The following is a 72089-nucleotide window of genomic DNA, read 5'->3' on the forward strand; positions in this document are numbered from 1 at the left end:
CAAACTTTAAAACTTTTTTTTTTTTAAATGCTCTTACATGCCAACTTCAGTTCTATGCAAGTACCAAGCATTAGTGCAGCATTACGGTTAAGAATCCAAGCACTTGTCAAGAAATGTGGATTTAAGTTCTTATCCCTGATCATATGAGTTGAGATTTTTAAAGCTGACTAGAGGATTTAGAAACACCACTTGCATTAAAGGAAGTTGTGCATTTAAATCTCTTACTCAGCACTGAAAATACCAACATTGTCTCTCTATCATTATAAATTATTTGTCAATTATTACAGTGTAAAATATAATGCAGTATTTCCCAAGCTGCAATCTGCAGACCATGAGCAGTCTGTTCTGAGTTTTCATGACCTGGTAAAAGTGTGTAATCCTGTATGAAGCTTAGCTTCAGCAGAGCTTCACCGTCAATGAAATACAGGCTCTAATTTTACTAATGTAAACACATCTGTAACAGGGTGCTGGCCAGGAGGTCCTGAGCCAGCCCTCTGTTAGCCCAGCTCCAATTAAGAAGCATTAATTGGGGCTGGCTAAGTATGCCACACCTAACTGATAGAAGGGAACACCTGCGGGCCTCATTAGCCAGGGGGCTATATAGGGCTGGCTGGCCGGCCGGCTGGCCGGCAGGAAGGAGGGGTCGGCCAGGAAAGGGAGGAGCTAGGGGCTGTACGTCCCTGCTTGCTGGAGAAGCTAGCTGTCCCCCCAGGTTGCTAGTTTGGAGCAGTCTGTAAATAGAAGGCAGTGGAAGCTGATACTGTGTATAAGAGGCACTGGTGATTGCATCCAGAAGAGGTCTCTGGCTGATTTGTGGGCGCAGGGGTCCCATAGTGCGAGGAACAAGCAAAGGCCTTGTTACATGTAGGGGCTTGTCTGGGATTTGAGACCCAGCGAATGTGGTTGGCAGCCTGGATATGGAGGAGACCCTACAATGGCTGGTCAAACAGCAGGACCAGATGCAGCAGGCCCTGCAGTTTTCAGCAGTCCCACCAGGCCAAGAGACAGGCCTTACTGACCTGGCAAGCAGAGCAACAGCAGCTCCTGCAAAGAGTGGTGAGTCCTGCGGGAGGGGAGGGCACCCAGCCGCTGCGCTGGGGACTCTGTAAAATGAGTCCGGTGGATGATCCGGATACCTTACTTGGAGACCTTCAAGTGGGTAACCACAGGCACCAGGTGGGAGAGGGCAACCTGGGCCCTCCAACTGGCTTCATACCTGACGGGAGAGGCTCAAGCGGCCTGTATGGCCTTGAGCGACGAGCAAGCCCAAAACTATGAGCCGGTGAGGGCGGCCATTCTAGACCGGGTGGGCCTGTCGACAGAGCGGTACTGCCAAAAGTTCCGGGCAGCCCGACGGGTGGTGGTGGTGCAGCCCTGGGCGTACGCCCAGAGACTAATGGACTGGGCCATGCGCTGTTTGGTCCTATGGCCAGTTTTGAGATTTACTAGTTGTCACAAAGTCAAAAGCCCTTTGTTGTTTCTGTCTAACGATGAATGTTCATGATGACAAAAAATGGGAGATGAGTAAATGCAGTTGGTAGGTATGTGAAATATTGCTAGAGGAGACATCCAAGCAGGAAGTTCTCCAAACTCCTGTGGAGCCACTCTGGCACTGTGCCAATCAAATGACATAAACAAGCAGGGGTGACCATTGCACTTGTGCACATGACGAATGACTCTAATAAATGGTTGGCAATAATATGATAGAAAATGGAGTGAACTGATCCATTAAACTGGCAGGTATTTGAATATAGTGCATGATGCTATATACTGGGTGCGGGAGTGGACAGTTTCTTCCGGAGCCTTCTGGTCAGAACCATAATGCTAAGACAATTAAGCGAGACAAACTAGGATCTGGCCCAAACCTCACAATGAGGACTAAAGAAACACATGCACTCACAATAACTTGGTGTGAATGTGGCAAGAGAAAATGTAATGTCTTCTAGACAGTCAAGATATCTGGTTGATATCTTTCTCTCTCCTTCAGGAAGGAACCCAACTGCTTTACAATCTGGGTCCAAATTCTCGTGCATGTTCTTGTTCAAAAATGTCGTGGGTCTGTCTGTTATACCAACAAAATAAAAACCAGCAGGATCTTATTAAAGGGGATAAGACAAAATGTCACATTTATTGTGAATACAAAAAGAATCGTAGTAGGCAGTCAGTTATAGCTATAACATTTCATTCAGTTTCACGTTCATTTACACGTTTGTTCATACACACACACAGGTTCTGCAGCTGGTATATGGTTACCAGTCCTGAATGTAGCTTGAGTTCGTGGCTTGGGTTCGTAGCTTGTGGCGGCTAACTGGCCAGGAAAGCCAGGCACAAGGAAGAGCTGGGTCTCTGTTGGGTATGCACCGGTGCCCTTCCTCGTTGGCAGCAGAATGTTACCCTCCAAAGTCTTCCATCTCACCCATCCTTTTTGTAGGCTTGAGTTTGAATCCAGAGTCCATAGGCCTTGCTGTGTCACGCTGCCTCTGGGTCTGGTGTGATTGATCACCCACCAATTGCAGACATGACTTTCAGCCTAGGACCTGGCTTTGATGTTTCTTCAATTGTACTTTTGTTCTTTTCTTTTGAGGGTGGGCTCCTCTTACTTTGTCAGGGCTGTTGTCTGCATCTTCAGCCCTTCCGTGTTTACACTTTATTTCATCAGGACAGGCTGGGGCTGGAGGTTGATTCCATCATCCATACATACCTCAGTCACACATCTAAACTAAACGAATAAGGTTACAGCAGGGTTTTGCAAAAATGAAGCTTGCTGCAACCTTCTACAAAATGGAGCGAGCATTTTAAAATGGAGTTTGGGACAAGTTAAAATGGCGTTTGAGTTACAATATGGACAAGTATAATGAATGGCAAACAGTGAGCAGAAGTTACAATGTTGAAACAGTGTAAGTTTCAGCGATTTAAGCAGCAATTGGACTGAAAGTGAAACTCAATTAGCCAGTTATTGGGGTAACCGGTTTTATGAATGAATGTTGTTTCATTCATAAAACTTTGCTTATGAAGTTATATTAATAAAGGGAACAATTAAAAACAATTTCATTGATCAGTTCTACATGTCTCTCTTACTGTAGTGTTTTCCCACAATCTTCCTGAGAGCTCCAGTCAGTGCCTTCATGATTTCTTCAGGCACTCCTACTCTTTATAAAACTCAAACAATCAGGAAACAGAAACCATACCATGTGACTCAGACGACCAGTAACATAGCATGAATTTTGAGTTCTGAATGTCAAATATTTAAGGTAATAGAACAGTTCACAAGCAACCCATAGATTTAACTATTTTCATTAAAACTATTTGCTGAACAATTACAAATAAAGACTGTAAAAATCGCAATGTTTGCAACCAGAAAAAGGGCCAGATATGACAAATTGTTCATAATGAATAGCTTGATTAGTTCTATCTACTTAGTAGTAAATAGTTGCTTTGACTTCAGACTGGAACTGCAATGTTTGTCAGAAATTCAAACAAGCCATTTAAAGCTCACTCTCCATCGCAAGATTAAGTGTGGCTATTGGGCTTGAAATGAAGTGTGAGTCTCAGCTATAATTGAAATTCATGTCACCAAGCAAGAGGGAAATTCAAACAGCCCCCAAGCGCGGGAGCCAGCACCGCAGTTGAGGAGCTATTCAGAATGAAAGTTCTACGTCACGTCACAGCTACGTTCTGAGCAGGATTTGGCTTTTGGATATTGTGGGAGGCAAGTCCAGTGCTAGACTGGTGACTCTGCAAGAGAAACAGAGGGGAGGGGGAAGTGAGCATAACATTCACTCCAAACCATGAATCATTTTTATCCATAATCAAATAGCATTCAAGTTCTTGAGAGGAAGAGAAGGGAGGAGACCATCACAGTTTATTACTAAGAACTTTCCTGCCAAAAGCATTAGGACTTGACTGTGCTTTCTTCTCTTGGAGACTTATTCTCATGATTGTATCTAACGCTATTAAGGGGGAGTAACAGACTCGTGAGCCTCAAGCAAAAATTTAAAGTCATTCTAAACTCTTTCCCCTCATTTGAGTACTTTGTGAATGTTATACCTGAGATGAGTCAAGCAGAAATGAGAATTCTGAATCCCTGTAAGTAGGGTGTGAGCTCTTGGAAGAAGGACTATCTTTTACTAAATGTTCAGATAGTACCTACAGCAAAAGAATCCGATTCTGATTGATGACTTAGTGCTAATGTAATAGAAATAAACAGTTTTATATCTGTAAGTGGTGTAACCTGAGAATCGATATAATGAAGTATAATAAACAAGGGGGAATAATTGTATGTGGTCAAGAGCTTCTCTGCAGCTTACTCCCACTAGCTCTGGAGTATTTGTGACATCTGTCACGTCAGTTAGGCCCTTTGCAGACAACAGCTTGAACTGTGATTTTGTAACTACAACATGTGACTAGCAGAAAGCTCAGCTTTAAATGACTTCCAGGGTGTATTCAGTTTGAGTGGGTGCAAGTTACGTTGGTCAGTTCACATCCACATAGTAGTTTTCCTGTCACCACAATCACGTTTTTGCCCTTGCTTCTGCCTCACGTCTGTTTTTAGGAGTGTATCCTGGGATGCTCTGGGCAGACTGAGTGACGGCCTGGAAGCAGAGCAGACATGGTAAGAGCATGTGGAGCACTCTCCGCTACTAACTGAAAAGAAGTGAATGGCAAATACAGAAGTTTGTGTCCTTTCACACTGCTGAACCATGAGTAGGGCATAGTAGAGTTTGATTCTGTATTCCATTTGAATACAACCCTTTACATGAAATTAGAGATGGCACAAGCCATAAACTTGGTTTGGGATCAAGGTTCTGGTTCTGGCCTTTTGCACAGATAAGATCTGCATCTGATTTGCAAAAGTTCAGGGGGATGTTCAGATCCAGGCTTTTGATTTAGTTCATTGAAAAGGGGCAATTTTTCAAATTTAGATCAGAGCTGGTTTTGGACTTCAACTACCCCCAAGTTGGAGGGTATTTAGAGTCGGGGTTCTAGCTCAGGCCCATTATAGAGTTAGGATCCATAGCTGATCTTACCCAAAACCTAAGGAAAGGGTAAGTTCTAGATCTCAGGTTCCAGTTTAATATAGTTAATTGTGCTAAAACTTATATAAAGGGTCTATAAAAAGAAAGATCCCTTATAGTTTAGAGAATGATTGGGCCTGGACTCTCAAATGAGCAAAATAGCATCAGAACAAATGTTGGAAGGCTCTTGTGGATCAAACAGAATAAAATGCAGGGGGGTTAACCATAAATCAACCTGAGAGAAAGAGAATCAGCGAATGAAAATATAAGTCAAAAATATACAGACAGTGCTGAGAGCTGTATCCCTAATGTTAAGACACAGATCTTTTAGCCAGCAGCCATAGAAGTTACTCACTGCTATGGGTGGCAAAATGGTTGCTGTGTTCAGATCCAGACCCATACTTTCTGAAAGTTCGGGGGCATTTAGTACGGGGATTTTGGGTTAGCCCATAACAGAGAGAGTGATAACGCTGGATCTGAACTTCCCCAACGTTTTGAAGTACTGATCCCTACCTGGAGCCCCTATGAGCAGATCAACATCTGGGTGACTTTTAGGAGAAATGCACCCACTGTATTTGCTAGGAAAAGCAGCTTTAATATCATTGAACAGCACCATTGGCCATACTGTTCCTCCCTCCTTCTCTGCTACTAAGAAAACTATTGAAAAAGTCAAAGGACAATTTGTTGTAGATTCTACGCTAACTTGCAATAGGTGGAACCACCTGTGCCTGTCTATTTCCAATGAAAATAATCTATTTCCCACTCAGGAAAGTAGAATGTAACAGTGACTCAGAGCTTGGAAGGGAAATAGGATGGTGCTGAGGAGAGCACATAGTGTGTCTGGCTCTGACTCAAGCACTCAGCTGGTTGTGTGAGCTAATGACAGAAGACTGGTCTTTCCTGTGTGCGACAACAGTGGGTAAGTTTTTCCCCAGAAATCTGTCTGTCTAGCAAATGTAAAACCAAGCATCTGAATGTCCTGGGAAGTACAGCTGTGTGCGTGTCACTGCTGATTCTGTCATTGAATTGGCCTGCTGGTTTGGGAGGAAACCACCATTAACGAGAGAGTCTACTGCAAAATGTAGAAATCTATTTTTTTAGCTATTTCCCCCCAGGGTTCTGTAGTTTCTTTCATTGACATTAAGGTCTTGCTCGTAGAACATACACCCCACTAGGAAAATATTATAACTACTACAGTAGATAGATGTGTATTGCAAACCTGAACGGGATTGTGTTTTCTCCCCTTCTCTGTGTTTTTCCTATCATGTGCTTTCAGCACATTTCCTATAGGGTGAAATCCAGCTTTCTGCAGGGGGCCAGCACAAGGCTGCCTGCATCACTTAAGTCCTGTGTTGGGGATCAGCGGGCACAGCAGCCATGCAGGAGGGGGCCTACAAAATACAAATCACTCTGCTGTAGGGGAAGATGTCCCTGCACTTGAGCCAACATAAGCCCGGCTGGAAGGCAATGATGGGACAGGGCAAGGTGTATCTAGTGACCCTGCATGCATCCAGTGACCCTATTTTTCCACCTAGCGTGAAGGTACTATTGTGCCTCTCTAGCCTGAACAGCTCTAATGTACTGTGCTGGCCCTAGGCAAGAGGGGCTGGATTTTACAACCCCATCCCTCCCTCTCCTCGCCCAATTCTAGCTTACTACGGGTTAAGCTCTTTTCAGAATGTATGAACAATGTTGCCTCTGCCTGTCTTGCCCCTACAAAGCTCAGTTTGAGACCAGTCCTTCAGCATGGATATTCCTGGTTTCAGATTGTTTCCCTGGTGGACTCTGTAGGTGCCAAAATAATATCTGCCCATTCTAGAAGCAGAAAGAGAAATATACAATAAAATACGATTTCCTTGTTCAGAATACATTAGTTGGAAACAAGTGCAGTAAATTATCTAAAGAACACTACAATCTTACAGTCCTCCCTCTGAGACACTCGATATCATGATCCATCTGTTTCTGTTTATTAGTTTATCAGCCGAGACTTTAACAAAGTTTTTGCACTGGGTGTACACCACCCTTGGTGTCATTTTCCTAATGAGGGGTGTGTCACTGAGCTCCTTGAGACATGCAAAACAGTAGGTCATGTAGTAAAAAACTACGAGTCAGTTCTCTTCTGCTGGGAGCCTAAGAAGCCAGCATAAACTCGAAAAAATACACTGTAGATAAGACAGAGTGGGGAGAGTCTGATCATACAACATGGTATATTTCTCTTTCCTTTTAGTAAAAGTGAAATTACTATATTTTATACTAGAGCTTCCCTCTAGATCCTGGTGTCCTGCAAATATGGTAGTGATAAATAATAGAATAAAGTATAAGTACTCAAATGCTTCCATCAACAACCCCCTATGTATATATACAAATAGTTAAAATATTACAATACCAATTGACCAAATGCCAATAATTCTACCATTCCCACTCACTAGCTGGAAGCAATGGTAGTCAGAATAAAAGTACTGGATGAAAAGCAGGAGGACCACACCTGAGCTACTTTACCTTGTTAAACAATCATGGCCTACGAATAATAAAATGAAATGCTTCTCTCCTCAGGTGGACTAAAAGTTAACTCAGAATAGCCCACTGGACAGCCCAATAGTGCCTTCCCCTCACTAGCTATAAACAAAACAAAGCTGTGCAAAAAAACCAAACAAACCAAAAAACATTTAAATCATTATGGCCTTGTGCTGAAAAATTCTGATCAGATTTTTGTACTTTACAAAAAGTTTGAGAGCGTTTGGAAACAAAGTTTTGGTTAGGATCAGCATAAAGCTAGGTGATACTTACAAAACTTGGATTTCAAATACCTCCAAAGCTCAGGTGTGTTGAGACCTGGGATTTTGATCTAAATCCATCTCTAGTCACAATACTGTGTGTGAATAATAGCTGTCATTCCTGTATGTTGCAATCTATAGGCTTGTGCCTGCCCTTTTCGGAATCAATGGCAAAACACCCTTAGACATCTGTAGGTGCGAGATCAGCTCCTAGGAGTGGTCCTGATGCTGCCCAGTGAGTTTTATTCATGTAAATAGTCATCAGCATTCATGAGTGGCCTAAATGAAGTCAAAAACGCACGTGAGTTTGCAGGATTTAGTCCTAGAGCAGCTTCTATTGTGTCACATGCGAGGTGGGTGGAAGGTGGTGTGCCACGACATAATGAAATACAACATGGAGTGCAACATCTCCAGACAGAAACTGGAACAGTCAGCCCTTTGTAAAAACTGTCCCTTTTTCCTTTTCAAATGACAAACTACTGTAATAGCTTTTTAAAATGAGATTCTAGGAGCAGAACCTAGAAGGGGTGGAGTCATTTAATAATACTTAGCACTTTTCATCAGAGACTCTTCATGGTTTACAAAGCTGGGTAAATATCATTACCCCTGTTTTACAGGGGCAAATTGCAACACGGAAGGGGTAAGGGGAAAATGCCCCTTGATTTGAATGGTGCAAGACCAACCCCCCTGTGAATCACTCCTTAAGAATCAAGCCCAAGGTCTCAGCCTAAATAAAATAACAGAGCTATCAGTGGAACTCAGGTCTTCTCAATCCCCAGCCAGTGTTTTATCTCATGAGCCATGTGGCTCACTGCCCACGTAAGCATATCTGGCACAATGCCACAGAGGTATGTACATTTTCTTAATGATGTGTACCAAGATAGGATTTGATCCAGTCTTCCCTAGAATTGTATATATGGGCATTGAGGGTTATTTAGGAGTCGCATTTCACGCTGAAAGTCACATAAATCCTGAGACAAAACCATGGACACATTCAGAATTTTCCTCACAGGTGGATAAAATCTGATTTCTCTTTCCAACTTTTTTTGTTTGACTGAAGTCTGGCAAACCTCTCACTGAGTTAAATGCAAATTTTGTTTGAGTAAGTACTGCAGGCTCAGGCTGTATCTTGAAGTCTGTGGGAGTTGCACGTGCTCACCTCCACTTGGGATCAGGCCTGTAGTTTGTAGGAGTTATTTATGTAGGAGATTTGTTGACAACAGATGACATAACTGTGTGAAGCTATTTCAGTGATGCTGTTTTTATTGCTTGGTTTTTTTTATCAATTTATTGAAGCAGTGCTGTTTTTATCAGTTGGTTTTATCAATAGTATGACACCTACAGCTGCAATATAAATATACCAGACAATGAAAGAAGGTGAAAGCTGTAGTTATCTAAATTAGTCAGAGTAGGACACATACAGTAACTCACTTATAGCAAAACCATGAATTATCATGAACTTAACCTCTCATTTGAAGATAAATGTTTTAAAGCACAACCCCATCATTATGTGTAAAGGAATTCTTTTTCTGCAATCATAAGACTTATATACTTTCTAAGAGGTGGGTCTAACTTGTGGTTAAATACTGCAGACGATAGTCTTGCTGATCTCAGGAATTTCCAGAGATTAAAATGCAGATGTCTGGATTTTTCAAAACCTCACGAAACTTGTAAAAATATCAGATCTGTCTCCCCCACCCAATATCTGGATCAGTACGTCAAGGGAGCATCTGCAAGTCACCTGTAGAGTTTTACTTTAATAGTCTGGCCTATAGAATAGCTCTTATCTGTTCTTAGCATTGTTAAACTCTCTATATTTTGGCAAATTTAATCATGATTGATCTGCTAGATTTTACCTAACTACTATACTTTTATTTGTAAGGCATTTATAGATAGAGTTGCAGTTGTGCTTTTTTTTATATGGTATTTTAAAGGGCTAGGCTCACAAAAGGATTCAGTGCCTAAATGCCATTTTGGGCACCTAAATCCCAGAATCAGACCCCACTGGGAAGAACCACTGCTCAGTCGCTGCCAAATCCTGCCGGCACTTAAACTCACTTGATGCCTACGTTTTTGCAGTAAAAGTTCCCTGTGCACTGCAGCTTCATTCTAGGCATCTGCATGCCTTAGCTCCAGTGTGCTGCACGAATGGGGGGACGACAGGTGCTCCTCTGCCTAACTTACCTGTGGGCCCTGATCTAGGAGGTGAGCTCTGAGGCTGTTTATCAGATCGGGCACTTATGAGCTCACATGAAATGTTTGAGTGGAGGGAGAGGAGGAGGAGGAGGAGAATTTCCCTGATAACTTTAGCCCAGTGGGTTAGGGTGTTCACCTGGGATGTGGGAGATCCCTGATTCAGGTTCCACCTCCACCTGAGAGGGAGAAGGGAGTTGAACAAGGATCTGCCATCTCTCAACTGAGTGCCCTAACTACTGGGCTATGGGCTGTTCTGTAGTGCAGCTCCCTCAGTCTCTCCTGTTGAAGCTGTTCCACTGTGGATAAATAATTAAAGTCATTGGAGCAGTGGGATTGCACCCTGGGTCTCCCACCTCCTAGGTGAGTGCTCTAACCACCAGGCTACAGAGTCATTGTCATGCTCGTGCTGTCTCAATGATTCTTTCACAATTTATCCACCGTGGAACAGCTTCCTCAGGTGAGTCTGAGGGAGCCCCACATCAGCATATCCCATAGCCCACTAGTAGTGCACTCACCAGTGTGGTGGTAAATCTCTGTGCAGATCCCTTCTCCTTAACAGGTGGAGGGGGAGACTTAAACCAGGAATCTCCCACAACCTAGCTGAGTACCCCTTTCCACTGGGCTAAAGGGTCTCCTTGCAAAAATGGCAGAGGTGCCTAAGGCCAAAGGTGGTTTTGCAGTGGAGAATTCCAAGCAGACGGAGGCACCTCTCTCCAGCCCAGACTCAGGCAGTGAACTCCCTGAGGGAGGCAGGGTTTAGGATGCCTCCCTTGCCTTGGCATCTTCCATTGGCTAGCTTTGGTGGGGAGCTGCGCAGTGCGCTGGCATTTGTGAAGCCCATTCTTAGGAACCTATCTCTTCCCATGCATTGTATAGCGAACCTAGGTGCCTACAAATTAGGTGAGGCAACACTGAGTATCACCATGCTGAAATTCCTTTGTTAATCTAGCTCAAAGGGCCTTAAAGCTCCATTTTAAATGACTCAGCCAAAAAAAGAATTTCAAAGCTAAACCTGTCACTCTATGGGTCGGTCTTCACTGAAAACGCTGTAGCTGCACTTATGGGAAGAGCTTTTCCCATTGGTGTAGTTGATCCACCTCCCTGAGAAGCAGTAGCTACGTCTTTGGGAGACGGTCTCCTGGCGACATAGCACTGTCTACGCATTGGGGTTAGGGCGGTCTAACTACATTGCTGAGGGGTGTGGATTTTTCATGCTTCTGGGCAACACAGTTATACTGTTATAGGTCTGTAGCATAGACCTGGCCTAACTGCAGGAGTCTGAGATCAATGTGCAGTGACAGGTACCATTTGTGCTACTATGTCTGATCCAGCTGATGGAAATTTGCACTGGCAAAACTACATTGGTGTAATTTCACCAGTGCAAACGCCTAATGTTACTGGGGCAAATTGCACCATGCAATGTGTTTACATTGCTGCTGTTACACTGGGGCAAATTTTTCTAGTCTAGAGATGCTCTGAGAAAAAAGAGGGGTAAGACTGGGTGAAGGGGCCAGTGTATCTGATCATGAGAGGTGCTGAGCAAAACCTGAAAGTTTTGTCTTCAGGTTTTTTTGTTTTTTGGTCAAGTTTCTCAAATGAATAGTGAATATTTAGACTTAGGTAACTTTTTGTAACTGGGGAAACAAAAATGTGTTTCCTTATGTTAAACTATTCAGTATATGCATTTATCTGATCATGAACCATTTTGTTTTCTGTTAAAATTATTCTCTTTTAAGGTTCTCTTCAATGGCCCTTCTTACAGCTGGACTGACATTGTTTATGCTCCTTTTTTTTACCCACTGGCTTCATTAGGGTTTGGAGCGCCATTCGCTGAAGCCTAGCTGTGTGAGAAAAATTACTTCTTAAACCCTGCCAGGTAGCTATGCTATTTTCTTTCTAGCTTTCCCGCTTCCTTTTCTGTTTACTTACGCATGCCTTCTGTGGCTCTATAATGGTTTGCTTAAGTAGCTTGCATGCCTATCTACAGATTTTAAGTTCCTTGTTTGAATTAGGGCCTCTTTTGGCCAGCACTCATTTTGTACTGAAATTCCCCATTTGTTGTCACATGGGACGAGGTAGACTCTAATTAAATTTTGGTGACTATTACTTAGTGACTCAGTTATAATTACTACTTGAGCTAACTCATACATGTTTTTTAGGACTGAGTCTAGAATAGCTTCTCCTTTTGTGAGCTCTGAAACTAGCTTTCCCCCGCAGAAATAATTTTTAAGGTGTCAAGAAATTCCTTCTCTAACTCTTATCCTGAGGTGATATTTGACCAATCGGTGTGTGGGTCTTTAAGGACACCCATTATTACTGTTCTTCCCGAGACAAACACAATTTTGGAAAAATGTATTTTAAACCGGGAGTTTTAAGCCCTCGTCTTTGATGACTTGTCCAGTTTATCTCAAACTTAAATAATAATTTGTGTGACGTTTGTAATCTGTTTTGGAAAAGTTGATGGGGGAGATGACAAAACTGGGCTGATAACAGCAAACTAAACACAGCTTTAGCTAGGGAGAGATTATGTCACCATTCCAAAGACAAAGTTTTATGGCCTTGTCTACACTAGCATTTTTTTCCCTTAAAATTTCCCTCTTTTGCTACCACCAGTTCAGCTCCAACACTGGTAACAGCAGTGGGAGCCTTAGTGGATACAAGGTGTCTCGTGGCCACTGTTGTTTCAAACCCAGTATTGTGCAGACCTGTTCTGAATAGAGTTGGATGACGTGGGCCATGATGATCCAAAACCGCATAAAGTTAATGACAGATTTTCCATAGTCTTCAATAGACCTTTGATAAGGTGCATGGTATTTAAATGGCAGGTGCCAAATGGAGCCTTCTCTATGCTAATCATTGCTATTTTGGTGGAGCTGGAACAGTAAGGGTTGTCTACACTGGCACGCTAAATCGGCGTTGCTGTGATCGAAGCAGTGGCATTGATTTAGTGGGTCTGGTGAAGATGCAATAAGTCGATGGCAGAGCGCTCTGATTTCAATACTCCACCTCCCTGAGAGGCAAAAGTTAAGCTGGTGGGAGAGCATCTCCCAGCAAAATAGCATAGTGTAGACACTGCCTTAGGTTGATGTTGCTCAGGGAGTGATTTTTTTTCCTCACACCCCCACAAGCAACATAATTTACATCGACTTAGGCCTGGTCTACATTGCCGCTTAAGAAATATTAAAAGTAACCACACTATCAAAGAAATTTAATCTCTTGGAGGTAATCGTCCAGGGTTGCAGAGAATATGGCTGCCACTGTATGTTACCCAATTACTGTAAGAACTTAAAGGAGAGAGCTGGCCATATCCACTGCTTGCGTAAGTATGTGAGATTTCACTGAAATCAGGGGAGTTGGACACACGTATGCCAGACTAATTTGGCCCAACATTTCTACTATGAAACAACATTCTTCACTGTAATGCTGATAATACTTTATCTGTGGTCACAAATCTGTGCACTAGAGGATTGTTCCCCCTTGTTTAATAAAAAAAAAAAATTTCATATTCAAGTAAAACTTGTTACATGGAAAAAATGGTCTGTCTCACATGCATTTGTATGGTACAGGTAGCCTGCATTGGTGAGTTTTTTCATTCCTTTCACTTTGTGGAATTTTGTGCAAAGTAAAGGATACCGGTGAGTCCCAGGTATAGTACATTGAGGAAGATTTTTGAAATTCCCCAGCCCAGATCCTATTCTGTTAAACTACTGTCAAATAACTGAGTCCCTGCAGTCAAGTAACTGAGAGAAAAATCGACCCCAGAGGTGCGATGCTGGCAATAGTAATATAAAAATCGTATTATCTAGTCCACTAGTATTACCATTTATATGTAGTACTTATTGTTTTTTAGGCTACAGCAGCAGGGAAAGTGATGTTCTGTACTTAAAACCTGTGATCTCATCGGTCATAAACCTTATTCAATTACACAAGCAATACTTACAAGTACTTTAAACACAGTTTATTAGTTATTATTAGGTATCTCAAGAGATTACTCCTATTGCATTCTGTAGACTGTGATTTACAATAGTGTAGTCATCTGAAACTACTGGATTTGTTAAGCTCCTCAGATAATAGAAAACCAAGTCAAGCAATACATGGAGATGCCAAGTGGACTTAAACAAAATGCTTTTTCTTACAAGAAAAAGCATTACATTCCACCCGCCTTTCAGCAGGCAAAGAAAAGTGGTTTGTAATCAGAACACATGGGCTAAAATGAAAAAAATAAGCAGGCATTTTTATGAGTTCTTCTAGTATTTATGGGATCATCATCTTTTCTGTGTGATTGAAGTGTTCTGCAGTAACACAGATATTACTTGGCTGGCTCTCTTTAAAAAGGGCTTTACATGTGACCTTTTCAGAATCTGATGATCAAATCTGTGAACTTTTCTCCTTCCCACCGTATGTCAGAAAGGAAAATTACATGCTCGTCTGTAACCCACAAAAAAATGAGTTACAGATTCTAAGAAGCCTTGAAACCAGTTAATAAATTCTCAAGTGATAAAGTGCCTTCACTTTACTAATTCATTTCATGTGAGGTTTGAGCATTTATCTTCACAGAATAATTTATGAAACTTCTTGTGGCCTACTCGTTCATCGTTCCTTTAACAGCGAAGGAACGCAAATATTCCCCTTTGCAGACCGGGAGAGAAAGACAGCTCCCCACCAGGTTCCCCTGCTTCTTGTAGATTCTGTGAATACCCTTATGTGGGAGCTCCATGAGGATGCAGATTCCTGGATGGGAGACTGAGAAACAGTTGGGCTCTGAGGGTGACTGCTTTCCATGGTACCCTTCAACAGGGCCCTAAGGTGTAAAAACTGTGCAGGTGGAACCATATCCCAAAGGTGTTTCTAGGACAACAGTGCGTGGACACTTGGCAAAATGGAGGCATAGGGACTAGGCCATTAGTGGATGATCTGAGATCTTTGAGTTTAGGTACAGAAGTCCTGGTCCTCTTTGGGGTGTTGAATTAAGGGAACCACCCTCCCCCCTCAAAGAAGAAAGCTTTGAAAGTTGAAACCAAATTCCCACTCACAGAGCCCAGTCCTGCAAGCTGTTAGACACCCTAAATTCAATGAGACTTGAGGTGCTGAGCACCTCAGTGGATCAGGTCCTTATAGAGGAATAATTATGTAGGGGGAAACAGAGTACTATAAATGGCTGATACATCATTCATGAATATAATAGAGCTTATTAACAAACACATTTGAGACTAAAATAAATTGTGGTCTGTATCAATAGGTGACAACTTATAGACAGTGATGTCTTTACATTTAATAGTTAACACCTTCCAAGATCATGAGCAGACAATGCAGCACATGGGGATGCATTAATAGTCAAAATACATGCTCTGAATAAGGTGCTCCCCCACAAAAAAAATTTGCCATTTCAAAATATCTTCCTTTCTATGTTCTCACTACCGTTTAAAGGAAATGTATAAGGTTATATGTTCTTTTCAGTCTTTACCTCTCCTTAAGTTGCCCCAAAACATATATTTTAAAAACCACTTCTCAATAGCATGTATTAGCTCTTGGTTTGTTCAACCTGTACATAATTACAAAGATAATCCTGCTCTCACTGAAACCAATGACAACAGTAGTAGGTCCATACAGTATACACACAAAAAGATTGAGTGAACGACAATCAGATGTTGGAAAAGAGCTATAGTTCAATTTTCTACCAATTCAAGTATATTTTGATTATTCCACATAGCAAACTGACTTTGTTCAGTTTAATATTATGTCCCAAGTAAATTGCTTCTTTCACTTCCTAGCATGACTGCTCCACAGCTTAATGAGTGTACGTGAGCCACTTGGGATGAGAAAAAAGGGAAGCAATAGCTAACAAGGAAGAGGGGAGAAGAAAAAGGGACCCGAACAGCCACTAAGAGATGGGCCACCAAATATTGTTTTTTTAAAAATGCAGACCTCTGAACCTTATATGCCTCTAATAATTATGATCTCATTCAGTATGACACAAACTCAGGTTTTCAAATGTGATATTTAATGTATATACATAAATATATATGCTGTACAGTAGAAACTTTGTAACAAATTTGGTTACACATTGACATTGTATGATCCCCTACAGTTATGCCCCAACAGCCCTCCTGCTAGGGACTTTAAAGGGTTCTGGGAAGCTCAGTAGCTCCACCAACAGAATTTGGTCCAATAAAATATATTACCTCACCCAGTTTGTCTCTCTCATAGCCTGATACCAACATGGCAGCAACAACGAAGGGGGGGGAGGAAGTGGACTCTAAAAGCGTTCCTATGTGGATTTGTACCAAAAGAATTTTAAATGTGTTTGTGGGAGCCAATAACCTGTGCTGAAATCCAACTTTCTGAGCAGCTGTCTGCCTAGTCAAAGCAATACTTATCTTACAGTAGTACTACAAGATTTCTTTTCATATCAAAGTTAAGCTTATCTTAAACATATCTTCAGTACATAAAGTAAAGAGAAAACATCCCTTTAAAAACATATATGCAAAGGGAATGTGGCCTTGATGTTTTCTGGCATCAAGCGAGATATACTGTCTTATTATTTTCTGTTCTGGGATATAGTCATGGCATTATCCAAGGATTTGAGGGACCTGTTGTAAGCACGTCAAAAATATTTTTTTAATTGACTTAGTTTTGTAAGTATTGGATCATAAAAAAATGGGCATTAAATCCCAGCTACATCCTATACATTTGAAATTTCCCATTAATTAATCTTCCTGTTTAGGGCTTGGAAGTAAGCTAATGTTGACAGTACTCTGTGTATACATCCCTGCAGTAGAGAAAAATCTATAATAATAATAATAATAATAATTAGCACTTCCATAGGACTGTGTGAAAAACACAGTACGGACATTTATTAATGGGAGATTAGACTCCTAAGTACCATTAACCCCATCTCACAAATAAGGAAACAGACAGAAATGAAGCGATTTGCTCAAGGTAACATAGTGAGTCAGTAGCAGAGCTCCGATTAGAACAGACCTGTTACCACGAGCCCAGGCTCATTCCACAAGACCACAATGATTCCATTCCTCCCTAACCTGGTCATTAAAACTCAATAAAAGACAATGGGACTAAGAACCAGTGGTGCAGTGAGAAGGAGGAGACAGAGCTGAGAAGACTGGGTGCAGGGGGAAACTGGGACTAGCTCGGCAAAGAAACTGGGAGAGGGAGCCAGAAGCAGGGGAGACACAGACTAGCCAAGTAGCTTGGAGAGGGAGACTGGGACTGGGAGCATGCGTTGGACGGGATGTGTGTGTGTGCGCATGAGACACTGGAAGCCAGGGCTGGGGAAAGAATGACTGGCTGAGGAGCCAGGAGAGAGGGAACTGGGACTCACTGGGCACGTAGACAAGACAAGGAGCTCAGAGTGAGGTGGGGGACTGGGAATAACTGAGCAAACAGACTTGAGGGGAAGAGAGAGAGAGAGAGAGAGACTGGATGCCCGAAAGGGTGAGACAAGGACTTGTGGAGCAATGAGGCTGGGCCAGGGAGCCAGAGAAGAGAAGATAGGACAGAGACAGGTTGGAGGGGATAAGGCAGAGGGGATCATGCTTCAGGAGGAGGAACAGGCAAAACAGGCTGTGCCCACTAGATCACACTCCCCTCTAAAACCTTGACTGGAAGCCAAGATTCCCGACTCTCATCATTCCTCTCCTGTGAACAAATATCTGTGAAACCAGTTGGCAAAGCATCCAATACCCTGCTAGTGCTGGTCCACAGAGCAGATGCCAACCTACTATTGCTATCAGTTACTCCACTAGTTCATGCAACAGAGATCAGTGTGGTGAATCTGAAGATTCCAACCCTGTTGATGAACCATGGGGGTGTTTCTACGATGCTAATGATGGAATTTCTGTTTCAGTTTGCTTTTTAAAAAACCTAGGAAATTTCATACAAAAAACGACATTAAAAAGAACATTATTAGGGTTGCATAGTCAGGTACTCAAAAGTTAAGGAAATGCCAGCATTTGTACAACCTTAATTCCCCCTTTTCCTTATTCATTATGATTGAGTCTTGTATCATAGTTTGTGTGTATAATTTTAATTACACTGACAGTTCTCTTGATTATCTGAAAGCTAAAATATCCCAAGTTATTCAGTATCTGTTTCCCCACCCAGCACCCTGCCCATAATAGGATAATTAAGTTTGTAATATAAATATTAGCATATTAGCACTTGTGTAGCCATCTTCATTTTCAGTATGCTTAATGGACATTAACTAACTAATCCTCACAACAGTATTCAGAGAAGTATATTACAGAGGGGGCAAACTGAAGCAAAGAGGTTGTGACTTCTCCATATGCAAGGCAGGTTTAGAATTCAGGAGTTCTTGGTTACTACTCCTGGGCTCAGATCATTCTGAGATAAATATCAGTGCACTTAACAATAGCAAGGGTGAAATCCTGGCCCCATTGAAGTAAATGGCAAAACTCAGACTGATTTCAGTAGGGCCAGGACTGCACGCTAGACATTCAGGATCTTTTGTTGACTACAAGAGGTTTCTTAAGAGTCAGCACGCTAACAAATATGCAGATGTATCAAAATTAAAACTAAATATTCTTTCGAATACACCTTTCAATACCAGCCGCTTTCAGACATAAATATGAATATTAATTTATAAGAAACTCCCCCTGCCCGCCCAAACCAGAGTTTTATGTAAAACGCTTAATGTTATCCCAAACCATGGCTGGCTGCTCAAAGGCATTTTGCAAGTCTTAGGGGACTATACTCGTTGCTTTTCTTAATGCCAGGTAACCTGTAACAACGTCTGAAGGAAGCATCCGAATGTAAGCAAATTCTTCAGTGCTACTGAATCTCAGCTTGCTCTGTGGATCTGTATAATTTGCCTGGAAAAGAAACAATGGCAGAGATACCATTCAGAGAGAAATCTCAGTAAAAATGTCAAAACAAAACATTTCTTGAGTCCATAATGTGTGTAACAACCGAGAAATTTATAACACGTTACCACGTGACAAAAAGTCGTTTCCTCTTTCTCCCCTCACATGTCAAAACTTTTACGAGAACTAAACAGTTCCCTGAAAAAGCTTTTACATCAAAAATGCATTAAACATAAGAGGGCTAAAATAGCTTCACATACAAATCTACACAACAGAAAAAAAACGAACACAGCTCTCTAACATCACTCTAGCAACTGTGTGTCTGGTACAGTCCTTTACAAAGTAGTTCTCCAAAGAATGAGGTTGTTGCCAATAAATTACCAACAAAGAGGCTGAATTATGGGTGGTCTGATAGCTTTGACTTGATTTCTCTGCTTGTGTTGGATTGTTTGTAGCTTTAGTTTTCTTTTCAATGGCAACGATTTTTTTAAAGAAAAAGCTTTTGGTTCTGTGGCTGAACTGATAAGAAACTTGACCTCAGTGGTTTGCATTACTGCAGATTTCTGCTTTCAGTGACACAACTAACATTGGTCTTGTATCCTCCACTTCTGCTACATTTGGATTAGGGCTTCCTAGGTGAGGTTCCAGCTCCACCCCATCATCCTTCCCTCCCTGTTGCCACAGAAAGCTTGAGCATATGTTAGCTATCAGGCTCAGCACATTGGGTAGAACCAGGAGAAAAGCTAATCTCCATTGTATTATTCTCTCCACCCTAGACCCAAATGAAATAACTATTGACCCTGGTCGTATTATCTTATGTCATACCTGCCAGTGATATGAGACCTTCCTTCCTTGCTCTCCCTGACAAGAGATCTGGGATGGTGGAAGGCTGAGGCATTGGAAGCTTGCTTTCTTTAAGAAGCATATTACCAAAGGAGACAGGGGACAGGAAGCACTGCAGAAGAGCACAGGCTCTGTAGGCCTCCCCAGATTCAGGATGTAGTGTTGAATCCCCTGCCAGTTCCATGGCAGGAAGGAAATGTTCTCCATGGCGAAAAATGTGGAGGGAACTCTAAAGTGAAAACTCAGTACGTGGCTACTGGATAGTCAACTGCCAGGGCTGGTAAGCATTATGTAGCAGAGTATATTGAGGACTATTGCCATATAGCATTTTATTTTTTTTACGCCACAAAACATTAATTATCATGAAAAATATTTTAGTTTTCAGAAAATAGCAAATGTAGGACTTAAGGAAGGGCCAAAATCATCCCTGATGTAGTCAACAGAGTTAACCTGGGTATATATTTGTACACCAAAGTTCTATGAGTTTGGCTCAAGGTGTGTAAGAAAATAGGTTGATTTTTAATGGACAATAGCAATAAGTTTTTCAGCTAAATTGTATCTACTTATTTATTGCATGTCATTAAATGTTTGTTAAAAAACTGTGACCCTGAGAGGATCCTCTACCAGTCTTACACTTCATACTGGAGGTCAAGACATTACTATATACTAGATGTAATTACCATCTAGTGATTTTCAGATAAATTCTGTTGGAAGCAATATGATGATTAAAACTTTTTCAAATATTTCTGCAATAATTAAACCAGATAAAAAGCAGAGCAATGCAATTTTGCAAGGAAAAATCCCTCCACATTTTGTAAACTAAGTCAAAGGCCACAGATACTTTATCATGTTTTGAAGTATGTAATTTTCTTAGTCTGTTTCTACATCACCAAAGCTGATACATTTTCAGAAAAGGTAGAAGTTCAAGCATTTGAGTAATTTCTTCTGTTAGATTAAATTACTTTGTTCTGTATGTTAATCTAACCAAAGGCCTACCTTCTAAATTTCAACAGAAGAGCTTAAGTGTCTAAAAATGCAAATGCAATCCATAAATACAATTATTTTTGAACTTTTAGCATATGCCGCATTAAAACTATAAACTGGCTGTCTTATTAGACCATTAAGGGATATAATTCCATCTGTGTTACCACACAGAAAGAAAGAGACAAGAATCAACAGAATTCAGTTGTGGTATTTAACATAACTGCTGATGTACTGATGGGAGAGTTTTAATGCACTCCTCATTTTATATAAGACAGACCATTTAATACTTCCTTGCATGAGTAATGCTAAAGAATTTATTGTACATAGCATTTCTTGGGGAATCCTGCACTCCTCACAGGAAATGTTCTCATACAAATGCTATCAGATTTCTCAGAGATAATGGGGGGACATTTTTGGGACTAGACTTCTAAAATATTCCCTTACGTACTGTATCTTCCCATTAGGAAGTGATTTTAAGAATAAATGTCGTGCTTCTTATGAACCAATTCTGACTCAGCAATTTAAAGGACACATAGTCTCCTATCTTAATAAGAAAGGTTGTTAAACAGGATATTTTTATCAGTCAAGAGAAACTTTCCAGCCATAAGCAAAACAGGAAATTTGTCCCAAGATGTATTCAGAAGATGAAAAATTGAAAGAGCCAAAAGAGAAAAAGCAGCGCTGAATGCAGCCGTCAGAGAGAGATTATCTGGATCATACTAGAGTAGTTACATTTACATAGCTCATCGACAGTGGGGGATGGGCAAAAAAGAAGGGAAGAGACTGTTGAAGTCAGTAGGAAACCTACAGGCTTCCCAAGGGTAAATTTGGTCTCCTCTGGCTAATTAAGAGCCAAACTCTGACACATCTTTACGTAGCAGTGGGAAATAATAGCCTCTCTAATCCATGTGCTCACTAACTGACCAATTCTGAAGAGGCTCTAGGCCAGTGAGGAAGGGAATTATAGAGCTGCTTTGGGAGGTGGAAGTGGAAAAGGCTTATGCAATTAAGCTCCTTCAGCAGCCCTTCCCTGTGCTAGATCAGAAATGTTACTGCAACCCAAGTAAACACAATTAGGGCTGCTGTTTACACCTGCAAAGCAACAGTAAGGCGAGGGGATGGGGAAAAGATAGAGGGGGATGAAGACACTAGTTGCATCCTCTGTTTTTTTCTGCTCAGAATCTGTTTGTATTACTGTTACCTCACCCTCCCAAACCACCCCCCATTTGTCTATTTCATCCACCTGTTGCGCCCTGTCTCTCCTATAGAATGACAGACTTCTGGATTACTTGATTATGTGGCACTTAGTACAACTGAACCCTGATCTTTCCTTGGGGATCCTGGGTGCTACCATAATATAGATAATATTCTAGTTAAAAAACACAAACTGGCTGGAGGGGTGTGGTTTTATTGGGTGGGCGAGCTATGTCCCAAATGACCGGGGAGAAAGGCATGTGTTTGAATCAGTGGTCTGATCGACCCTCTAGATTTAGGAGTTGCCAGCTGAGATCCAAGTGGCAGGTTTCACTCAGAGATGAAGGATCCCATGGGAGACATATTGTCTCCTCTGATGTCATCCACCAACTGTCTTTATATATTAAATAAAAAAAAAGATGTTAAAAGAAAATTAAGGTTGCAAAGTAAAGCTCTCAAAAGTTAGGAAATGCCTGAATTAATGTTGTTTGTACAAGCTTAATTCCAATTCCCTTGCGTGGATGCATTATGATCCCAATCTTTAATTACATGATCACATTCTATTTTTATCTCAGCATTCCTGCAGCATTCAGTGCCCAGAATGGATGGTGCTCACTTAATGAGCAACTATTCAATGCTTTGTTTTCTCCTCATTGTTCAATGTGTGGCCCTCCAACTTGTTTACTGCACACTACTCTTAACCCTGTTCTGAACACAGAATTATTAATTTCCCCATGCAGTCTTCTATGACACTCATCACTACGGTATCTGAGTGATTCAGAAACAATGAATTTATGTTCACAACATCCCTGAGGTAGAGAAGTATTACTATCCTAGCTTTAGGGATGGGAAACTGAGGCACAGAGAGATTAAGGTCAAAAGTGGCGGTCAAAAGTGGCCATCAATTTTGGGTTTCCAGTTTGAGATAGCCAGGACCTGATTTTTTTCAGCGTATTTAGTATTATATGGCACTTTCCATGTTCAAAGCAAAACTTCTACTGACTTCAGTTGCAGTTTTTCTGCACTCAGCTCAGCACTTCCGCAAATCAGACCCAATGTTTAAAGTTGGGCACCCAAAAACTGAGGAACCACACAGTTAATTTAAAAATATAGTTTAACTGACTTGACTAATATCACATAGGAAATCTACAGCAGAGACAAAAGTAAAATCCAGTTCTCCAGGACAGCATTCAACTGCATTAACTATGCTCAGTGCAGACAGAGAATTTAGCTGCCAAATTCTAACAAGTCTCTACTGAACATATGTGAACTGACATTTTAGAAAGTCTTATAATTTGGCCAAATGTGGGTGTTTTTTTCATAACAGAAGCAAAAGGTATATCCCTGACACAAAGGCTACCCCACTGCCAAATGGCAAGTTCCGACTCCAAATCATAGGGGCATTAGAGCTTCTCAATGTAACAGTTGTAAGAATATTTTTGAACATGCGCCAAACAACATATTTTTCCCTAATCTTATTCTCTGCAACTGTTGGATCATTTTTCCAAACAAGACTAAGAATAATGAGCTGGAGACCGACACTGGACATAGAAAGTTTTAGTCTGAACGGTGAAGTTTGGAAAAATTGTATGCAACTGAAAACAGGGTCCTTTCCTGTAATGGGAAATGTGAGCTACCAGCTCCACCTATAGTGTGTGTGGGTGGGGGAACCAGACTCTACCACTGGGAAGAGGCAGGGTAGGGGGACTTGTGCAGCTATCTCAAGAGGCAAGGCCCTTAATCTGCTTTGGATCTTTAGCCATGGAGTCCACCTAGGTCTTAGGACAGTGATTCTCAAATTTTTTTTACTGGTGACCCTTTTCCACACAGCAAGCCTCTCAGTGTGACTCTTCCTCCCCCACCCCCCATCAATTAAAATGCTTTTTTTAATATGTAACACCATTATAAATGCTGGAGGCAAAGCAGGGTTTGGGGTGGAGGCTGACGGCTTGCGACCCCCCATGTAAGAACCTTGTGATCCCCTGAGGATAAGACAGAGTCCGTCTGGGCAAAAATTACATTGGGGAAGAAAACTACTAGAGCCTCCCCTGGGATAGTGCTTGGGGTGTGCTACAGACCGCCAGGATCTAATTTGGATGTGGATAGAGCCCTCTTTAATGTTTTTAATGAAGTAAATACTAATGGAAACTGCGTGATCATGGGAGACTAACTTTCCGGATATAGACTGGAGGACGAGTGCTAGTAATAATAATAGGGCTCAGATTTTCCTAGATGCGATAACTGATGGATTCCTTCATCAAGTAGTTGCTGAACTGACTAGAGGGGATGCCATTTTAGATTTGGTTTTGGTGAGCAGTGAGGACCTCACAGAAGGAATGGTTGTAGGGGACAATCTTGGTTCAAGTGATCATGAGCTAATTCAGTTCAAACTGAACGGAGGGACAAACAAAAATAAATCTGCAACTAGGGTTTTTTATTTCAAAAGAGCTGACTTTCAAAAATTAAGGAAATTAGTTAGGGAAGTGGAGTGGACTGAAGAACGTATGGATCTAAAGGCAGAGGAGGCCTGGGATTACTTTAAGTCAAAGCTGCAGAAGCTATCGGAAGCCTGCATCCCAAGAAAGGGGAAAAAATTCATAGGCAGGAGTTATAGACCAAGCTGGATGAGCAAGCATCTCGGAGAGGTGATTAAGAAAAAGCAGAAAGTATACAGGGAGTGGAAGATGGGAGGGATCAGCAAGGAAAGCTACCCTATTGAGGTCAAAACATGTAGGGATAAAGTGAGACAGGCTAAAAGTCAAGTAGAGTTGGACCTTCCAAAGGGAATTAAAAGCAACAGTAAAAGGTTCTATAGTCATATCAATAAGAAGAAAACAAAGAAAGAAGAAGTGGGACCGCTAAACACTGAGGATGGAGTGGAGGTCAAGGATAATCTAGGCTTGGCCCAATATCTAAACAAATACTTTGCTTCAGTCTTTAATAAGGCTAATGAGGATCCTAGGGATAATGGTAGCATGACAAATGGGAATGAGGATATGGAGGCAGATATTACCATATCTGAGGTTGAAGCGAAACTCGAACAGCTTAATGGGACTAAATCGGGGGGCCCAGATAATCTTCATCCAAGATTATTAAAGGAATTGGCACATGAAATTGCAAGCCTATTAGCAAGAATTTTTAATGAATCTGTAAACTCAGGGATTGTACCATATGATTGGAGAATTGCTAACATAGTTCCTATTTTTAAGAAAGGAAAAAAAAGTGATCCGGATAACTACAGGCCTGTTAGTTTGACATCTGTAGTATGCGAGGTCTTGGAAAAAATTTTGAAGGAGCAAGTAGTTAAGGACATTGAGGTCAATGGTAAATGGGACAAAATACAACATGGTTTTACAAAAGGTAGATCATGCCAAACCATCCTGATCTCCTCCTTTGAGAAAGTAACAGATTTTTTAGACAAAGGAAATGCAGTGGATCTAATTTACCTAGATTTCAGTAAGGCGTTTGATACCGTGCCACATGGGGAATTATTAGTTAAATTGGAAAAGATGGGAATCAATACGAAAACTGAAAGGTGGATAAGGAATTGGTTAACAGGTAGACTACAGCGGGTCATACTGAAAGGTGAACTGTCAGGCTGGAGGGAGGTAACCAGTGTTGTTCCTCAGGGATCGGTTTTGGGACCAATCTTATTTAATCTGTTTATTACTGACCTCAGCACAAAAAGTGGGAGTGTGCTAATAAAGTTTGCGGATGACACAAAGCTGGGAGGTATTGCCAATTTAGAGAGAGACCAGGATATCATACAGGAAGATTTGGATGACCTTGTAAATTGGAGTAATAGTAATAGGATGAAATTTAATAGTGAGAAGTGTAAGGTCATGCATTTAGGGATTAATAACAAGAATTTTAGTTATAAGCTGGGGACGCAGCAATTAGAAGTAACGGAGGAAGGAAAGGACCTTGGGGTATTGGTTGATCACAGGATGACTATGAGCCGCCAATGTGATACGGCCGTGAAAAAAGCTAATGAGGTCTTGGGATGCATTAGGCGAGGTATTTCCAGTAGGGATAAGGAGGTTTTAGTACCGTTATACAAGGCACTGGTGAGACCTCACCTGGAATACTGTGTGCAGTTCTGGTCTCCCATGTTTAAGAAGGATGAATTCAAACTGGAACAGGTACAGAGGAGGGCTACTAGGATGATCCGAGGAATGGAAAACCTGTCTTATGAAAGGAGACTCAAGGAGCTTGGCTTGTTTAGCCTAACCAAAAGAAGGTTATGGGGAGATATGATTGCTCTCTATAAATATATCAGAGGGATAAATACCGGAGAGGGAGAGGAATTATTTAAGCTCAGTACCAATGTGGACACAAGAACAAATGGTTATAAACTGGTCATTGGGAAGTTTAGACTTGAAATTAGATGAAGGTTTCTAACCATCAGAGGAGTGAAGTTTTGGAATAGCCTTCCAAGGGAAGCAGTGGGGGCAAAAGACCTATCTGGCTTTAAGATTAAACTCAGTAAGTTTATGGAGATGGTATGATGGGATAACATGATTTTGGCAATTAATTGATCTTTAAATATTCATGGTAAATAGGCCCAATGGCCTGTGATAGGATGTTAGATGGGGTGGGATCTGAGTTACTACATAGAATTCTTTCCTGGGTATCTGGCTGGTGAATCTTGCCCATATGCTCAGGGTTTAGCTGATCGACATATTTGGGGTCAGGAAGGAATTTTCCTCCAGGGCAGACTGGAAGAGGTCCTGGAGGTTTTTTGCCTTCCTCTGTAGCATGGGGCACGGGCCACTTGCTGGATGATTCTCTGCTCCTTGAAGTCTTTAAACCACGATTTGAGGACTTCAGTAGCTCAGACGAAGGTGAGAGGTTTTTCACAGGAGTCAGTGGGTGAGACTCTATGGCTTGTGTTGTGCAGGAGGTCAGACTAGATGATCATAATGGTCCCTTCTGACCTTAATAGCTATGAATCTTTATTTTGTGTTGTGAGAAATGCTATGCCAATTTAGACAAGTTTAAAAAAAAATACTTACAGGAAGTCCTGAAATATCAGAGTATTTCTTGGCTGGTTTAAAGGAAGGAGGAGCTTCGATATTAAAGTCTAAAAGTATGTCAAAGACAGAAAGGAAGACATTAACTTCTGCATTCTATCTTTTCAGGGTCACTCTTGTGTTTTGTTTTGTTTTAAATAAAAACAACACTTGGAAAGGTAAACAATTGTTGAAAAATTGAAAAACAATTGTTTTACTAAATGAAATGTCTATTTTCTTGCAACAGTAAGGCAAAGAGACATGAAACAGAATTAACTGAAAGCATTTAGCTTGCTTTCTTTGTACACTAAGGCCCTCATCCTGCTTGCCTTACTGACAGGGGTAAGGTGAGCAGGATTGGCCCCTAAAGGAAGAAAAATGCAAGAGAGCTATTTGAACTGCATTACAAACACAATGGTTTCATGTAAGTCTTAATGACAATATTTCCTCTACAGTCAGAGATACTATATCTGCAAGAATAGTCACTATGCCTGCTGTACGTTAAGACCACCAAACATTGCTCAAGACTGAAGCTTTGAAATACTGTAATCCAGAAAAGCAAAGTAATCTTTTAAATCAGATAAATCTTTAAGCATGTGCCACTTTAAGCCTGGCCAATGACCTAGAAAATTGTCTGAATACTTAAATGAAATTATAGAAATTGCTATTTTTTTGGTGTCCCTTAGGCAGTAATAGCATTGCTCTTATATGCAAACGTTTATTCAGACACAACTCGGTATGTTTCAATAGTTACAAAAAAAAAACAAAAAACAAACAAACCCTAACTTGACAAAGTACTGATATGCACAAAAATATCTTGTACATGGCTAGCTTCTTTCCTCCCACATGCATCTGATTCAGATTTTATGGATGAAGGATTCCAATTTAGCAGATCAGATCCTTTAATCGTCACGTACACTATAAGGCAATAATTCAAAAGATATTAATGCCAGAGGCAGCTGTTTTAAAATATGCAATTACGTTTGTTTTTCTATCTTTTTTTAAAATGTGTACATTTACAAATAGAATGTAGTGGAAATAGCAACCTCAGCAGATTGTCAGTTATAATAGCCAGGAACACACAGTCGTCTGCATTTTTCTATAATAGTAGTCTCAAAAACCCTTTTAAAAATGGCAAGTTATTTTTGGATAAAACACTTGAGGGTATGCCTACACTACCGAAAAAACAACCCTGCAGGAGGGAGTCTCAGAGGCTGGATCAACTAACTTGGGCTTGCGCTTCGGGTCTAAAAATAGCAGTGAAGGCATTCCTTTTCAGGCTGGAGCCCCGGCTTTGAGACCCACCCGTCTTGTGGGGTTTCAGAGCCCAGCCTCCAATCTAAGCAGGAACATCTACACTGCTACTTTCACTCCCATGGCGCAAGCCTGAGTCAGTTGACCAGGCTCTAAGACTTGTTGCCACAGGGGTTTCCTTGCAGTGTAGATATACCCTAACAGGCTGACAAATAAAATATAAAAAAATGCAAACACGCTCAATTTCTGAGGTGCTTTTTTATTTCTTATAGCCTGCCCAGATAAAAACTGAGGGGTAGATTTTGCCTTTTATTCATGTTGAGCAATTTATTACTCCATGAGTAGATTAAGGCAGACATGGGGTTACTCATAGAGTACCACTCAACATGAATAAAGGTGACAGAATCTTGACCTCACAAACTTTTCTCTCTCAAACACGCACAAACTTTCTAACACCACTCCCAATTACACGCTTCATGTTCCTCTCCATTTGGTTGTGGGGTCAGGCTGTTCTTAAACAGTATCACTGGAATTTGTTCAATCAGAATACTGCATGCATAGATAAAATTTAGGTTCATTTTAAAGAAAGTAATTTGTGTGGATTTTATTATTTATAAATACATGCAAAGCATCTAAGCAGCTTACAACTAGGATCATTGAGTTGCCATGGCAATGCCCTTTCAGAAGCAAGAATTTGTTTTAGGTTCTTCCAAGTTCTGTTCTTCTTCCCAGCTGCTGCTCCACCAATGCCAGAGTGCTAGAATTAAAACATAGTGTTTAAGAAAAAATAAAGATGACTATTTCAAAATATGACATTTTTATTTCACAGCCTTTGCGATATGCCTCATCTTGTCATGAACCATTTATCATGCTCACTTATTTAATCAATAGTCTAACACACTGTACACTTTAATTTCAGTTGCAAGAAAAACAAAGATTTTTTTAACTGTGTCAAAACTACTATTTTTGGGATTAACTGAAGGAAATTAAAATCTGCTTTTTATAGGGAAATAGAAAATCAGTCTGGTTAGGGTTAGTCTGAGATTACAGGATTCCGCACTTGTGTGCACTTCCCATCGTATTAAAACTGTTTACTATGGGGTTGTATCTAAATTGTGATTACATGTCTAAATTCGCTTTTGCATGGCATATGCAAAATTACAGGTGCAGCTGTATCTCCAGTAAGTGAAAAGTGATTGTGCAAAAATACAACTGATCTTGTAAAATGTAATCAATGCTATGAGAAGCCTTGTGACAATCTTTTTTTTCTTTCAAATGAAAGAAGACTGTAAAATAGAAAAGGAGTAAGAGAACGTTGTGCTGGAAAGACTATTGTGCATTTTGAAAGCTATACTAAAGGAAGCCTTTCTATAGTTATTATAACAGTCATTTCAGTTATCAAATGTGATTGCTATGGAGTAATTTTATTTATGTCCCTCAAGAGAAAGAAGATACACAACATACTGTACTACTTCTAAAAGATGAAAGGACTGAGCTTCTCAGTTTTATTTCAAAAAAGAACATTTTCTCATAGCCAGAAGTGTTCTCTCTGTTAATATTTACTACCCACCACATCAGCCTTATCAAAACTCTCTCAAAGTTCTGCACACACATTTTGGCTGTATTTTATAAATTGGTGTGTCAAGTGCTTGAGAATGGGATGAGGTGGGAACGGTAAAGTAGATGAATAGGATTCTCCGTGACAAGATTTTTCCACAGAGGTGACTGTAAGATACTGTATTCAGGGAGGATGCTCATGAGCTAGTGATACATCAACTTCATTGTTTTTTGGGCAATGAATATCCAAAATGGAAAGTAGACGGAACATTTAGCTATATGAGTAACACCCTGGTAACCTAGATAGCACTGAAAGAGAGAGGCTATTGACAGCTACCACAGCCATTTTCATCCCAACACATTTGTAATTCAGATTCATTACATGGATTTTTCCCCTACCTCATCACGTTTCAAGTTATCTATTTGGCCTATTGCTGGCACTTATGACGTGATCTAAAGCTAGTGGCAAGACTCAGCCAAACTGGAAATATACTAATTATTACACTGTGAAGAATTTGTTTTTGCTTTAATAAAAGGAAGAAGAATCAGAAGCTATCACTTTTTTCACTGTATATTTTGCTTTTAAATCCACTAAAGCAAGATTTAAATATCTGGATTTAAGGCCTGATGTTGCAAGGTGCTCTGCACCTTCTGGCATCTGAACAGATTGAGGGACTGAGAACGGGACTGAGAACGGAACTGAGAGCATTTCCAAATGTTTAAAAATACCAGTGGGGATGGGTGGTGTAACAATGATACTTGCTGATTATACTTTACTTAAATAGCCAGAAAATGCTATAAATTGGATTTACAAAAGCAAGATCAGCAAAATTTCAGTGCTATATGCTTGAGAAGGCCCTGATCCTGCCTGTGGATCTATGCAGATGGATCCTTACACCTGCATGGGGTGCCTTAGAAACTGACAGGGTTTCTTTCTAGGCCTACCCTCAGAGACCCAAACGCAGGATTTGGGCCTAATGCACTTGTGTATTTCTTGTAAAAGGTATTGGACTGATAGCTTTATTGACAGGAAAGGTACAGTAGCGGCAGAGAGAGTACAAGGCTCGTTGTACTGTTCTATGAATGTGCCTCCAATTTGTTCTGGAGGGATCACCTCTAGGAGTTTGAATGAGTGAGACAGAAAAGTACTCTCTATCCTGGTTCTTCCTGCTGAGACTGCCAACAACTAAACTGACATGAATTTGTATCTGCTTTGACCTGGAGTGAGTCTCCTCTTACATGATAGCAATCAAATGGCAACAACTCTCAAGTGCAAATTAATTTAGCTGCATGTGAGCTGGTGACTTATGGGAGAAAGGCTCTAGATCCCATTATCAACCCCTTGTTCTATTCAGTTGCCAGAAGGTGCACAGCACTTTGCAGCATTAGTCCTTAAATCTAGATATTTGGGGATTAACAGTTAAAGGGCAACTTCTTCCTTCCTGCTTTTTATTTTTAAATTTGCAAACAAAAATTCTCTCTGGTGGAGTGAACTAACAGTTTTTCAGTTTTTGGCAGACTTTTAGAAGTTAAGGTATTTGACTTTATTTTCTTCACAATGAGATTAACTTAAAATAAAATTATTTTAAAAGTCAGCAGAATTGTTAATCGCAGCTCATGGGGTGTATGTGGGTTCAGATAAGCTCCTAGAATTTCCCTCTGATTAATTTTTGTGTCAAGTGTGAGACAATACTGTGGTAGTTTTCATTACAATTTTACAACTAATTCTGCAACAGTGGTACCAGATTCTGTACATACCTCAGCTTTCATGCCTGTGGATATCAACAGTTTCAATTCAGACATAGTGAAATTCACCTGAAACATGAAGGGCCAGCACAATGCATCTGCACTACCCAAATCCTATACTCAAGCTACGTGAAGAGGCTCTGGGCACATGAGGCTTCTGCACAAACCATGCAACCCAAAGAGGCTGGTGCTTAGAGAAGAGTTCGAGAAGCAAAGGATGTAGTGGTCTAAAATAAATGCAAAGCCTGAGACTCTGGGGCCAATTTCATATCCCTGTAAAACCCCTGCTTAGCAAACTACACCAAGTACTCAGGCTTTATTTTGTGGGATGGTTGCATCTGATTCATACAGAATTAAATTACAGGGATCAGATCTTTCATTTTGAGCAATGGCTTAAGGCTTGCACTCTGAAAAGGTTACTGGTCCAAAGAACATTTGGTAGAGTCTGACAACTGGGTCTGAGCCCCCACAGGTAGCAAGATAGCAGACATTAAAACAACAACAAAGACCAAACCACAATCACATTAGCAGCTATTATCATCTTGCTATGCCTCTACCCACAATTTAATTCTGAGGTTATTTTAGCAGCCTGTACTTCACAAATTGCTAGAGTTTCCACCACTTGAAAGCTGGAATGCCAAGATTTTAGAGAGTAGTAAGTATTTGTTTCTAGCTCTAATGATTGAGAGAATGGCCACTAACATTATGTTGGAAATGAAATTACTGAGGGGGTGCATAATGGCAATCACTAATGACATGATTGATTTTTAGTCCATTATTTTGCAACCTGACTGGGCTTAGGAACGAATGCTTCATGCACTTGAACGGATTGGATTCCCAGATTTACAATGGTATAAATTGTTCATTTCTAGCCTTGGTGACTTGCGAGATACCAGACCATAAACCATTACAGGTACCTTGATCTAGCAGCAGTACTTTTTTGGCATTGGGTCAGGACTGAATATAAGAAGTCTTGCCTCTGGACTAGTGTCATTTTCATGTTCTGTAATTTAATGCACACTTCGGCCATATCTTGGCATGGATTTTGAAGCTGAATTTCTTTAAAATTGATGGTATGATATGGACCCTTGACGTGGCTCCTAATCTTTCTTACTTAGTAGGAATACTAGCAATGTAGTAATATAGTATCTTAGTTACTATTTCATTTAAAGTTTGAGAATTTCTAATGGTTAAAATACTTACAATGAAGTTTGAATCCTTAAATGGCAATGGTTTGATGGCAGCTTCCATTGCCCCGGTATTGGGATCCACGGTCATAAATTTATTCTCATTCATGGTCTCTGTACCTACAGTCTGCAGAACAAACACAATCTCATTGCTTATTTGTTAATCTCAATATATTTAAAAGAAAGTGAACAGTTTTCTTTGTGAACATTAACTTTTTAATCCATTTCTTGTGAAGTAAGCCTTTTTTAAACTTTGAAAATGTTACCTGCCATTAGTAGGTGTAGCATTAAAGGGGACACTGTCAAGCAAATAAGGACCAATACTTAAAATCTGGTAGCTAAAAAAATTAAAATTGGGAGAAGGAGAGAGGGGTTACCAAAGTCTACTAAATAGAAATGCCACAGGTTTTGTTTTAATGTCACTGAAAACAACCTGAATAAACTGGACGAGAGCACATGAGCACATAAATGGGCAAAAGTACATAACATTTGTTTCAAAATGTTTGGTATTAATAAAGTATCAATATCAACACAGGAAAGAACTTCAAAATGTACACTGGGCTTATTCCAGAGGTTCTTAATAAACTTTTCCTCTATTTCTGACTTCAGTGGGAATCATGTCTAAATAAGGACTGAGAAAAAACTAATTAAAGACCTTTGCATCAGTTCAAAAATATGAGCCTTGCAAAATTCCACATGCCCACTGGCTATGGGTTTGGTTTGGGGGGAAGGGCGGGAGGGGAAGAAAAGGGATGGGTATGTTCTTTGTTTTTTAAAGTCATGATTGTAAGGAAGAACAATTGTGTCTAGGCTAGCCACTTTTTGCGATAATTTTACAAGAATGATACATAGCTTTTGTGTTTTATCTTGACAGTGCCCTGTTAAGTTTCTGTTCAGTCTGTATCACAAGTGACTGAAATATAGCAAACAATAAATACACAAAAATTCCTAGGTGAAATTCTGGCCGTATTGAAATCAGTGGGAATTTTGCTACTGGCTTTAATGGTCCCAGCATTTCACTCTCTAACTCTTCTTTCTTGAAGACCAAAAGGACTAGGAAAAAAGCTAATAGCACTTATAGAACTGCCTGACAGGTATTTCCATATCCTGCCCATACACTGATTGTGCTCAGACTATAAAAACTCTTTCCGTAGAAGATGTACATTGCAAGACATTCCATGTTGATACATGTTCTTTTAGATGGTATGCAAGGTTCATTAATGTTAGTGAATTACACAAATGCACCTAGAAGATGAGAATATATTTATCTCAGGCTCTGATCCAGCAAATCTTTATGCATGTAATTACGAAGGGCTTATTTGCATGCTTATATAACCACATGCATAAGCAATTACAAGCTTAGGACCTAACTTTGCAAGTGTTCCACTTATCTAGGGAAATATTATCACTCAGTGTCAGTGATGGATTTTTTTCTTTCCCTGCTTCTTATGTAGCATCTCCTTTCCTGGAGGTTTGCAACCATGGTAGCCCATTCTGTACAATGATCTGCTAATCTCTTTGTGGATGAATAATCCCTTTGATCCCAACCAGGATACCACATCATTCGTCCAAGATTTTTTTTGCCTTTTGTTTTTCTACTGTCAGCTTGCCCTTCCACTGCCCATAGACCCAATGTAAGTTTTTAAGAGTTAGGAAGAGTCTTTAGTCTATTTAACTACTCAATCAAACAGATTCATTAAAGAAAAATCTGAGCATGTTGAGTAAAAATGCATTCAACAAGTAACACAAATTAAATATTCTGTCAAATATTTTAATGAAATTAAAAATTCAACAGTTACGACATTTTATTTTTCAAATTTACTCAAGGTCTCAGTTGATGAACCTGTACAACTGGAAATATTATCATTACAATGTCAATCCTACTTCCATTCAAGTCCATGGCTCAAACCCGGTTCTGCCCCCACTAAGGACAGTGCAAGTAGAACCACTAATAGACTAGGACTCTGTCATAGGAGAGGAATAAATCCAGAAACAAAAAAGAAAAGCACAAGCTTTTATGTGTATTTATGGAGCAGTGAAAAGAATGAGTCCTACTCCTCTCAGTCCTTAATTGGTAATGCTAGTGAGCTGCTAGGTCTCAACCTCTTTCTTACCTTGGCCAAAACCAATGTCATATTCTTACAAATATTTATACTTTCAGGACATAATTTTAGAAGCTAGTATTTCAGGTTTAAGGAGCAAGCATTACTCTTAAGTTTTTCTTCAGAAAGCTGGGACTGAAGATACAAAATGATTGTTGATTAATAATTAATATCCTGCAACATCATCTTTTATCTGTCTTTTTGTGTCACTGCAAAGTCTTTAACTGAAGGAGTCAGCACTCTTTTAACAAACTCCTGTTTTCTTTCCATTTTGTATGTTTTTGTTAGTGGATTATGGTTAGAGATGCATAAATAATTGATGTTTCAGTTTGCTGGCATATCTGAAAAATCTCAAAAAAATTGTTTTAGGTCAAGTGAAACACTTTCAATTTTGAACATTTAACGATGTTTAAAAATAAAATCAAAGGAAATTGAAACAAAGTCATTTTGAATAATATAATCTAAACATAATAAGCACTGGTCCAATATTTAAAGTCAAAGCAATTAAAAAAAGTCAGAGGACATCAGATGGAGGAAAGAGGGTATTATTACAAACATAAGCCCTGATTCTGCAATCAGGACTGGATTCAGTGGGGCTCTCTGCATGGACACAGGAGTTCACCTGCTTGAATTCAATTCCAGAATCAGGGAATTGGGCCCAATATTACGAACACTATTGGGTCTACTGGTTGACATGAATGGGATTTTCACTCACAGTTGCAAACACTACACCCAGCACATTTGCAGGATCAAACCCTTAAGAAATTACAGGTTCATAGTATCAGACTAACTAATGCTACAGCAAACTAGACTGAGAATGATGATCAAAACCAAAGTCTCCTGGTAACTGTGAGATAAAAACATGCTTGCAAGACATGACAGTCTCATACAATGAACAGTCATCACTGCTTGTATTAAAGCTTTAACTTACAGCAGTACTGGGATGGAAGAGGGGTATTTAATTTAATGTTGTTATCTTTCTGGAAGAATGTAAAGGAGTTTCATTGAAACAATTTCCAGCATAGGTTACGTTCTTAGAAAAACTATCTACGCTATCATCTCCTGAGTTCCTCTAACTAGAAAGCCTTTCAGCTCCCTTTTCAGTATAAATTCTGAATTAAAATCCTCAGCATTTTAACTATGAAGTCAAATATTTTCAACAATTCTAAAAATTGTTTCAAAATGTGCTTCAAAATGCCAGTGGTTTAAATCACAAAAACTATAATCAAAATCACAAACATCACTTACTGACTATTTTTTTAAGTTTCAAGAGGCGAAATAAACCATCAAATTAATTTTAACTAATCCTGTTTTTCTATTATAATACCTATGCAATTTGAAATTGAATAATATAATGATAAACAAGAACAAACCACCGCTAAGAACCTGAAAGACCTCAAAGGGTAATTAGTGCTCAGTAAAGGTATTCTCTCCTAGTCTAACATTAATGAAACTAGTCTCTCAGTGGTGTAGCTCTGCTTTGATTTAGAGTTTGGGGCAGTAAAGAAATTAATTGCTCACTTTCTAATGTTAGTAATACCAGAATTAAGAGTGGGCTTGGGTCTCATAAAGCTCCTTTCAGTCTCAGTTTTATTAGATGGTCTGGTTTTCAACATCACAGTGAGCAAGTGTATAGCTCAAAGAGAAAAAAACAAGGAGGAGTCTTTGTGGCACCTTAGAGACTAACAAATTTATCTGGGCATAAGCTTTCGTGGGCTAAAACCCACTTCATCAGATGCATGGAGTAAAAATATGTGTGATATATGTACAGCACATGAAAAGATGGAAGTTGCTCAATGTGTGCTGCTAACCCTATATCACCTAGTGGCTACATTCCTCCTAAATCCACACCTCCTCCCCAGTTTACTTCACTATTCACCCAGCATTTTGACTATAATAACCTAAAAACAGCAAGTACTTTGTCATAAATATAATAAAAAATATATTGTAATAGGCTGACAGTGTTTGCCTGAAACAACCTAACATTAGCAGATGTTGATCCTGCTGGGAAAGAATTAGGTAGGTTTTTCTGACTTGGGCCCCAGTTCAGCAGAGCTTTTAAGCATATGCTTAAATCCATCCCTATTTGGTGGGACTTAATTATGGTTTGAGTACTTTGATGAATAGGATGGACTGCTGCCCAGTGAGGGAGATGAATAACTACCCCTCTTGGATAAAGGACAGGTAAGAGTCTGGAGGAAGAGGGCCTTTGGCATAGGCAGAGCACTCCCAACAAATGGGCCACAGGAGCAGACAAGTCTGGGGAGCAGATCTGAGCTGAGTTTTGCTACCTTAATGTTGGTTTCTTTGTTATTAAAGCCAAACCCCAGGAATGAGTCTAGTTTGGACTCTAGATAACATCTGGATTGTACTGGTAGAGCAGGCTGGGAAAGCTGCCTACTTGCACATTAGTTTCAGTCCTAGGTTTTGATAGATTTATTCATTTTCTACATATTTTGTTCCAGATTCCCTGCCTCTGATGTATTATATTTCACATCTCATCCCCAAAGATTTCTTCATCCATCTGGTTTAATTTTGGGAGAGGACAGCAGAAACTTGTAGAACATGGAAGCAGAACTCTTTGTTTTGGCTGTTTTGAGGTGGAATCAGCAATGTGGGTTTTTGGGGGGACTGAGTTCCAAGTCTAATTAGTTTGCTGTGAAATTGCTTGTCTGCATTTTAAGTCTTTCTTTAGTAAAACTACATAATTCTCTAACTTTTAAAAAGGGGATGAAAATTCTATATTGGAATAACTGATTTATGCTGACGATGTCATTTCCGAATCCATTTGGACTACATTTAATTTGTGTATTGTATTTTATAATTTGGTTTCAACGTTATTGTAGTATTTTGTGAAAAAAATATTTAAAGGTTTGTTTTTTTTGTTTTTTACAGCAACAACTATCACACCCATACAATGCTGGCATCCTGCTGCTGAACACAAGGAAATTGGTGATATGGCTTGGAAAGAAACTGCATGTATACACTATTGTAGGTAATTTATCTGATCTTATGCCCCCTTCTGCTGGCTGTTCCAAACAGTAGCTCAAAAACTGCAATTCCAAATGGGAGTACTTGAGGATAAAAATTTCAAATCAAATCAAAATTTTGTTTGTGAAACTTTGACCTAATATTAAACTCTATAAGAAAAAGAAAGATGGGAACTCTTTATGAAGAAAAAAATACTATAAACATTATTTTTAGCCAATTTTTACCATAGGTCTTATGTTGAGTAGTTCAGTCATAAATAAAGATAATCTTCTATGTAGTAGTTTTGTTTTCATAATAGTTCTTATGGTGTAATACTTTTAGTATTATGGTTTTGCCTCATGTAGACAACCAGTGTGAACAGTAAAGGAGCTTTGATGCTGGATCAGGCCCTGGAAATCAATGGCAAAATTGCCACTGACTCCAGTGAGCACATGACGGGGGCTGCAGAGGGCAGACTTGTCTCTGCCCTCGGTATAATGAAGGCTTGATAATCTGTCTTTGGTTATTACTGTATGTGGTATAGCTGTAGCAATGTCAGTCCCAGGATATTAGAGAGACAAGGTGGATGAGGTAATACCTTTTATTGGACCAACTTCTGTTGGCGAAAGAGATAAGCAACCCTATGGCTCGAAAGCTTGTCTCTCTCACCAACAGAAGTTGGTCCAATAAAAGATATTGACCTCACCCACCTTGTCTCTTTGGTTATTACAGTACTCTTTAGATAGCTGACTCCCAATACTTCTCTTTCAATCAGTTAATTCTGCACTGGAATTCTGAAGTTCATTGATTTTTCTTGTTTTCAGCAATTCTTGACTCTGATATTGTCCACTTCCTGTGAGCCATTTGATTATCTATAGCATCTCTGGAGTATAGGTTACACTTCAAAGCTGCGATACTCAACTTGCCACATTCTTTACAGGATTGCATAACGTCCTGTGACATCCTGACAACAGAATAATGATGTAGCAACTGGCCAGGGAGCAACTTGTTAATTAAAAACTGAGGGATGGGTTAAATCTGTATTTTCACTGGTAGCAAATTAAGGTAACTGAAAAATGCATACTGAAATACCCTAAAGAAGGTCACTGGGTGATAGCAACAATGATAGCAGCGGACTTCTCAAAACAGGGAAGAGACTTTGAATGTCAGATATTTCCCTGAATCCCGACTAATACTAATCATTCTGTAACATTTATTAAGCTGTTTTAATATATTAGCTCTCACTTCATAACAAGCTTGCTACAGATTTTTTTGCTTTCTAAATATTTAATTCCTTTAACTCGGAGTGGTGAAGTGACTTCAGATACTGAAAAGTTGAGCACCAATTCTCCAGAAGAGGAAAATTAGCACTATGTATCACCGGAGATGATGTGGGGGTGAGTTTGGCACAGCTAGATGGGCTTTATGTTTAGATAAAATGATAGCTTTGCAATGTTGGTGGTAGGAAAATTTAGAATAGTGGATTCCCCAAAACAAATACACTGAAGTCTCAGTAACAGCATCAGGATGGGATAGTAGCACTCCCTCCTGAAAGTCAAGATTAACACCATCTATTCACTTTTGTGACAGAAAAGGGGATAACTATAAATATTCATTCAGTAGCAAGGGGTCTTGGTCCATTACTAGGGCTCTTAGGTACTACAGTAATGGAAATAATAAATAATAATGCACAGACAGAACAAGTCTTCCCCATCTGGTTCAATGTTACTGGTTCTTGGGTTCAGTGGGAAACATTTCTCCTTCTTCCCTATTGGAAAAGGAAACCTGATGCAATTCCCCCAACCTTTTCTTTTTCAGACTTCTGGCATATATTGGCTTTTTAAGAGCACTCTCCTTTCAAGAGGATCAAAGGATTTCATGTGCTTATTTTGGGTGAGGAAAAGAACTGAGAACCAGAGATCTCAGCTTGAGACTGTTCACATACCAGGAGAAAATACTGCATTTGTACAGCAAGTTTTGTTCTGAAGGATACTGAAGACCATCATATACTAAATTAATAAAGAACCTCAGAAATGTAGCCACCTCTGAAGTAGAGGGCAGCAGTGAGGCTGGCAATGGGTACTAAGTACATGGTCCAACAATATTCTTATAAACTGCAACCAGCCAGTAGTATGGGCATATGCTCATGCATACAGTGTAAATTAGGAGTAAATCCTTTTAAGTCAATGGAGTTTCACTATTGCCACCTCAGCGTAAATAAGATGGAGAATCAGGGCTCACACTGCCTGATCATACTCCCACTGATTGACATCAAAGGCAAAAATTTCATTGGGAGTAGAACTGTGCCCCAAAAACTCACAACAAAAAATAATATTCTTGCTTAATTACAAGCTATTTTCTTCAAATACAGCCGGTGCACTAGTTAGGAAGGAAAGATGAAAGGGTATTAACAAGGAGAGAAATCAGATTTCTTTTCTTTTCTAAGTGACCTATAACTGAAAAGCAGTTTGACCAATTTCCTCCAGACTTTCTATAAACAATCTCCTTTGCCTTCAGAGAAATATGGCAATATTCAAGCCAAACCATTTTTCCAAGCCAAAGTTACCAGGAGGCTAAAATAGGCTTTATAATGGAAGCTGACTCCAGCCTTAGCTATGGAGAGGTAACTGTCCCTCCCACTTCCCCCCTTAACTACAGTATTCCAATAAGAGTTTATTGAAGTGGATGCTTCATTTACGGAGGAAAAAAGCTTAACATATCTTCCATTGCTGATGCCTGAATATATTTATAAAAGCCTTGAAAAAGAACGGAAAAAAATCTGTCCTTCCCCTACCGCCAAACAGCTGAATATGAAGTGTTACTCTATGCAAATTAACTCAAAAAAGGTGACTGGAGCTTAGAAGTAATTTAGCTTGCTGTAAAAAGCATTTTCTTGTTTGAACCATGGCATGAAAAATAGTTAAATTGCAATCTAAATAAATAACGTGAAAAAAGGTTACACACTGTAGAGAAAACGATCTGTACCGTATTCCTTCAAACTTTTCTGTTTTGAAATGGCTCGAAACATCTCATATTCCATCTGCCTGAGAAAGGCTAACTAAAATTTTACTCATCCATTAAAAGACTGAACTGTCACAAAGTGATGGATAGCTTTTCTATGTTCTCTGTAGAGCATCTGAACACCATAAACTCCAAGTGCTCTTGATTAAAGGGCGACATACTTATTAGGGCGTGGCTACACTTGCAGATGTAGAGCACTTTGAGTTAAACCAGCCTTCGGAGAGCGCAGTAGGGAAGGCGCCACAGTCTGTCCACACTGACAGCTTCAAGTGCACTGGCGTGGCCACATTTGCGGCACTTGCAGCGGCACTGGGCATTATGGGCAGCTATCCCAGCAGGCAAGTGATTGCAACATGCTTTTCAAATGGGAGTGGGGTGGAGTGGACAGGGAGTGTGTTGTGTGTATGTGAGGGGAGAGAGTGGGTTTTGGGGGGAGCATGTCAGCATGCTGTCTTGTAAGTTCAGACAGCAGCAGAACCCCCCCCCTCCCACCGCCTCTCTCTCTCTCACACAGCATTCCACACTAATGGTTGCTTTATCTCAGAGCAGATAAACATGCCGGCTGTCAGAAACGGAGCTTTCAATCTGCATTCCTACAGTGATTCAAAAACAATGACAAGAGTGGCCACTTGACTTAAGGGGATTATGCGATGTTTCCGGAGGCTGATCAGAGTGCAGTAATGCAACACCTCGTCCACACTGGCGCCGTGGCACTCCAGCAGGGGCACAGCAAATGTTATTCCACTCACCGAGGTGGAGTGCCAGCAGCGCTGTAGCCACGGAGTCAGAGCGCTTTACGTGCCTTGCCAGTGTGGACGTGAGCTCGTGCGCCCAGGGGCTCCTTTATTGTGCTGTAACTCGCAAGTGTAGCCAAGCCCTTAGTGTCCCATCACTGACTGAGCTTCAAATCCCTAACATTCACCTACATTGGTGCTTTCAGTCACAAAATACTTGACCAACATGTATAAAATACTAAATTACTTTAGTCACTTAGACGGAGGTATAAAATACACTAAAGCAAAGCTCTATTAAACTGCATAAGGGTTTGAATTTAAAATTGAAAATGCAGCCAAAGAGAGAATAAGATTTTAATTACATTTGTAGTCCTCAGTCTCTCAAAACCTAAAGGAAAAAGAGCCAGCAATTTCATGACACAAGAAATCCCTTTTCACTGGTACAGCTTATTTTAAAAAAAAAAAAAAAAGAAAAAAGAAAAAACTTGAATTGACTGGTTTTTTTTGGTTTTTTTAATTATTAAACTTTCAAACACATGAACAGACTGACAAGCTTTAATAAAAGCTTTGGTTTCTTCTCAATAGAGTTTAGATGTCAAACTTATTTTTCCATTTAAAAACTTTCAAGCACTATGCTGAACAAAGTTCTTATAACTTACAGATATTTTAAGAAAACACCATTTTCTAGGAGGGAAAAGCCACAATAAAATGTAATTGGGAAGCAACTGTGGATAGCTTCCCACAATCCCAGGAAAGCTTGATTCGATTTGCATTTGCCACAAACCTCCCTTCAGCTTAAATGACTGCAAAAGATCTCTCACTTTTAGATTTCATTTGGTGGATTGGGACTATTTTTTGTTTATAACATTTGACAGTTTTCTTTATTACAAAAATTGTAACGCAGAAGCAAATGCAGGAGCTGAATAGCATACTAAAGAAGCTCTGCAGTTAGGAGACTTGGGACATGTAGAATGAAAAAAGTAAAGTATATGTTACAACATACATTACCAGGAGTAAGACTGAGCCCAGTAAACGTAGACTAGTTAGAGTTCTTTCAAGAACATATAATTTCTCCTGAACTATTACATTTTAAAAATAAAAGCATAAGGAGTCATCTTAGTGATTAAAAATTATTCAATTAATAAATTAGGACTGAATATTTGATAACACTTATCTGTCTGTATGGTTCTGTGAACAAAAAACAACTTTCATTGTTCTAGTCTAATCAAGGACTTAGAGGGTAAATTCCGTAATAAAACTGTTTACATCTATCATTTTACATATTGCAGTTCTTTTAAGGAAACAAGGTACAGGAAGAAAAGGAGGATCACAAATTGTTGATGGAATGTCAATGTCAAAACAGTTCTCAGAGGGGATATCAAATAGTGGATTGCAACCAAGGAAGGAGAAGAGAGAGAACAGTAACTCTAATATCGTAGTCCATCTGCCCACTAAAAAGCTTTATGTAGGATAGCAGTAGAGAGATAAGGAAAGAGAAAGCAGAAGCGTATTGATTCTTAGGACTGGCTAGAAAACAAAAAAATCAATGTCATGAAAATCTGAGGTTTTGACATATGTTTAGTTCCAATGCAGAATGAAAATGAGACCTGTGTTGAAATTTTTCATCAAGAGAGCAAGCCACCTCACAGTAGCCAATAGCCAGGTGACTAGGCCATTTACCTGGAATGTGGGAGTCTCTCTCTCCCCTCCTCCCCCGCTTTCCTCCTGGACCTAAGAAACCTTCCCAACAAATGTTTGGTCAAAACCAATATTTTAATTTTTTTTAAAAAAGATGTTAATTTTTTCAACCAGTTCTCTTGATTATACCCTTCCTGAAATCAGCAACCAATTAGTCTCCAGTAGCAACTGCTATATACGTCTTACCAAATTCCTATGAGAGCACATGGACCCATGGACCTTGAGCTAGTGTCCAAACTTAACCTCTTCCATGATTTTAGCTTAACTAGTAATTCAATTACAATAAGACAACATGACACACAGGCCCTTTCCTACCTTACCAGGTTTTTAGGCTGTCCTTCTGGTCCTAGCTCCCTTTTCACTCTAGCAAGACAGACACTCCCACCCATTTCCTGTCCCGTTGGGAGCTAACTGTCCCCTGCCAACAGGACTCAGCAGTAACTGCAGTGAGTCTTAATGCAGAGTTTTAGCATGAGATCCTAGGGTAGTTTAGGTTACATCTACATCACAAAAAAATCCCCCAAACTAACAAAAAAACGGCAATGAGTCTCAGAACCTGGATCAATTGACATGGGCTTGTGCTAGGAGGCTAAAAATATCAGTGTAGACGTTCCCTCTCAGGCTGGAGTCCCGGTTCTGAAACCCAGTGAGGGGGTGGCTCTCAGAGCCTGAGCTCCAGCCCAAGCTATTTTTAGCCCTGTAGCATGGGACTGAGTTAGTTGATCTGAGCTCTGAGACTCAATACTGCGGTGGATTTTTTGCAGTTTAACCGTACCCTAAGAAGTAGATTCCGTCATTCCTGCACAGGAACAAACTCTGCAACACCCATAAGATCCCCAAAACATCCTCCACCATCCCAAAATCAATTGTGACATATGAAGCATTTCATTCTTAAAGCAATTTACAGAAAAACAAAAACCCCTGAGTTCCACATCATATACGAATTCTTCTGACTGACAAGTAACACAAGCTTTAAAAGAGCTTGCCAAAGGTGCACCACATCAGGGGTGAATAACCCAACCAGATACCCACAAGATACTTGTAAGAGGACAATAAAAGGAACTTCACATCCATTTTTATATTTTCTAATCTTAGATTCCCTCCCAATAACACAAGCTTTCTTTACGTAGAGTCTTTTTGTACATTCACCAAATATTGTAACCTCCCCTCCCGCACCTTGTGAAGTCACAAAGGAAAGTAGACCTTAAGCCAGGCTTCTCTTCTCCGAGTAGCACGGAGACTGTACTCAGCAAAACTGTACTCTACTTCAGGAGACCTAAATTTTCCAGCATAATGAGTAAGTTGGTAAGTGAACAGAAATAGACACCAGGCAAATTCTACTTTAGAAGAGAACAGAGTCACACAAGCATCTGTCGTGAACTACTTTGCTTCCTTTATACAATCAAATGCCACTTTGAGGTTTGTTTTCTGATATCTCCAGGATATGCTGCTTTAATAAGATGTAAGGCTTGAGTAGCAATAAAATGCACCTCAATGTTTTTGGTTGAGTTTGAAGAACTGCCACATATCCTGAAAACAGCTAGACAGTCCTGTTTTTGAATATGTTTTGCATCCTGATCGCCTCTTTTGCAGGACATAAAATAAAAGATAGCTGTGAAAAGACTGGCTTTTCCATTGCATCAGAACTAGTGAAGTATTTGTACCAGTTTCAAGAGTGCAGGTGAGAGAGAATCAAGGGATTTTGGGAGAGGTTTTATGGGATCTTGTAAGAAAGCACCCACAATAAAATATTTAGCATGTCAATTAAAAAAAAAATTGCGGATATGTTCAGATTGTGAATCAGAGCATTTACAGTTATAAAGACAATGGATCTAGATAGCTCCCAAACTGGGACCTTTTAAAAAATGTTGTAGTTCCTAGCTGTTGTACACTATATAAAAATAGTGGCTACTTCAAATTCTGTTCTTTTTTTATGCAATACAGTACACTATTTTGGGGATTGAGAACAATTTTGAATTAAAAAAAACAACTGGTAAATCCCAAGTTGATTTGATATGGCAGAAATATGAAAAAGCCAACTCCTTTTGTGAATATATAGTTATTAAACTTATGGCTAAAGCTTATGTTATGCAGTGATAAAGGACACTGTAGCCACTTGACATTGTGTAACCTGGATCTATGCAGGCCAGACTTACCTGGAGAAGGGGAGAATTGGGTCATGGCTCACTACCAAGTGCAAATCAATGCACCACTGCCCTCCTTTTTAAAGAGTGGATGGGAGGAGTATGGGTAAAGGGGACAGAAAGGCAGGCAGTTGTGGGTGCAGCAAATGAAGTTTATAGGAGAGTAGCACTTTGTCTTCCCACTTCAACCCAGGCTCCCCATCAGGATGTTTAATTTACCGGAGGGTAATTAATTTACAACTGAGAGCTAAACTAACAGTTTATCTTGATTTATTCAGTCTAGAACTATCAACTGAAGACACACCTTGGTAGACTCAGAACATTTCTAACTCTATCTTTAAAAGATGAGCTAAATTTGGAGCCTAAACATTCTGAGTGTCTAGACATCTAATTGTTTTCACCCTGTCCCAGTTTGGTAATTTTTAGTTTATTGTGCTGTGAAGACACTATGCAACTCACTTCAGTTAGAAGCAGCTATGGTAATACATATTGAAGCTGTTACCTATTGTTAGAAACCAACATATTTGAAAATTGAGGATATTACTGTTCGGCATGAGCAGTGATATAAACTGTATGACTACCATGCAGTGTATTAATTACTGTGCTAGTCTCTACAGGGACTTTCAGAGAGATGTCTGAGGACCTGGTCCCTCTTCTGTCCTTTCTCCCCCTTCCAAAACTATGTTAACTTTTCCCCATGGTTTCACTTTCTCAAAGACAGGGAAACTGAGTAAGCGGTTTCCCGAACTGCTCAGTAGTGCCAGAGATATGTGATTAGCACCCTGATCGCTCCATAGTTAGCAGTGTTATAAGTAGACAATCACTATCAAGGCGGGAAATCTAAACAATTTATCTAACTTGAAGTTGTCCCACATTGAAAGATTTATCCCTCAGGACTGCAGATATTTTTTAAGTGATGGCATTTAAACAAAACTCAGAGTTTTACATAGTTCATGCATCAGGAAGGTGTGCATGTGGGAGCTTGGGGAATTCTCTGCATAATATTTTCTCTCTCTGATGAAAATTGGTGAAATATGATGCACATATGAGAGACCAAACATTTTTCCCCCCCATTAATATGAAGGCATAGATACATAGGATTCGCCATTGAAAGAAACCAATAATTCAGCTAGTTTGGGATCCTGTCTCTGGCCTATAATGCCTCAAAGGAAGATTTAAAAAGATCCACAAAATGTTTCCCATCCATTGTACAATACTATGGCAAGTGGGGACAAAATTTCTTCCTGAATGCAGCTAACAGTTTATGCCCTGGAGCAAGAGGACAGAAAGCCTTTGTAAAAATTTTCATAGCAATGTAACTACAGATATTTGGTCTTTTTGCCAATACTTATCCATTATTCAGAAAAACTATTTATTTTTATCTGTTCTAAATTTCTATTTAACAGACTGTTTCCTTTTTATTATGGGACAACAGAAATGGGAGTGACTAACTGGTCTCCACTATATTATTAGCTTATAATTTTGTTACCATTTTTAAAAAACTCTGTTCTTTATATTCAGTTTATTATTAGTTTTTCCTTATAATTGTCCAATAATTCTCTATCTCCAGAGAACAAAGAGAGCCACTCCTTCAGATAATTTAGCACCTGTAAATATACATGGAATGTAATCACTAAATGAATAACCCAATGGACAAGTCTCTGCTTTGCTTGCTTCTTAATACAAACCATTAAATTCAAAACCCTGTTAAACTACAAAATTAAATTTTCTATTAACTTCCGTACCCCAACATTAGCATGTTTATAAAATGTCTATCACTTTTTTTGAAGCAAAAACTGAAGTGCTATCCAGTGCAAGCTTGTAACACGTACTGAAGTGTGTAAAAGAGCAGTTCAGATGTATAAAGCTGCAGTATCTAGATAAATATTCACGTTATTCCTAATTGAGTCTTGTTTACCTTGACCATTTTAAACAGCTAATTTGATTCTAACATGATCATTTTTATGAGCGTCACATCTTAAGTGAGCTATCTTGCTAATGTGTGAAGTGTTTGAATTGAATTTTCTATACAGTATCACTGTCGTATCTCCTCTTACACTTCTCTTTCAAAATCAAATAATCCTAGTACAGTATTATCTCCTTCTAACAGAAACATCCAATCATTCTCCTTGTCCTTTTCTGAGTCTCTTGTATTTTTGTTATACATCATGAAACGAAGTGCAGCAGTTGCTAGATCCTGCATAGATTTTTAAAAGATGTTGCACGCCCATTAGCTAAAGTAAATTATTTTAAACCTTATGCTGGGAGAAGAAAGAGGTTGAAAAATCTGACACCAATTTACTGAGATCCATAGTAAAATCAATACACATGTGCTATGATGTAGAAAGAAGGGTGGGAGCACATCTGTGTTTACTCTGAATCTCAAATCAAATCACATGGGGGGGTAGCATTTCTCTGGGATTGGCATAGGTTGATTTGGAATACACATACTTTTGTGATTACAGACACTCTAAATCCTTCAATATGTGACAAACGTCAAGCAAATCAATTTTTAGACCTCCCAGCCTTAATAGTCGCCCTTTTAAAATGACTAGTTTTAAAAATTATTCTTTTTTTATAAAGCTGAATTAAAACATGTATATTATAATCTTGGCCAGATGATATTATGAATATTACTGAGAAGTGTTTGTTAATTGTGTGTTATAAACATAATCTTCCTTTCACCAAGGATGTGGAGGGATGCTGGTTCTTTAAGAGATTGGATGGATTATACATCTACAAATATCTAAGAACAGTCCTGGTTCTCATTTCTGGACCCCTAGGAAATAAAGCTAGTCTTTGGGAGAGCAATAAAAGAACTTGCTGGTATTTAATACTCATATTTAATATTTAGCTGTTCGCTGTCTGCTTTGTTGCAACACCTAACTTTGCAAGGCGTTCCAGGGCCTTGCCTCGGCTACGATTTAAAGGTGTGATGATAGAGTATGTCATGCTAGCTCAATCTAACTAATATTGTCTAAAACTCTAGCTAAAACAAGGTAATTTATGCTAAACTGGTTGAGTTAAAGCCCTGTGAAAGCCTAGGCTTTACTTCAAAAGGTCCTCGAGGCTTCTGGTATTAATGAGGTGATGCATCTCCTCCCTACTTCCTTCCTTGTGGACAGATGTGAATGTGATTGAATTTGAGAGAGGGAAGTTGAATTCCTCATCCCAGCAGCCCGTAGCAGTAACTAGCTAACCAACATCCCCAATATTGCCACTACATCCAGCAAGATAGATATTTAAATTGACTTAAGTAGATTTGAGTTAACATCCCATGGGAACACTTCACATCTTCCAGAAGGTATTGCTTCAGGCTGCCTGCAGATTTAGGACTTGTCTACACTTAAAACAAAACAGTGGCACAGCTGCAGCTGCGCCATTGTAGTGCTTCAGTGTAGACACTGCCTGCAGTGATGAGAGGGTAATTCCACTGGCATAGATTCCGCTGGAACTTTTCCGAGAGATGGTAGCTAGGTCAGCAGAAGAATTCTTCTGTCAACGATCTACACAGGAGCTTGGGTCAGCTTAACTATGTAGATCGGGGTGTGGATTTTTCACACCGGAGTGACGTAGCTGGGTTGACCTATCTTACTGGCGTAGACTAGGCCTGAGATAGACATTGCTTCATCAGTTATCTTAACAACCTTAAGAGCTACAGAAAATGAAAGTTTATGCTCTAGAGCAGTGGTTCTTAACCTGGGGTGCACGCACCCCCTGGGGGGTGCGAGATGCCCTTTCTGGGGGTGCGAGACATGCCAGATGTTTTTAGAAGGTAAATCATCAAAAAGAAATTAAGCACAGGCAGGTAAGTACAACTACTTTGTTTAATCAAACCCATGTATTTATTAACATTATATATTTAACGATTACTGTTATATACAAACAGGTTTAAAGAACTGACCTACTTCAACAATTTCTGATAAGGGGTGCGAGAACATATTTTGATTTTTTATAAGGGGTGCGAGAACATATTTTGAGAACCAAAAGGGTGTAGGCTACAGTAAAGGTTAAGAACCACTGCTCTAGAGCATAATGATATGACCGTTTTTTTTTTAAATCAACAACTACATAACTATATACACACTCACATGATCATATTATTTCTGGTTCCCTAATCACTATCATTGCAATGGGTTCTTCAGAAACATGCTTTGTTGTTTTTTATTTTAAATTTCCAAGTATAGAGGAGAACTGTTATTTTTATCACAAAAAATCTTATATAAGACAATGTTACAGTAATTAGAATAAGTTTGGAGACCTTAACTTTTTTGAGCTCATTTAATTTAAATGAGTGATTAATTTTTAGTTGCCTAGTGGGAACTCATTACAATGCAGAATGCTGTAAGGGGTACTCAACCAGAACATGATAGCTATGGCATTCACTACTTCTGTGTTAAGGATAGTTCAACTTTTCCTCAATAATCTTATTTTTAAGGGAATTAAAGTCAGCTTGAACATGAAATTTTTTAAAACAAAATTACATTAAAATTTATTTGATAGTTTCCTATTTACAGTGAGGGTATTTTTATGGCTTTGAGAAAATAGCATTTTTTTTATTATCATATTTGGTAAATGGATTAGGGCCCAATTCTGTTCCATTGAAGTCAGAGGGACAGCGGTCACAGTGGAGCAGGCTCTCAGTACATAATGGTAATTCATATATATGTATTTTTAAAGGCCCCGGATATTGAGGTTTAGAAAATATGACTGTCTATCAGATACCTAATTTGATGATCATCTTAGTTCAGTCATGCTTTAACATGAACTATATTTTGTGTTTATCTTGGGGTTTAATCTCTTTGATTGTTTGGGTAAGGCAACCCTTTAGTAAGAGAATGATATTGCCATTTTGACTTGTATATGTTTTAATACTATTGTACGACTCCTAGTTACTTTTGTTATAGGCACTTGACATATTAAATAAAATAAAGTGTTTATTACATAACTAATTATATAAAAACAAGGAGGTTCCAATTAACTACATTCACTGTTTGAGACAAACATCATATCAAGTCACTTATGTAACTAATTCTTAAATGCCATTGAAACACTGGAGAAAACAGTTTGCAAAATGAAGATTAAAATAAACTATATCAAGACTTACTACAACATTAAAAATAGAAAGAGAAACTACATATGCTGATGCATAGAGGGAAAAAAGTGCAGGAAACCTCTGCCATGAAATTTTATGAAGGGTTTTCTATGTATCCAAAGCATAGGACAAACTGTGGTATGATTTTCAAAGCGAAGCATTTATTTAAAACTCACCTTATTGTATGTATGTTACTATGCCTGGAGCAGCCTTTCAAACTAATGGTACACCACAACCCTTCCATATGATAATATTTAGCACTTAAATAGCACTTTCCATCTTCTGTCAATCATCTGCAAATGTCTTCTGACAAACCTACAGATGATAATGTTTTCCCTATCCCTCGGTTACCTGCACTGTCACATTTTGCCTTTTAGCTAGTTAGCTCTTCAGGGCAGGCATTCTGTTTCGTTTTCTGATTAGCAAATACATCCTGCTGTACAATGCAGCATATAGTTTTGTGTACAACAGACTGAGAAGTCTATCCCCCAGACATAGGTGCCTAAGTCCCACTTTTAGGTGCAACTGTGATCCAAAAAACTCCTGTTCAGCAGCCGCCCAACCCTGCAGGTGACTAAACTTACTCAGCACCTAAGCCTTTTCAGTAAAAGTGCCCTACTCACCTATGTTTCTGCTTCTGAGCATGTACACTGCTGCCTCACACTGGATGTCCAGAGGCTTGCCTCCCACTTAATCCCCAGCGCAACTCCACCTAATCCACTAGGCATACTCAAAGGCTGCCTAACTCCACACAAGATGGCCAACGACGGGAGGAGGCCCTCCCCTATAACCTTTAGCCCAGTGGTTAGAGTACTCACCTGAGATGTGGGAGACCCCAGTTCAAATCCCCTGCTCTACCTGATGAGGAGGGATTTGAACATTGATCTACCATCTCTCAGGTTAAGGAGACCTCCTCCTATAGGCTCTTTTGTATGCAGTTAGGCAGGCACCTAAGCTGCTCAGAGCACACTAGGGCTCCCATTGGTTCTGATGGAGCTGAAAGAACGCGAGCAACAGTGGAAATCCTTTTAGCAAAAAAACCAAACAACAACAAAATCCTCTTGTAGACAACCCCTAAATGAATGGGTGTTATATCAATCAATCAATAATAAAAGCAATGGTTTTCTACTGATTTCCATCTCTACTTCATATGCACATTAATCCTCAATATTGAAAATACTGAACTCCAGCAAGATTGAAGTATTTTTCAATGGAACAACAGTATGGGAGGAATAATCGTGTAAGACTAATAACAGTGATGTAATCAAACTGCAATCATGCTCTCCTGTAAATTCATTTTAAATTCTGCATTTGGTAAATACAGGCATTATTTCCAAAAGAGCTGTGTCTCTTATTGCAGACATGACTGAAAAGTATTATGTGCTGTGGCCTTCCAAAACAAACATGACTCAATACCTTTTACAAACAGTGAACAATATTTTGTTGTTCATGTTTGTGAGACATAGATGAATTAAAGGTAAGTTCTCAATGTATACACTAGGTCATGTGTTGGGTAAATATAGTCCAAGTCCAGTACAGAGCTGCACTGATAGCAAGACTGGTAGCAAGAAACCCAGTCCTTCTTCCAGGATGCACAAGAGCACACAAATCTTCCCATTAACCAATTATTTTACCAGGCAAAGGTGATAAAAAAAATTTATAAACAAAACTTTATTTGCTCTCACTGCTTTCCTTACTCCCTTTTTTTGTTTGAAATCTATATTTCAACCATACCAACATTCTTCCCAGTTCAAGCACTGTAGTAGCTACTACTCTAAAGCATGCAAAGGGAAAATAAGGCTTGTGGGGTTAAACAGTTTTTGTTTAACTTCATGGAGACTGACCCACAGATGTGGGGAAAAATGCAGACTAAGCACTAAATATGAAATACACCTACGGTGAAAAGGCCAAGTACAAGGTCCTGTGCCTCAATAATTATTTATACTATTCCAAAAAGTGTGCTGGGTGCTTTAAAAAGATATAAGAAGGCACTTCCTTACCCTAAGAGCTTGCAATCTAAAGGCCCAATCTTGCATACATTTACATAAGTGTGTAACGTATGTATTATTGACTATAATTTGCTGATTTAAACTGGGGAATGTTAACTCTATTTTTGTCCATCTGTTCCATAGTGTCTATTTCTTTACAAGAAAAAACATTCCATATTGAGACATATGACTAATGATATGCTTAGCATGCAAAGTTTTAAAAAAATAAGGTCAAAAGAGGTTAACTTGGAAAGTGAATGGTATGAAGAGTACTAAGCATTCTCACAAAACTTGTTTTAAAATTGGATTGTATAAAAGGTGTATCTACCTATCAGACTGTTGGACAGGTGAATCTCATTCAGTTAAGTTTTAAAAAAGTCCCACAATTACCAGCTAGTACAGAAAGGTTTACAATGTTTGTGGATGAACTAGTCGCTGATTGACTGAGCTACTTAATCAGAGGGATACTCATGAAGTAGAGGTAGAGCTGGTTGATGACTGGCTGCATTATGATTAGATTAGAGACTGTATTTATTAAGTGTTTCATCTTGTCAGAAATCAGTTTATGCATGAATACGTTGGTAGCTGTGTAACTAAAAATTGTAGGAATTTATGGGGTACGGGTAGAAAAAGTAATTGCTGAAGAACATGCCAAATGATGAGCGTTTCTAACTCTAAAAATACACAGACCAACTTCATTTCTATGTTTCTGTTTTAAAAGCCCTGTTATCAGGGTGTCTCTTCTTCTGCCTAAGGTACAGAGAATATGGCATTCTCCACAGCTAGTCAACACCGTGTGTCTGTCTGATGGCCAGAGAACCAGTACACTGACAGCAGATTTTCTTCATTCCAGGGGGTTAAGTATGCTTTTGGTTGAGCCTAAACTTCTGAGTTGTGACTTTTTGGAACAGACCCTGCACCACTGAAGTCAATAGCATACTTTTATATATAGTACTTCATACACTGTGTAGAGAAATTACTTCATCCACCAGTGCAATGCAGCCACCTCAAGGGAGGAATGCAAAAGCTGTTTAGTACAAAATACTACAACCCAATTTAGGGCAGGAAATTAAGGATTCTTTCACTTTACTAGCAGCTGTCTATTGACACAGAATATATCTCAAACATAAAGATAGATTTTCTTATAAACAAGTCATATAAAATATACACTTCGCCCTTACCATCCTTGAACATCCAGACTGCTAGCCACAACAGCCCTTGAAAATGGTTGTCAAATGTGATAATGGTTGGCAACCATTTTTAACATTATTTTAGCTAGCAGCCAGTGTTACAAACAACAGTGGGCCAAAAACCTCACTGCTTATTGATAATACCACAGAAGGGGAAAGGAAGATCTGTAAATGCCACAAGCTGAACTCATGGGAGTTGCAGAGATGCTGTCCAGCTGAGGGAGGGCTAACTGTCATACAGAGAAGAACAAGGATGGTGATCTTCAATTTACAAGGTCAGAGGATTTGCTGGGAATTCCAGAGCTATCCCCATTGATCTCCCCAAGGCTTTTGTGAAAAATAAGCAACCTTACTGGCAGCATTGCTCACTTAGAAGCTGTAATACCACTAGAGCTAATCAAAAAACTGTGGAAGTAGATACTTTTCTATGAAAAATAAGGACCGACTTTTGTCACGGAAACTTTTTCTGTTTTTGGACTAGTTCTAGCTACTGTTATGCCTCCTGAAAAGGGAATAGAAATCATTGAGGATCTACACTATACACACACAAAGCCTACAGAGACTCAACTTTTCAACATTCACATGTAAAGACATGCATGCTCCATTGGCCCCAATCCTCATTTGGTAGGCATAGATAGCTCAAGAGATGCATGACACTATACCACACTATGTAATAACTCTGCAGTGAAGACACCTAACTCCTCTTGTGCTAGTTTAACTCAAGTGAGAGCAGCCCACCCTGTGAAATAACACTCAAGATGCAAAGAGTAATTGTATTAGCAACTGATGAATTGGGCTAATTCAACATGTAGCCCAACAGGCCATCTTGAGTTAAAAGCACCATCATACTTAATGACAGGTTTCAGAGTAACAGCCGTGTTAGTCTGTATTCGTAAAAAGAAAAAAGAAAAGGAGTACTTGTGGCACCTTAGAGACTAACCAGTTTATTTGAGCATGAGCTTTCGTGAGCTACAGTTCACTTCATCGGATGCATAGCATATCGTGGAAACTGCAGAAGACATTATATACACACAGAGACCATGAAACAAAACTTCCTCCCACCCCACTGTCCTGCTGCTAACAGCTTATCTAAAGTGATCATCAAGGAAGGCCATTTCCAGCACAAATCCAGGTTTTCTCACCCTTCTCCCCCTCCCCTCCCCCCAGACGCACATACAAACTCACTCTCCTGCTGGTAATAGCCCATCCCTCTTTGAAACCTCTCTTTATAATGCGCATGATAATCAAGGTGGGTCATTTCCAGCACTAATCCAGGTTTTCTCACCACCCCCCCCCCCCACACACAACCCCCTCCAAAAACCACACACACAAACTCACTCTCCTGCTGGCAATAGCTCATCTTACAATGTGCACAGCAATAATCCAAGTTTAACCAGAACGTCTTGGGGGGGGGGGGGGGTTTGTAGGAAAAAAACAAGGGGAGATAGGCTACCTTGCATAATGACTTAGCCACTCCCAGTCTCTATTCAAGCCCAAATTAATAGTATCCAATTTGCAAATGAATTCCAATTCAGCAGTTTCTCGCTGGAGTCTGGATTTGAAGTTTTTTTGCTTTAAGATAGCGACCCTCATGTCTGTGATTGCGTGACCAGAGAGATTGAAGTGTTCTCCGACTGGTTTATGAATGTTATAATTCTTAACATCTGATTTGTGTCCATTTATTCTTTTACGTAGAGACTGTCCAGTTTGACCAATGTACATGGCAGAGGGGCATTGCTGGCACATGATGGCATATATCACATTGGTGGATGTGCAGGTGAACGAGCCTCTGATAGTGTGGCTGATGTTGTTAGGCCCTGTGATGGTGTTCCCTGAATAGATATGTGGGCACAGTTGGCAACGGGCTTTGTTGCAAGGATAGGTTCCTGGGTTAGTGGTTCTGTTGTGTGGTATGTGGTTGTTGGTGAGTATTCGCTTCAGGTTGGGGGGCTGTCTGTAGGCAAGGACTGGCCTGTCTCCCAAGATTTGTGAGAGTGTTGGGTCATCCTTCAGGATAGGTTGTAGATCCTTAATAATGCGTTGGAGGGGTTTTAGTTGGGGGCTGAAGGTGACGGCTAGTGGCGTTCTGTTATTTTCTTTGTTAGGCCTGTCCTGTAGTAGGTGACTTCTGGGAACTCTTCTGGCTCTATCAATCTGTTTCTTCACTTCCGCAGGTGGGTATTGTAGTTGTAAGAATGCTTGATAGAGATCTTGTAGGTGTTTGTCTCTGTCTGAGGGGTTGGAGCAAATGCGGTTGTATCGCAGAACTTGGCTGTAGACGATGGATCGTGTAGTGTGGTCAGGGTGAAAGCTGGAGGCATGTAGGTAGGAATAGCGGTCAGTAGGTTTCCGGTATAGGGTGGTGTTGATGTGACCATCGTTTATTAGCACTGTAGTGTCCAGGAAGTGGATCTCATGTGTGGACTGGACCAGGCTGAGGTTGATGGTGGGATGGAAATTGTTGAAATCATGGTGGAATTCCTCAAGGGCTTCTTTTCCATGGGTCCAGATGATGAAGATGTCATCAATATAGCGCAAGTAAAGTAGGGGCATTAGGGGACGAGAGCTGAGGAAGCGTTGTTCTAAATCAGCCATAAAAATGTTGGCATACTGTGGGGCCATGCGGGTACCCATAGCAGTGCCGCTGATCTGAAGGTATACATTGTCCCCAAATGTAAAATAGTTATGGGTAAGGACAAAGTCACAAAGTTCAGCCACCAGGTTAGCCGTGACATTATCGGGGATAGTGTTCTTGATGGCTTGTAGTCCATCTTTGTGTGGAATGTTGGTGTAGAGGGCTTCTACATCCATAGTGGCCAGGATGGTGTTATCAGGAAGATCACCAATGGATGGTTTTACTCTGAAACCTGTCATTATGCAAGGCACTGCATTTAGCCGCATGGAGTGGAAATCTATCAACTGCATGAAAAAACTTGTACAGATACAGACAGACATCATCTTCCTTTCCAAATGCAAACAGATGGACATCGTACCAAAAGGACTGAAGGTAAAAAATCCATTACAATCTACATACCACACAGACTATGCTGACAGCTTGTGCCACACGCTCTCAAAGAAACTGCGGCCACTATGGATGTAGAAGCCCTCTACACCAACATTCCACACAAAGATGGACTACAAGCCATCAAGAACACTATCCCCGATAATGTCACGGCTAACCTGGTGGCTGAACTTTGTGACTTTGTCTTTACCCATAACTATTTTACATTTGGGGACAATGTATACCTTCAGATCAGCGGCACTGCTATGGGTACCCGCATGGCCCCACAGTATGCCAACATTTTTATGGCTGATTTAGAACAACGCTTCCTCAGCTCTCGTCCCCTAACGCCCCTACTTTACTTGCGCTATATTGATGACATCTTCATCATCTGGACCCATGGAAAAGAAGCCCTTGAGGAATTCCACCATGATTTCAACAATTTCCATCCCACCATCAACCTCAGCCTGGTCCAGTCCACACATGAGATCCACTTCCTGGACACTACAGTGCTAATAAACGATGGTCACATCAACACCACCCTATACCGGAAACCTACTGACCGCTATTCCTACCTACATGCCTCCAGCTTTCACCCTGACCACACCACACGATCCATCGTCTACAGCCAAGCTCTGCGATACAACCGCATTTGCTCCAACCCCTCAGACAGAGACAAACACCTACAAGATCTCTATCAAGCATTCTTACAACTACAATACCCACCTGCGGAAGTGAAGAAACAGATTGATAGAGCCAGAAGAGTTCCCAGAAGTCACCTACTACAGGACAGGCCTAACAAAGAAAATAACAGAACGCCACTAGCCGTCACCTTCAGCCCCCAACTAAAACCCCTCCAACGCATTATTAAGGATCTACAACCTATCCTGAAGGATGACCCAACACTCTCACAAATCTTGGGAGACAGGCCAGTCCTTGCCTACAGACAGCCCCCCAACCTGAAGCGAATACTCACCAACAACCACATACCACACAACAGAACCACTAACCCAGGAACCTATCCTTGCAACAAAGCCCGTTGCCAACTGTGCCCACATATCTATTCAGGGAACACCATCACAGGGCCTAACAACATCAGCCACACTATCAGAGGCTCGTTCACCTGCACATCCACCAATGTGATATATGCCATCATGTGCCAGCAATGCCCCTCTGCCATGTACATTGGTCAAACTGGACAGTCTCTACGTAAAAGAATAAATGGACACAAATCAGATGTTAAGAATTATAACATTCATAAACCAGTCGGAGAACACTTCAATCTCTCTGGTCACGCAATCACAGACATGAAGGTCGCTATCTTAAAGCAAAAAAACTTCAAATCCAGACTCCAGCGAGAAACTGCTGAATTGGAATTCATTTGCAAATTGGATACTATTAATTTGGGCTTGAATAGAGACTGGGAGTGGCTAAGTCATTATGCAAGGTAGCCTATCTCCCCTTGTTTTTTTCCTACAAACCCCCCCCCCCCCCCAAGACGTTCTGGTTAAACTTGGATTATTGCTGTGCACATTGTAAGATGAGCTATTGCCAGCAGGAGAGTGAGTTTGTGTGTGTGGTTTTTGGAGGGGGTTGTGTGTGTGGGGGGGGGGTGGTGCTGAGAAAACCTGGATTAGTGCTGGAAATGACCCACCTTGATTATCATGCGCATTATAAAGAGAGGTTTCAAAGAGGGATGGGCTATTACCAGCAGGAGAGTGAGTTTGTATGTGCGTCTGGGGGGAGGGGTGAGAAAACCTGGATTTGTGCTGGAAATGGCCTTCCTTGATGATCACTTTAGATAAGCTGTTAGCAGCAGGACAGTGGGGTGGGAGGAAGTTTTGTTTCATGGTCTCTGTGTGTATATAATGTCTTCTGCAGTTTCCACGATATGCTATGCATCCGATGAAGTGAACTGTAGCTCACGAAAGCTCATGCTCAAATAAACTGGTTAGTCTCTAAGGTGCCACAAGTACTCCTTTTCTTTTTTCTTTTTACATCATACTTAAGAGATTTGTATGTGGTGGAACTCAAGGAAGGGCCAATTATATGAATTATATTGGGCTGAACACAAGTCCTTGAGCATAGAACAGGATTCTGGGTTTGCAGCAATCATGCCTAAAATCTAACTTCTCCAAAGCAGGGTCTGACTGGGCGTTCTAACACATTTACAACACCTTTTAGTGACCTAGATACATATAAAGTGGTTTTAAACATGCCTTTATTGCACCTGTGTGAGGCTACATCCCTTAAGCTATGGCTACGATACACAGTTAACCCAGGTGATTAGGATCTGGCTTAGCCTAGCTCAGGTGTGAGCATTTCCATTGGAAAACCCCATTTGCACTACTTTGTTCTCCGTTTCTGCTCTCACCCATGTGTATCGGGGGACATATCCCTTGATTTTTTGTGCTGAGATGCTATAGGATTGTATGACAACAGGTCTCAAAGTGCTTGACAAAGGAGCCCAGTGTCATTATCCCCATTTCACAAATGGGGAAACTGAGGCACAAAGGTACCACGGTTACCCAGGAGGCTGGTGGCAGAGGCAGGAATAGAACCTAGCTCTAGAGTCCTGATCCAGTGCTCTGCCTGCTAGGCCACGCTGCCTCACGCCGGCTTATGGGGGGGGGGGGTCCAGGGCACCAGTGGGTGGGAGCGCCCCGCCTAGGTCACGTGGCGGTGGGAGATGCAGGCTCGGGCAGGGGAAAACGCTCAGGCTTCGGGGGGGCGTTATGACTCCCGCACATGCGCACTCCTCCCGTTTCCCCCCTCCCCGCACATGCGCACTCCTCCCTCGCCAGTCCTCACCACCCGCACTCACTGCTAGCTGAGGGCCGTTCACCGTCGCCGGCACCTTCTTTTTCTTGCTAGGGCCGCTGCCGTTGCCCGGGCTCGCCGGACGCTTCTTGCTGCGGGCCGCTCCCGGGGCGGCGGGGGCGAGAGCCGCTGCCCCTGGCACCAGACTGGCCATTCCCCCCTCCTCCACTGCGCCGGATCCGGCTGCCCGCCCCTCCCCGCGGGGGCGCGCGCGCAGTGCGGCCGGCTGGCTGCGGACTGATTTCGCTCCCTGGCCGCGGCGCCAGGGCCCAGTTCCGCTGCTGCGCATGCGCGGCTTGCTCCGACTTTTCCCGCGGGTCGATGGGGGCTGGGCTGGCGGGAGTAGCGCGTGCGGCTGGAATTCTGGGCGCCTCCTTCCTTCAGATCCGAGGTGCCTGGGGCGGCAGCTCCCCCCTCGGGGCGCCCAGTTGTTCATTAGAGAGGCGGCCTGGGCGGGGGACGGGAGCAGAGGTCTGGGGGAGGAAATGCAAGGCCCCGGGAGCCCTTCGGCATGGGCCTGGTGGCCTTAGGGCAGGGCTGCACTCAGCGAAGAGGCTCCTTTGTGGACAGGAGAGCGTCCCCCATCAGTGTAGTTAACCCACCTCCACCAGCAGCAGCAGCTCCGTCTGTGGGAGGAGCCCTTCCCTCAACATAGTGCTGACCTCACCTGGGGTTAGGTTGGTATAACTGTCTCAGACAGAGGTATGGCTCTTTTACACCCCCAGTGACCTAATTATAGTGATGTACATTTAGACCTGGCATCAGTATTTCGCTCCTAGTCCAGGAGGACTGTTTTTCGGGGTAGGAGGTATCCACAAAATATGCCCAGTCCCATGTTCACTTATCAGAAGCAAATACTGAATTGTCGGTGAATCGGGGGCCATATTCTACACAAAGAGCTGCATAACCCTGTATATTCACTGGAATTGCACTGGGAGTAAAGGCAAATAAAGTCTGGCTCCAGCAGTGACTTAAACACCTATTTGCTGTGGAGTTGTAGCTGTATTGGTCCCAGGGTACTAGAGAGACAAGATGAGTGAGGTAATATGTTGGACCAACTTCTGTTGGTGGAAGAGACAAGCTTTCTCTTCTTCAGCTCATACATGGGTAAGCTTGGAAGCTTGTCTCTTTCACCACAGAAGTTGGCCCATTAGCAGATATTCCCTCATCACCCACCTTGTCTCATTTAAAAACCCTGAAATTATTTAGGATGAATTTCTAGTTAATGTAGTATGAAATGGCTGTACAGGAAATTTGTTCCTTGTCAAATCTTTAAATGAAAAGAGCAATAAGATTAGGTTGAAAATCTTCTGTTTGCAAACCTGAGGAAGCAGAATGTTCTAGTTAGGACTTAATTTGAGCAAAGTCATGCTGTTTTGGCTACCAGGTACTGCCATCTTGTTCTCCACAATTTCTCTCTCTTAAATGAAAGCCTTCTGTTGTTATGATTGTAAAGAAAGCTTTCAGAATCTGATCCAGGTATAACTGATGCAGCAATATCTGCCTTCATTTCCAGGGACACTGAAACAAGCTCTAAGAGGTTCGAGTTGTCCCATTCAGCTCAATAGGTGGTTAATTAAGGGCTTGTCCAGATTATTAATTTACATATCAGTGCAATTACACCAGTGTAAATTTCCCTAACCTTGAGAAGACCTCAGGTGCCCCCGATGATGATTTAATTTGAGAGGCTGGATGGTTTTGTGATTAACAGCACGTCTACACTGACAAAGGGCTTGTCTACATTGGCAATTTACAGTGCTGTAACTTTCTCACTCAGAGGTGTGAAAAATCACCCCCCTGAGCGCAGCAAGTTTCAGTACTGTAAGGCGCCAGTGTAGACAGTGCACCAGTGCTGGGAGCCGCGCCCCTTGTGGAGGTGGTGAGCTCTCCCAGCCCCACGACCACACAAGCCACATTAAAGTGCTGCTGTGGCAGCACTTTAGCATTGCCAGTGTAGACTAGCCCAAAGTTACAGCACCAGCAGTAACAGCGCCGTTCAGAGAGCACAGAAGGAAAACCGCTGTTGTGTGTTCACATTTGCAGTGGTATTCAGAGTGGTGCACTCTGGGCAGCTATCCCACAGAGCATCTCTTTCTCTTTTGCCACTGAGACTTGTGGGAAGGCGGAGGGGGTTGCGGAGCATCCTGGGTCCTGTCCCAATGCCCCATGATGCATTGCTTCGCATCCCAGCAATCCCTGTGCTTAGGTCCCCATTTGGCACCATCTTTCAACGGTGTGTGTGTACTGCATGCCCTGCTTCTTTTGGGCTGCAGGAATGGATCCCGAACTGCTGACCAGTATGCTGCTTGCTCAGACCAACACATCAATGGAGTTACTCCTTAAACTACAAAGGCAAAAAGAGTGCGACATTGATCTCACCACGCGTAGTAGCTACGACAAGAGATTGCTTGTGGCATTCACGGAGTGCTGACCACAGTGGAACGCCGCTTTTGGGCTCAAGGAAACAAGCACTGAGTGGTTGGATCACATTGTGATGCTAGTCTGGGATGACGAGTAGTGGCTGCAGAACTTTTGCATGAGGAAAGCTACATTCTTGGGACTGTGTGATGAGCTCGCCCCAGCCCTGCAGCGCAAGGACACGATAATGAGAGCTGCCATCTCACTGGAGAAGCGTGTGGCAATTGCACTGTGGAAGCTGGCTAGTCTAGACTGCTACCGATCGGTCACTAACAAGTTCGGAGTGGGAAAGTCGACTGTTGGAGTTGTGTTGATGGAAGTGTGCAGGACCATTAATTGCATCCTGCCCTGAAAGATCGTGACTCTGGGCAATGTGCGTGACGTTGTGGATTGCTTTGCACAAATGGGCTTCCCTAACTGCGGAGGGGTGATAGATGGCACACACATTCCAATTCTGGCACCAGACCACCTAGCTACCAAGTACTTTAATCGCAAGTGGTATTTCTCAATGGTTCTCCAGGCACTTATGGATCACTGTGGGCACTTCACAGACATTAACGCAGGCTGGTCTGGAAAGGTGCATGACGCATGCATCTTTCGGAAAACTGGCCTGTTCAAAAGCTGCAAGCAGAGACTTTCCTCCCGGATCAGAAGATCACTGTAGGGGAAGTTGAAATGCCCATTGTGATCCTGGGAGACCCCGCCTACCCCTTAATGCCGTGGCTTATGAAGCCATACACGGGGCAACTTGAGAGCATGGAGCGGTTCAACAACAGGCTGAACAAGTGCAGAATGACTGTGGAGTGTGCATTTGGCCATTTAAAAGCCTGCTGGCGATGCCTCTATGGGAAGCTGGACCTGGCCGATGACAATATTCCTATGCTTATAGCCGTGTGCTGGATGCTTCATAATATTTGTGAAGGGAAGGGTGAAAGCTTCAATCAGGGCTGGACCGCAGAGGCTCAGCGCCTAGAGGCTGAGTTTGAACAGCCAGAGACAGGGCTATTAGATGGGCACGGGGGTGGGGGTGGGGCATAAGAATCAGGGATGCCTTGAGGCAGCAAGTTGAAGCTGAAAGCCACTAATATTTGTTGCTATGCTCGGGATTGCAGTGCTTGTAGGAGGTGATTGGTGCACATGATGTAAGAAGGGGCTTAACATAATTGTATGTTGCTTTGCAGTGATCTTTTTGCTTTCACTTAATAGAATGCTTGCTTTCAAACCAACACAATCCTTTTTGTTAAAAGATAACTGGAGGAGAGAGTCAAATGAAAAAATACATCAGGGAGGGGGATGGGGGAAAGGAAGGTCTCAAGAGGAGGAGGGGTCCCGGGATGGCTACAGATTTGTGTATGTCGAGGGATCATACCCAACCTTCTCCTTTGGAGTACAATGTTGTGGGTGCTGTACTTCAGCAGGGCCAAACTGCAGAGTGATGGGTGTTGAGTGCAGTGGGTAGTGGGAGTCCACACTGCTGAACTGTGAGGAGGGAGGAGTGGAATGCTGCGGGTAGAGAGTGGAGCCAGGAGGTTGATAACAGAGTGTTGGCGGTGTGTGGGTGGTGCATGGGAAAGAGTTTTGCAACAGCAGCTGCAGGGTGGGCGTGGAGCTACTCCATTTGAAGAGCTAGAATCGCCTGGAGCGTGTGCACTTGGCACTCCGTAACATTTAAGAGCCGCTCCGTGGCTTCTTTCTGGAGTGTCGTGTTCTCCTTTCAGTCCCTCTTCTTGCTGTCCCGCCGCTCCTTCAATTCCTATTTCTTGGTGGCGGAGTGCATCATAAGCTCACGGAGAAAGTCCTCCTTAGTTCTTTTTGGCCGCTTTTTAATTCTGCGCAGCCGTTGTCCCACCGATAACAAAGAGGGAGGCTGGGCTCCCAAGGTCATCTCTGCAAAGTTTAAATGCAACATTTTATAGAAGCAGTATTGTTTGCAACACAGACTACACTGATTCAGTGCTTTAAAACACAGCCAATAATCACACACCTGTCACTAACTGGCTGACTCCAGGCAAGCACACATGAGCCACAAGACCCCCAAAACGGTGAGTAGTCACATGGGCAGGGTAAATCACTCTTCCCTGACCCTGCTGTACACTGGGCATGTGGCTCTTGGGGCGAGCCAGCACCCTGGGGAGGCCTGATAATCCTTCCTCTCCCCACACTTTCCACAGAAAGTGATCATGATGAAAGATATCTTGTTGCTGAGGGTGAGCAGGGAATCAAGGTAGGGTCTTCTCCAAGCCTGCGGCTTCCTCCCCAGCCCTTATGCGGCTCACCTGTGTGCAGCAATGGTCCCTCCCTGCCCCTGTGACGGCATAGTGGCACAGGAAAGTTACCGTTAATGGGGCAAGAAACAAAGCAGCTCTGCTGAGGAACCTGCGGCAGCGGATTGCCCAGTATCTCCATGAGAGTTTCCTGGAGATCTCTGAGGGAGATTCCTGTGAAGTGAGGGAGTCTATCAACAGCCTGTTCCACCGCTCAGATTAGCCGTGTGGCGGGAGACAAGCCTGCTTTCTGCAACCTTTCTGCCCCAACAACTTGCTTCAGCAATTCCCAAAATCAGATCCACTTACCAGGGGCCTCCGCTTCTGTTTGCGCTTTGCCAAGTTCTGACTGCTTTGACTGGGTAGGCTCCTCTGGGGTAGAAAAGAGCTCCTGGCTGCATGCATGTCTGGCCTCTGAGTCATCCCCTGCCTCTGGGTCTCCCTCCCCCTCTTCGTCCAAGATTTCCTCCTCCTGGCTCGGTCCACTCTCATCTGGCACACAAGCCAACGAAATATCCGCAGGGGCTTTTGCAATGGAGGTGGGGTTGCCACCAAGTATCATGTCCAGCTCCTTGTAGAACTGGCAGCTCGTTGGCGCAGCACTGAAGCGGCAGTTTGCTTCCTGCGCCTTGTGGTAGGCGTTCCACAGTTCCTTCACTTTTACTCTACAATGCAATGTGTCCCGGTCATGGCCCCTTTCTATCATGCATCGTGAAATCTGTCTGTAGGTATCATAATTCCTAGGGCTGGAGTGCAGCTGGGACTGCACCGCCTCCTCTCCCCAAATGCAGATGAGGTCCAGCAGCTCACCATTGCTCCAAGCGGGGGATCGCCTGGTGCGTTGAGCAGGCATGGCCACCTGGAAAGGTGCACTGAGGCCACTGCACGCATCACTGAGCAAACAGGAAGAGGACTTTCAAATTTGCAAAGGAATGTACAGGGTGGGGATGATAGTTGGTTATCTGAGGGCAGGGCAGTCGAGTTCAAATCGATGACCAAAGAGAGAACAGGCATTGTGGGATACCTCCTGGAGGCCAATTGCAGCGCTGTAGCCCCGGCGCAGAAAGCTCGATGCGTCTCATCGGGGTGTTTTTTTTAGAGCACTAGAACTGTGCCGTTTCTGCACGCTAAGCGGCTTGGCAGTATGAACACCTTGGGAGTTACAGCGCAGAAAGCTGCTTTACTGTGCAGAAACTTGCCATTGTAGACAAGGCATTAGACACTAAAACTACTTACATTCAAATTCTAGCTCTGCCATGAAGAATAGGAGTGCTGCTTCTCTCTCCCACTTCTTTTCAGAGGAACAAAATGGGACAGGTTAGCGTAAAAGGCAGAGTGAGGGAAACCAATATTTACCTCTCACCCCTTCACTGTACACTACTAGGCACAAACTCTCCTCATCCAATCCGGCTTTATCCTACCATCTTGCCTTGTTGTCTCATTCTCACCCTCATTCACTACTCAGTTCAATTCCTTTCCTCCATTACTCAACCCTGCCAATTCAACCCAACCCTCTCCCAGCTCAGAAATTCTTCAGGCACCCTCAGCTCAAACCAACCCCCACTGGCTCAGAAATTCCTTCTCACGCTCATTCTTCCTGCATGCTGAGGTGGAATTCCCCCTTGCTACCTAACCTCTCCAAAGCTAGGAACCACCTCTCCACATACAGATAGCTATGAACCCTCTTGCACCCAGCACTCTCTGGCTTTGTCTACAGTACCAAGTTTTGGCGACAAAACTTGTGTCGACACCCAAAAGTCAACAAAACAAAAATCGCCAAAGGGTGTTCACACTTGCTCCCTCTGGCGACAGATCGTGAGCACCATCATCGACAGTGTGAGCAATGCACTGTGGGTATGTATCCCACAGTGCAGTGTTGTGGAAAGGCGGAGCTGATCGCTGTGCATCATGGGAGGATTCCCTTCGCGTTCTCCCACAGCCTCCTCAGCTGCCGGGAGTGGCATCATGAGTAGCTCCCCATGCTGAGAAACGTCAAAGCAGCGCAGCAGTCTCTTCTCCCACCCTCCCTGCCACAGCAGTCTGCCTGCTGCTGTGTTCCTGGTGTAGGACAGAACAAGAGCATTCCAATGATTTGCTCTTTTCCCCCAAACGGAGCAGCATACTCAGCTGTCAGATACTTCCCGGAGCTTTGAAAGGGGAAGGGCACATGCCTGCAGGGCAGTAGAGATCAAAACACTGGGCAGAGCGATCAGGGCAGGCATTGTGGGATACTGGCAGAAGCCAGTTCTGTCGACAAAATAAACAGCAGTGTCTACACTGGCTTTTTGTCAACAATAAAGGGAGGGGAAAAGAAAAAAGTCTCTCTTAGGGGTGGAAGTATTTTGTCGCCGAAACTGGGCGTTTTTCCTGACAAAAGTCGCATTGCAGTATGTACACTCTCTCTGTTTTGTCGCCAAAAGACAGTTTTTGGCGACAAAACTTGGTAGTATAGACAAAGCCTCAGGATCAGAATACACAAACCAAACAGGCTCAGAGAACCAATTTCCAGGCTCTTTCTCCTCCTGTCTGTTGTCCACTACCACCAGGCTCGGAGGTGCTCCTTACGTACTTCTTGCTAGATGGAAAGCAGTGTAGGAGGAAGCATGCGCATCTGATCTGAAAAAAACCGACAGAAGCCTGTAGTCCCTGCTGTGTACATTCTCCATATGTATGCTACATGAACTTTGGGGGCTGAAGGTTACAAGAAGCATGTGCAGATGGTCCTATGTGCATCCTCTCTGTGGAGCAGAACAGAAATAGCCCCACATAATTTTGTATTCCCTGCGCTGTAGCTTCTGCTGCCAGCAATCTGCGTGTTACAGGGCCAGAAATCCTTATAGACATGAGTACTGCAACCTACAATGATTGGAGCACCTCCAGGACTTCCTCAGTGGCACCAGGTGGTATGCATCCTCCCATAGATCAAGCCACACTATGCAGTTGAGACATTATAAGTGGAGCTTAGTTCCATTAACTCCTAATACCTGCTACTCCTGGAAGGAGGAAGTCTTCTGTTGGCTCTTTATTGGTGCCTCATCAAGAGATGAGGCAGTGCCTTACCTGTTGTTTTGGTAGTAGCAAATCACCTCTGTCCAGTAGACGATAATTTGTTTATGAACCGGCGTTTAACTTTCACACCACACTCTTCCTCATGGGCCAGTATTGCAACATTCAGTGGTGCCTCTGAGCAGCTGATTGGTTTTGGTATTGATTACTGAATTAAGTCTAATTGATAAACCAGGTGTAATGTGATAAACTGATGTAATGTGACCACAAGGGAATTTACACCTGTTTAAATTGATTTTTTTAAATGGTTTTAGTTAAATTGGTACAATTTTTGTGTTTAGACAAGGCCTTAGTTACACACTTTCAACATATTTATTGGTGTTACATCTTTAGAAATTTGCCACAAAAGATGAAAGAGCAGCTTTGTGGTTAAGGTACTGGACTGTATTCAGGAGATCTAGTTCTGTTTCTGGCCTTATAACTGATGATTTGGGGCACCTGAGTGTACAACATATGAACTCTGATTGTTGTTATGACATTCCATTGTTACTATGAAAATTGCCATTTCATGGAATGCTTCAAGATCTGTGTATCCTACCACTTCTGGCAAGTCACATCCCTGCAGACTAGGGACAGTGGTGGGATTTTAGAATACAGTGGCCTCCTGTTCTATTTTTGGGGGAAATACCAGAATGACAATGGGTTGGCTGGAGCCTGGAGAAGATACTTCCCCCAACTTGTCTTCCGGAAGGAGGGAAGAGAAAAGAGTGGAAAATTCCCAAACTGGGCAGAGGTGATGACAAACTAGGAGTTAAAAAAAGACTTATGGCAGAAGACAGAAAGCTATGCAGAAAGTTTTGGGCAGGAAAGGGGATGGACCAGCTAAGCTCAGAGAAGGTTCCATGTTGTAGAACACAATCCATGCACTTCAGCAGAAGGTCCTTGGATGGCCCCAGAAGACCCTCACCGCAGCTCAAAGAATGTTCTAGAGTGGTGAAGAAACTGAGGCAGGGAAGTGCATTTTCGGTTTATTATTTTATATAGATTGTGTGTTTCTTACGTGATTAAGTTAAGAGCAACAGTGCTAGAATCCTGTAAAAAGTGCCGGTGCATTCCATGTATTACAACTACCATGTGCCCCGGAGGTAAACTCTGGGCCCAGAACACTCACTTGGCTGAAATCTGGGGAGAGTCTGAGGGGTCACCACTAATTCTAGGGGCTGGACAGTGGGCTGCCTGGTTCCAACTCTGTATGGGGTGCTAGACAGAGAATCTGCACCCCAAGAGTGTGCCTAGAGGCCCCAAGGTAGGGATAGTGTATGGACTCTGTTCAGACTCTGGAGGTAAAAAACACACTAGATCCAGCAGCTAGATTCTCTCACAGCAGTCTGGTGAATGGGCAAGGGGGGTGCTTGACTGGGAGCTGTGACTATAACCCCAACGTCTTTCTGCCTTTGTTTCCATATCTTTTAAATGGGGATCACACTTCCCTGTCTCATAGGGGTTTTGTTGGACTAATTCACTAGATTACATGCTCAGAATTTAAAGTGATGAATACCATAGTAATGCCTATAAAATAAATCATAACTATATGTAGTTATTTCACATCTACAATTTACTGGAGCAGGCATCAGACAACTAATTTGCATTAATTTGTCAATCCCTGATAACATGCTAAAGTAGGATGTACTGTTTGTTAATGGGATGGTGCAAAATATAAAATACAAAATATTCTTTTTTAAAAAATGTGTATATGGTTAGACTACAATATTCAACACATTTTTATATGGGCTCTGCAAAAGGAGAAAAGATTGACGTTCTTAGCTTTACAGCACTATCAACTAAAAAGCGTTGGATTCCTGCAGTGCAGCTTGTGAGATCTGGTGGTATTTTGTACGTCATTCATTACAAATACTTAGTGGCTTTGATTACTTTGCAGAGCCTGCAGTGCAAACTCCTGCAATTTGTTCGCTGCAGGCATAGTACCTTTGTTTAAGTAGGGTGACAAGTACTTTTAAAATAGGTATTTGAACTTTGGATTATAGATGACTACTGAAATGCCTTTAACATTATAAAAGTACATCCACATAATATCTACTTTTCAATGCAAGCTTCATGTTATAAGCTTTGAAAACTCCATCTCTAGACCTTTAGGAAAAAATGGTATAGAAAATTAGTTCACTAGAAAAGACTACCATGAAAATGGTACAAAAAGCTATGTCCTATTTTGAATGTATTTTAAAATTTGACAACTTTGGCACATCAAAGTTGACTAACAAGAAAGAATTCAAAAAGCTTGTTCTATGTAGATATTATGTAGTGGTTAGTTGAATTACTTGTCTACTCATAACCTACTAAAATTGTGACTTTACTTTTCCAACTAAGAATGTTTAGCCATATTTCCTCTTTATCAGTAGTTACTGAAAATGTTCTGTAACGGTTGCCTTTTGATTGTAGAAATTGTATTGACAGTATGCCCAGCACATTTCACCAAAATACCATGTCAGCAAAATTAAACTACATTTAAAATACATATAAAAATAAAATCTGTTAAAAAGAAATTGAGTTTCTCCCTTGCTTAAAAAAAAAGTGTAAGGGTAAAATGTCATCTTAAATTAGATGCATGTCTAATACATACTGGGTAATGATGCAGCTACCACCCTGCCACTGCCCTAGAACCCTATATTAAATCAATTATTTACTGGTCAATTTAATAATGGAAAGTCTACATAATCATTTTAACTTTCTCATAAGCTAAGTTTTTGTGTACTCCCCAATCTAGAATTTTATCTATATTCTAATAACTATGAATTTGCCTCCTCTCCTTCCTGACTGCCCTCCTGGGACTCCTGCCCCCATTCAGCCCCCCTGTTCCCCGCCCTCTGACCGCCCCGACCCCTATCCACACCCCCGGCCCCTGACCATCCCCTTGAACTTCCCTGCCTTCTATCCAACCCCCCCTGCTCCCTTATCATGCTGCCTGGAGCACTGGTGGCTGGTGGCGCTACAGCCGCACCATCCAGCTGGAGTCAGCCACACCATCGGGTCAGGCCGGGCTCTGCAGCTGCACTGCCCCAGGAGCTTGCAGCCTCCCCGCCCAGAGCATTGCACTGGTGGCGCAGTGAGCTGAGGCTGCGTGGGAGGGGGTACAGCGGGGGAGGGGCTGGGGGCTAGCCTCCCAGGCTGGGAGCTCAGGGGCCGGGCCGGAGAGTCCCACGGGCCAGATGTGGCCCACAGGCTGTAGTTTGCCCACCTCTTCTCGAATACTAGTTAATTGTTATATTTTTTCTGAACCTGTGTTTTTAGGAATGTCTTGTAATCTTTGTCTCCTGTTCTAGTCTTGTTTTTTCTTGAGCTCTTTTTTTTTTCAGTTGAAGGCTTTGCTTATCAACTAACCCCTAAATACTGCTTTACCTGCCTCCCAGAGAAGACTTTTTATATTGTTCATATCATTTATTTGAACAATGTCTTTAATTGCTGCGACCAGATCTTTGTCTTGAAGAAGCAAGCAGTTCATTTTCCAATAAAATAATCTTTGGGACCCAACCCAGCCATCAAATATTTCCAGTGGTGCATATAATGTTGCCAATTTCTGCAGATCTTGTCTGCTTCATTAAGGATTCAGAGATTAACAGTAAATCTATTCTAACATATAACTGATGAGGGTGTGAATAAAATATGTAATCTCTTTCCCCTGTGTGCCATTTTCTCCAGCAATCTGAAAGATTCAATTGTTGGCACAGGAAGTCAATGCTGTGCCTGCTTCCTTATGCCCCAGTCTTTATCAGATCTGTCCCCGTAAGGAGTTGGTGTGCAATTGAAGTCTCCTGCAAGTATAATTTCCCTTTCCCCAAAGTGTTGCAGTGTTTAAAAGAAGTCCTTAAAAAAAGTGGGTTTTTTTTGCTTTGGGTTACAAGTATACACTGATCTCACTTTTATTAATAAACTAGAAATTGTGCCTTTCAGCAATATAAATCGTCCTCATCCTTAACTTGACCTTTAATCTGAAAAGGTACATGCTTAGCAAATATTATGCCCACTCCTTTTCTTTTCTGAAGCAAAATATGTGTGTTGAAATCAGTTACCTTTCATGTCCATAATTTGCCCCTGCTGAAAATGAGGTTCTTGAAGTAGAATAATCTGGGAACGTTTTTTTTTTAAAATTCTACTAGAGATTCCCCCCCCCCCCCCGATGACATTATTTAGCCCTTTAACATTCAAAAGTATTGCTTTTAAAGGAAGAGACATTCAGAGAAACTAATTATCTTATTGAAAAACCTGAAATTATTGTGATTCTTTAGATGTTTGATTACATGAACCCTTGTGTTGCCCATGTATCTCGTTTCCAATTATGTTGCATGCACTATAGGTACCTGAATATGGCTGGTTTCTATTTGTAAACTTCCATAGCTGCTACTTGTGTTATTTCACCCCTGCCTTCCCCATTTCCTCCAGTCTTCTGCATTAACTCCACAAATGAAGTACTAACAGAACACGTAAAACAGCACCCAAACAACTCTGCTTTGCTGAACTCTAAACCCTTGTTCTCTCTCCCTAAGCACTTAGGCTCCTTTTCTTGCAATCCAAAAGAAGTTATGTTCTCTACTATGGGACCTTGACCTGCCCCCCCCCCGGGCTGGATTGCCGTCAGGTCATTTGAGTTATAGGGAGGGCTTACACAGACACCCTAAATGCTTCTTCCCCTTCCTCTCTTTCTCCAGACCCCTGCAAGCCTGAAATCATTCCCCCACTCCACTCTTATAGTCCTTGATTTCCTCTAGGTTTTAAAATACAGAACACTGCTATTACTGATCATCCCAATTGCAGTAAAGGTCATACTACTGTCTTTATAACATTAACAGTTACTGTCTAATAGTTGTTCATTCCTGGTGACTCCCAAGAAGTCCCTTCTGATTAGTATTTGGATTACTACTCAGGTATCTAAGTTCTCTTGGTCAGCTTCGCTTCTCATGGCCAATATGGTTTCTAGAGTCTTTGTCTTTTTTTCCCTGTCTTCTTTTTTCTGGGTTTCACCA

General features: G+C 41.4%; 1 protein-coding gene across 1 annotated transcript; it reads right to left on the reverse strand.

Annotated features, from left to right (window-relative positions):
- Positions 1-17395: 17395 nt before the first annotated feature.
- On the reverse strand, positions 17396-59581 carry INO80C (INO80 complex subunit C). The gene is made up of 5 exons (XM_074945202.1): positions 59370-59581; positions 32619-32729; positions 28758-28869; positions 26862-26929; positions 17396-18834 (listed from the first exon to the last, which is right to left on the reverse strand). The coding sequence occupies exons 1-5, from the start codon at positions 59517-59519 to the stop codon at positions 18703-18705; spliced, it is 573 nt and encodes a 190-aa protein (XP_074801303.1). The 5' UTR covers positions 59520-59581; the 3' UTR covers positions 17396-18702.
- Between the last annotated feature and the right edge of the window lie 12508 nt (positions 59582-72089).

The sequence above is a fragment of the Natator depressus genome, chromosome 2 (genome assembly GCF_965152275.1).
Source record: "Natator depressus isolate rNatDep1 chromosome 2, rNatDep2.hap1, whole genome shotgun sequence".
NCBI lineage: Eukaryota > Metazoa > Chordata > Testudines > Cheloniidae > Natator > Natator depressus.

Bases quoted from the DNA above. Each gene is read 5' to 3' on its own strand.
- INO80C (XM_074945202.1), bottom strand. From the start codon at position 59,519: ATGGCCAGTCTGGTGCCAGGGGCAGCGGCTCTCGCCCCCGCCGCCCCG. The intron at 32,730-59,369 runs GTGAGTGCGGGT...TTTGTTCTGCAG, and splicing joins TGAACGGCCCTCAGCTAGCA to ACTGTAGGTACAGAGACCAT. The intron at 26,930-28,757 runs GTAAGCTGCTTA...ACATACTTTTAG, and splicing joins GCAACTCAATGATCCTAGTT to ACTTTAATATCGAAGCTCCT.